Here is a 72,089-nt window from a genome sequence, read left to right as displayed (position 1 = left end):
GCTTATGACAGAAAGGCATATGTTGGCTTTCAGTACTATGTATTTTTAAAAAAAACATTTAAAAATCCACATTAAGTGGATTACATTTATTCATTCATCAGTTAAAGGACATTTGTGTTTGTTTCCACATATTGGTTATTCTAAGTAATCTTGCTAATAAATATTATGTGTAATGTTGTGAATGGATAGTTTTTCATTTCTTTTAGGTATATCAGGGCCTTAAACTGGTCCCCATGAGTTCAGTTATGGCTAAGGGAAGCAAGAGCAGTGTATGCATTGCCTAGAAACCAAATCTCTTGTACTTTGAATGTTGACTCCAGTGTAAAGGAGGTAGCAGTCTCTCGCTCAAAGATGGCAGCCAATTCTGAACCTTTAAATTATTTGAAACCCTGATATATATATATATATAGATATTGATATATATATCTATCGATATATATATATATATTTAGGAATGATAATACTTGTATGATCACTCTATCAATAGTCTTTGGAGAAATATCCTGTAGGAGTAATGAATAAAGTGGGACACATTTTTCAAGATACAGCTTATAAGACGTATTCACTGATGGATCAGGTGTGGAGAATGCAAAAAAATAAGAGAAATTAGAGTCTAAATTTTTCCTCTCAAGAAGAGGGGAAAGATGTAGATTACACAAGTAGCTGTTACCTGATGTCCAGTGAACTCCAACTTGTGGTGACTCCATGGGTGACCGCCTGAACTGTTAATCAGTTCTAAGCGTCTTCACAATCATGACATGCACTGGTATAATATGTATTTTGAGTTTCCTTCAATTTAGCAAACTCATCTTCCAGCATGATATTGGATGATATGTGCTTGTTATCCAGAGGGTTTTTATTAGATCATTACAAAATTTATTTAAAACAAGTTTTAACAGTTATATTGACAAATAATTAATATAGCATATAATTCAAAGGTTTAAACATTAAAAAGAGTTGTGAAATCATATCACATCAGTTTTAGAACATGTTCTCATTCTTATACTCACTGTTAGTAGCTTCCCATTTCCCCCCAAACTCCCTTGCCATAAGCCAAATACACTATCAACCCAGTCACTGTCTCTATAGATTTACTAATCTTTGATTTTATATAAAGTAAAAAAATATAGTACAAAACAAAACCCAATAAGAGTAACAAAGTAAAACACAGCAAAATCTCAATGGAAAAGAAAGCATACAATAATGAAAACTCAAATAAATAAAATGGGAGAAGAAATGATAAAGCATTACATTTCAACTTAACTACATTTGTGTTAACCCATTTTATTCACATCCCTTGTCAGTGATCAGAGAGGATTTATCAGAAACTTAATCTATGTGAGGACCTTGCAAATGAATTTTTCACTATCATTCATCGGCATCTGCTAATTGGGTGCTAAGAATTTGCACTATGATACATTTCCCTCCTCTAGCCTTTGATTTTATTATTTATAGTCCTTGGATCACACAGGCTGGTGTGCTTCTTCAGTGTGGACTTAGCTTACACCTCACTTAGATGGTTGCTTGTTTTAAGAGAAGCCTTAAGACCCCAGATGCTAGTCTTTCCGATAGGTAGGCACTGTCTGACTTCTTCACCACACTTTGCTGGGCCACCCATACATATCTTCAGTGATCTCTTCATGAGGCCAGGTAGATCTTAAGAACCAAGTAGTGCTAAAATTAAGTGAGGGCCAACAATCCATTCATATGATTCTGGTTTATATATGTCCCTGGTACACTTTAGATACATCTTTATAATTTTGGGAGGTAAATTTTAAATTGTCCATGGAGCATATGGTAATTGTATTGATAGTATCATTAATTTAGGCAATAGTATAGCAGTTGAATACTATGTAGAAAAGGGAGGTGTACATGTTTATAACAGCTTTTCAGACTAAAATGCATCTGTTGTTGACAAACAGATGAAAAAGTTAAGTGGCTGCACACTATTTATGAAATCAATGAGGGCTGGAGATAGGGCAACACTTTCAGTAGCACTCATTCACTGAGGCAGAATTATGCATGCTGGCCTAAGACATGCCATAAAAGGTAAAAGAGACTATGACAATAGCAAATGCATGGCAGTCTTACATTGCCATTTATAGGACATCCTCCAAACAAGAGATTTGAACCAGAGCTCAGTGATTTCCAAATCCACATCCTTGTGATAACAGTTACCTACTTCTTCTTACACTAAGATGTTTCGACCTAAAGGCCAAGAGAGTAGTTTCGTTCTTTCAATCTGCTCCAGGTGTCCAGTTCACTGGGGTCTCCGCATTGGATAATCTCTGGAGGGTTCTGTGCCCTTCTGGAGGGCAGAGTCTACAGTTCTGGCTGTCTATAGAAATCAGTCTGGATCACCAAGGTTTCACAAGGAACTCAGTAAAAAGTGACCAATTAGGAACACAATATTGGGAATATTCTCCCATCAGGGGTGTGTGTCTATAGAGGAATGTTAAATGTTTTTCTCAATAACAGGTTACATTACCTGGTTTTCCCTCCCCCTTAGCTAGTTTTGAGAAGTAGATTGCAGATTCCTATTTCTAGTTTGTCTTCTCATGAGTTTTCGAAATATTGGGAGCCTGCCTTCTAGCATACAACAAACTGATAGAAGCATGGTGAGGAATGGGGGAAGAGGGCAGTTTAAGTAAATATTTTGTTTACTCAGTTATTATTAATAAAATAATGAGTTTTTCTGGAATTTTTATTTCATCAACTAGATTTAGCACAAGTAATCTACTGAATGTAATACCATTTTATGTGTTTCTTAAGACCTTCAGATTTCTATAATTTTTAATGTTAATGTGGTATTGTTCAAATCAGATGGGAAGCCTTTAGGACTTTAATTTTAATAACAAATCCTTTACATTAGCCAGTAAATGTTTTCCATTAAAGAAATTATAGAAAATGTTGCTTTTATGTCTCTTCAGAGATTTTCAATTTGGATTGTGAATAAACAAACATCTACTGTGCGTTTTCATCACTGGTCTGTAGGTTTGCCATCCTGTGGTGGCTGTGTGATCAGATGCTCAAAGCTACGCCACGACCATATCAATTTTCAGCAGGCTTATCTTGCTTTGCTGAGCAGGTTTGTGGGACTTTCCAGACTCGGAGAGAGAAGAATGAAAGGCCAGGCAAAATCTTTCACATTTTGAAAATTTGTCAGTGAAAACTTATGGAACACAGCAAAAATGTTGTCTGGTCCATTTGCATTCATTATATCCTGGTGCGGAATCCGTTGCTGGGGGAAGAAATCATAGGTGGTGAAGTAAAGGGCCAGTGAGGCTGAGAGAAAGCTGCCTAGCGATGGACGGACACAATACTCTGATGATGACCTTGTGAAGATGACACAGGAACACAGAGGGTTTTATTCACTTGTACATAAGGTTTCCATGACTCGGAGCGCACTTGACAACACTTCTCTGTCTCTGTCTCTCTCATGTATTTAATAACTCCTGTGAAGGATCAATACTCTTAAGAGGAAAATAGCTTTGCTTCGGAAAAGCAAAGGAATTTAAAACTATTTAGGCTCTGTTATTTTTACTTAGCAAAAAAATTCAGATAACAGAAATAACTATCTTGTCCGGAACATTTTTAGCCTTTGACTTATAAGTCTGTGTGCTATACATTGATCCAATGATCCATAAATTTACTGGACTAAAAATGAATTTTAATGTCTTTATTTTGAAATTTCCCATCAGCGTTTATTTCATTTATTTATTTATTACTAATAAATTTATAGGGAGCTCCTCCAGCTGGCACAATATCCCATAATATCCCATAGTCCAAACACAGCAATCCACATTGTACAATTGCTACCAAAATCCGTCTCAAAACATTTCCTTTTTTCTTGAGCGCCTAGATATCAGCTCCCCTTTATTCACTTCCTCACTGTGAACCATTATAGATATGCTGTATAATACACAATCCACTATATCCATTTGCATACAATTTTGTTGTTCACTCCCCTCAAGTGGGATTGTGCAGTCATCAATGCTGTCAGCTCCCCGTTCTCTCAGGGAATCATGATTCTGTGAATGTGAAACACCTTTGACCTGTAGTTCAGATGTCACGCTCTACTGAACCATGACTTGTTACTCCAGTAAGTTGGTTGCCCATTGGGATGGCCTTCAAACTCTTGAAGGAGTCTGTTTAAGCAATAACAGACACTATCTAATTTTATTTCGGGTGAAGATATACATAAGCCCATTCCCATTTTACATTCATTAAATTCTTATTGTTGTATCCATACTCTTGTTATTTCTGTTCAAATTCTTTTACTCGGTTTACGTAATCATTTTGCCCACCAACCTTCTCATCTATGTTAAAAAATATATATGTTGGGGGGAAGAATGACTGAAAATGCTTTGGGGGATGCTAGCGGAGTGTGTCTCTGGTGTATGCATTGACCCAGACTTCTAAGCACATCCTAGAAACCCAGGTGGGGGTCATGGAACACCGGGGCATTGAGTACTGGATCTTTAAGATGCAAGGGATGCTCCAGTCCAGAGGCTACATCAGTGATATCTGATGCAAAAATGCACTGGGTGAACTGGACTCTAGCTGAGACAGAATTATAACGTGAGAATTTAAGACAGAAGATTCATGGTGTCTGTGGAAGCTGGTCAAACTGTTGGTAGGCAACCTTGGTCTTGCCACATCAGTGCCCTTTATGCTGCATTAAGATATATATTATTCCAGCAAACCTATGTGTGACATTCTCAATGAATATGATTATAAAATTTCCCTAACAATTAACCACCATTTTTTGCGTAAATAGCTTCCAGTCATGAATTTTGTATAAGTGGGTAATGCAGGTGACCTTCTTGAAGTTTGTTCTATGTTTCCAGTCTATAAAACCCAGGACTGATGAGCCTATAGGGACATGGAGTAGAATGAGGGCTTCTGGAGGGTGGGGTTGGTACCGATGTGGTAGGGTGGGGGTGGGGGTGGGTAAAAGGGAGCTGATGCCAAAGAGTTCAGGAAGGATAAGAATGTTTTGAAATTGATGATGGCAGTGATCGTACAATACTGCTTGATGCAAGTGAACTATGCACTGATATATCTGTATTGAATCCCAATAAAATGGCTTTGAAAAAAATCTGTTGACCACTTGGTGTTATATAAATATTTTCTCTAAATTATGGAATGCAATACTCCAGAGTCACAATCTTTACTCCTTGTTGAAGTGTTACTTTATAAAAGTAAGGGCAATGGATAATTTCAGATTCCTCAAGCCACAATAGTATCATTAAGTCTGGATTCCTCAAGAATTTGGAAGTTCTTTTCTGTGTTTCTCGATTTTCATGAAGATTTCTCTAGTATATTCCTGATCAGAATGGTCAGTGGTGGCAGTCAGGCACCATCTAGTTCTAGTTTCAAGGTGGAGGAAGCAGGGCTTTATGTAAAGAATTTGTACTGTCTAATTTCTTCCCTGATTCTTGTGGCTAATTCTTTCTCTTGAGTTCAATACGAATAAAGACCAATAGTTGTATCTTAGATTGCTACTTAAAATCACTAAAGAACCCAGAATCCTACCTGTCGACTTCTAAATAAATGATAATCTCTAAGACTGATACAAGGGAAGATGGCACACTTCCTAGCACCTCTATGAGACCCGAGAATCCAAATGCGGGAAAGAGAAGAGGGTTAAATACTGAAGAGGAGAAAAGGCTAAACAGAAGCAGCGAGAAGAGACCAATGTGTTAACTGGCCTGAGAGCGTGCAGACATGTTTCCTAAATAGTATCCCCTCCAGGCAGGGGTTTGACACACCAGTGACTAGTGACAAGAAAGGTGATAGTCACCCTTGCCCCTCACACCCTCCTGGGAGCCAGAAGCATGCCCAGCCATCACCCTCATCTACATATTCAGTGTTTTTTGTATCCACATGCCCAAATCCCATGCACTGGCCCTTCTCTGCCTAAGGTTCTAGCTATGTTTTGGGTATCAGGTACCAGGAGAAGGGAATTGAACGTGTGTAAACTCAACCTTATCAGATACGAAGAACATGCCATACCAAACACCAGCCACCTTTGGAGAGTTAAGAGCCTTTTCCATAATCAACTGTCCTATTCCCAGCTGTCCTCTCCACCTGAAAGAATTCCTTCTGCGAGCAAGCACTCTCACCTGAGTCATCCTCTGAGTGAGCATGAAATACGTTCTTTTCAGGGGCCCTGACCCTAGACAACATCTGGGTCTCCATCCTTTACCCATCTGTGTTAGGCTGGGTTTATTAGAGACACAAATCCAACGACATTCATATATGGGTAAGAAAGTTTTGTATCAAGCAATTAATCCCAGTCCAGATCAAGTCCACAAGTCCCTCTCTAGATTCTTGCAGCCTCATGCAATGATGCAAAGTCCAGGGAGATCACAGGCGGGTGGGTTCAGAGTCTTGTGGATCCAATGGCGGTGGAAGCATCACAAGGCTCTGGCAGGTCTCAGCTGTGTGGCACACCAACAGGAAGGTTGCAGCAGAGAAGGGGAGTGGTCCACCTCCAGTGAGACATTTAATCTTGGTGTCACTTCCCAATGAGGTCATCAAGCAGCGACTTGATTGGCAGGCTAAACTCCACCCCCTTCACTTCTCTATCTTCAAGACACAAAATTATGTAACTACCATACCGGCCCACCCCCTGCTCCATCAGTGATCTTTTGGTAAATGACAATGAAACCCGAAGAGTCCAAAAGTGAGGTACCGTGTACAAGACTCTTCTCTTGCTTGTTAAGAGATTAAATATTGAAGACAGACGACAGAGCAGAATCACCTGAACCCAGGTGCAAAGAAACTTTTCTGAATCATTCTTTTGTATTTATGGAAGCTTAGTTCTGAGTTCAGCTCCAGTTAAAAATTTTTCAGCATCAGGATAACGTGCACATGTCCACTGACAAAGAGGTAGTGGTTGCACATAAGCTGTATTGGCTGGGATGTGAACGTAGGTCTCCTTCATGGAAGACAGAATCTTATTGCTGAAATACTCCTGATGTGTAAAACTAAGAAAGACTAGGAAAACTAGGTGATCTACTTCCAAATATCGATCAGTGAGAATCTGAGAATCCTAAACACCACAATGGTTCAATCAGCAACCAAACTATGGGGACAACCTAGCCCCGAATAACATTTTATTAGACTGTGCCTGGGGCTGCCCTATGAATCAGGAGCTGACTTGATGACAGTTAACAATTATGGCAACACGTGAGGAAAGTTTACTTGCTAAGCTTCAACTTGTCAGTGACAATTCTGTAAAATGATATGTTAAAATTTTCCGGTAATATGTTCAAACCACACAGATAATTAGGCTGTGCTTCTTTCTGACTAAAGTAGAAAATTCTTCAAAGCATTTTGAATGATGGACTAGGACCATAAAACTGCATCTCCCGGGAACTACAAAGGGCAGCCTCGATCAGGACATGTGCAGCTTTATGGGCAGCACCTTGTCTTTATCTCTGTGCCTCCTCCTTTGATGTCACTCGCATCAGCCACATTTTTGAAGAGTGTCTTTAGAAGGCATGCGAAAATGTGGTTCTCTGAGCATTTTCATATAAACTCCCTATGGTTCCGAATTGACTTGAGTCATGGAAGTGGCTTTGGGTTTGGGATTTGGGGGAGCTATTTTCATGGTAGCACAAGATTGGTAAACTACACACAAGAGAGAGAGAAAGAGAGAGAGAGAGAGAGAGAGAGAGAGAGAGAGAGAGAGAGAGAGAGAGAGAGAGAGAACAAAGAACAAACCTACTGTTCTAGGATGTCTCCATTCCTTTGTGGGAACCAGGGAATTCTCTAGCAGCTATAGCTAAGGGTCACTTTAGCAATTGGAAACAATGATCAAGCAGCAAATTGTTGGCAGGGGAAATCCATACAGAAGGTAACTTAAATTGATGGCTTCTGTGGAGGCCAAGGGAATTTGAAACAGCATTTGCCAGGATTTTGCTTGGCCAAATCACCTTTATCAAACAATGTGATTCCCAAGCACTGTTCATGCATCAGGTAAGATACAGAAAAGTGGAATTAGGAGTTTCTAAATAAAAAGAAATTACCTTATATTGATGAGATGACCAACTTCAAAAGAAAAAAAAATCTCTACTGTATTGCCTCAATTTGCTCTAAAATTATCAGTATTATCTCTCAACTATCCAATATAGCAAGTTGCTAATAAACTTCCCAGCATCTTAACTATAATTACATGAAATAAAAGTTCACTTTTGAAATTTTGAAGTGAATTTAATTGAAATCATTTATGATACTTTTTTTGGCATACCTCCTCTGACATAGAGAGCAAGTGATTGACTGCAGGCAGGCCAGTCTCTCTTACCATCATGGAGTTGATGCCAACTCTTAGTGCTCTCATTGGACAAGTACACTGGCTTCACAGGGTTGCAATCCCCGCCCCGCCCCCTCCGCCCTAGCCCAAGGCTGTAAATATTTACAGAATGAGCATGCCTTATCTGTCACCTGAGGAGGGAGTGATGGATTTGAAACCACTGATTTTTCAGTGGGCAACTCAACTTTTCACCCAGTGGGCCACTGACCTCCTTCCTCCAGGCTGCAGTTGGCAGTCAGGACAATTGCCACAATCACCTTTCATGCCTATCTTTGTGGACAGCTCCGGCTTGGTCTTCTCCTTCAGCTTTCAGGTCACAGTCATTTCAGCCTGCTCGGGACTGACCACACACCAATTTCCCGATCCCTGGCAGGCTGAAACTCAACATCCTTGGCAGGTTATCAGTAAATATCCTGGCAGGCTGAAATTCAACATCCTTGGCAGGTTATACACGCAGTTTCAGACACTCACTCAACTAAGCTGCCTTAGGTCTCAATGTGGCCATAGTCTTGTTCTCTGGTACTAGCTCTACTGAGCTACTTTCAATTCCCTGCTTCTAGACTGGGCTCTTTTGACCCCTGCTATACACTGTTCTCTCTGCTCTTGAATCCTCTATGTCCATGCTTTCCTACCAGACTTGCTTCTGCCTGATCGCTGCTCATTCCTTACCTTGATGAGGATGACGTCTCAGAACACCAGTGGAATTCTTGGAACACCATTGGCCTTCCTCAATGCCCACACCTCTCTCTGTAGACTTTCCCGAGACATGTTAACCATATCTCAGAACTTACTGCACTCTAATGTCTTGTAGGGAATTTGCAGTATTCTATTCCCAGTGTTGAGTTTACCTGCACCATTTAAAAACAGTTGCTATTGAGCCAGCTCTGACTTTTCAGTGTACATCAACAAGCCGTTTTAACAAGTTGCCTCTTTGTGAATTCCAACCTATCACTATTTGTGCTACCTAGTGACTATATTGTAGGCAGCATGCATATCTCTATTATAAACATATTACATGTATATATATATATATTTATCACACAATGATTATTTAATGAATAAATGTTACTCCATTCCCCACCTCCCACACTATGTCTCAGTATTTCTGTCTTAAAAAAGTAGATATCAGTTTTGGTGAAAAAGGCAAAACAAATCCTAATGTTTTATTCCAACACATAAGTTTGAATCTTGCTAGTCTTATACTTTTAGGACATGACTTTCATGTTAGAAGACTTGGTTTACTTATCTGTAAAATACAGTAACGATTCGTCTCTTATATGGTATCTGTAGTGTTTACAGGAGTCCCCGGGGGATGCAAATAATCAATGCCTTTGACTGAGAACAAGTGGAGGTTGTAGTCCACCCAGCGGAGGAAGAAAGACTTGGAAAATAGGCCTGATTATCTACGTCTGAAAAATCGGCCATTGAATATCCGATGGAGTACAATCCTGCTCTCACCCACGTGAACTCACCGTGAGTCAAAAGCAAATCAACAGCCTTTTGGGGTTGGGGGTGGGGGGATCTAAATGTTGGATATTCTGTACAATCGTCATTGCAGTATTTGCAATCTGCCGGTGCCTAGTAAAACGATTCACCGGTTCCCAGATGTTCCGGACGCATATTCATCTTAAATGTAGCTGAGGAAATACCATCCCTTCCTCTCCACCAGCCGTATCCTGCCTTTATTCAGTTGCCAATTGGACACCTCTTACCCCAACCCTTCCAATTGGGCTTTGAGTATCATTGTCCAGAACAAGGGGTCCTTGTGGTTTGTCTATACATTATTAAATACTGTGAAAATGTTTTATTTTCACATATATTTTTATTTTGTGTGTGAGTGACTCACAATAGTAGTGCTAAAAAGGAGTGAAGGATGAGGGCAAAAACCAGGAATGTTTTCAAAGCAGAGGGACCCAGCCTCCTGGCCTCTGCCACCTTTTATTCCATAGCCAGTGTAAAGCGAAAGGAAGCCCCTTCTCAAATACTCAGCCCCAGTCTCCATGTACCCAGTGGATCACTGTATTTTGTTTAGAAAAGATCACTTTGTCTTTGGACTATGAGGACATGTCCCTCAAAAAAACCCACTGTATAAAACAGTCATTATCGCAACCATAGCGAGAAGATTGGGAGCGTATTGTGTGGCTGGCACTGTGTTAAGCACTTCATATGTGCCATCTAATTTAGATTTTATTCCCCAGTTGATGTTCAAGAAGGTTTCCGATGTTAAGAGTGAACTAATCCCCCAATTCTAATGTTTCCACAGAGAGAAGGAAAATTTCATTGCACTTTCCAGGAGGGAAATATATAGGAAAAAATGTTCCCAGCCTCTCTCTGCACCCTCCCTCCCTCCCTTCCGAGTTAGGTAGAGGTGGTGAAGGAGCACAGCACACTGGGACCAGAGGGGGAGCAGAGAGGATTCTGCATGAATGCTCCCCTTTGGATCCATCTGTACAGCAAGCAAGTGCACATTGGCTTTTGGTAAATTTACAGGGCGAAAACTTTCCTCTTGACTCTTCCAACAAGGACATTGATGGGATGGTAAAAAGGCCTTATCAGGTGGAGAAAGATCACATCTCTTAGCAACATTTCTAAATCAAACTAACGTATAAAGTTACCAACACTCTAATGTCTATTTCAGTCTCCTGTAGCTTCCTTCTTAATTGATTTCAAACTAGGGTAAGATATTTCAAAAGAGGGTGAGATAGAGACATTTTCTGCAACCCCGACCAAACCCTCAATAATCAAAGTTGTTTTAGTAACACATTTACTGAGTCTCTGAGGTGGGCACCTGGCATTGCCCCAGAATAAAATGACAAAACTTGAAGCAAGCAAATAGTGTTATGATGATTTGGTCCTGAGGTTATCCTTCTTTGGGGGAGAGAAGGCAAGATTGATTTTAAGACTATGGGCATGGTCAAAGTTCATGAGTTTAAATAAGCTTTAAACACACACACACACACACACACACACACACACACACACACACACCTGTCTTTACTTCTAAACCCTAACCTCTCTATTTTTCCTCCTGGAGAGAAAAAACATGGCTCTTGTTTCCCTCCTCCTACCATCTAGCCCCTTCTTTGAATTATTTCCTCAAGGAGCAGTAGACAAAAAGGCGAGTAATTATTGGCTTATTTGTTTGTACCAGTATAACGATTCCTAATGGCAGCTAGGTAGTGATTCTGTTTAGAGACTCCTGTTTCCAAAATCCAGGAACCTACAAGTATAGAGGAATATCTTCAGTCAGTTGGATTGACACAGTGGCTGCAATAATGGGGTCAAACAGATGCACAATAGAATGAAATACACACATTAATACACAATTAAATGATGCATTTCATTCTATTGTGCATACGGTTGGTGTGAGCTGGAACGGATCCCATGACCTTTAACAACAACAACAGCAAACACCTAAGGGGCATGGGAAGAAGTGGGTGTGCGGGAAAGGATGGGTGACATTAGCACAAGAGAAGAACCGCCAAGTGTGTAGAACAGGCACGCGGCCTTTAGTTCGCTCACGGATGAGGGCCAGCCTGGCTATCAACGGAAGTAATTGGGCTTTGGGTGCAACGGGCAGAGGAAAGTTCGAATTATTTTCATGGAGGTGAAAAATACTTTTAGGGCAGTGCTGGTCTATGAGTAGACGAACAGTATATGTTCCTTCACAAGAATGGTACTAGAAAGAAGACAGGGGGAACCTGCTCAAGAATGGGGTGAGGAGGAAGCTTGCATCTCCTAGGAAGAAGGCAAAGTGCATCCAAGAGCAGATCTTTTACATCATTTACATTTCTCATTTAACACCATCTCCTTCTGAATAATAATTAATAATAATAAAAGTTGTATTACCATTTCTAATTTTTTTGGTTTCTTTGTTTGTTAGGTACCTTCAAATCAGTTATGTTCCACCTCAGGGTAGCCCCATGCGAAACAGAGCAAAACACTGGCTGGTTCTGCACCATCCTCACAGGTGTTGCCATATTTGAGCCCATTGCTGCATCCATTGTGTCAACTCAGCTCCTGAAGGGTCTTCTTTTACACTGCCCCTCCACTGTGCCAAGCACGATGTCCTTGTCCAAGGATTGGTCTCTCCTGATAAGATTCCCAATGTATTTGATATGAAGTCTTGCTATCTTTCCTACCCAGAAGAATTCTAGTTGTATTTCTAAGACAGTGGTTTTCAACCTGTGTGTCGCAATCCCTTTGGGGGTTGAACAACCCTTTCACAGGGGTCCCCCCGATTCATAACAGCAGCAAAATTACAGTTATGAAGTAGCAACAAAAGTAATTTTATGATGGGGGTCACCACAGCATGAGGAACTGTATTAAAGGGTCGCAGCATTAGGAGGAAGGTTGAGAACCATAATTCTAAGTTATTAATGTGTTCTCTAGCAGTCCATATTACTTTTAATATTCTTCACCAGCACCATAATTCAAATCTATCAATTCTTCTGTGGTCTTCCTTATTTAATGCCCAACTTTCCTATGGATACAAGGTGATTGGAAATACTACAATGTTGGTGAGGTGTACCTTATTCCTCAAAGGGTTGTCTTTGACCTTCAGCAGTTCAGAGAAGTATTGCAAAGCAGATTCACCCAATTCAATATGCTGTTTTCACCATTTGTCTGTCAGCTGGTCAGAGTGTGGTGGCTTGCATGTTCTGTGGTTGCTGGAAGCTATGTCACTGGTATTTCAAATGCCAGCAGGGTCACCCATAGTGGATCAGTTTCAGCAGAGTTTCCAGACTATGAACAATAAAGAGGACTTGGCTCCCCAGTTCAGAGGAAGGAGTCTCTGGAAACCTTATGCAAAGCTTTGAAACAGTGAGAGATACTGCCACCTAATGAATGGAAGCAGCACGCTGTCAGAGACCGTTTCAGAGGATGGACCCTGTTGGTTTTGAATATGCTTGAAATGTGACTGAAGAGGAATGTTTCTAGGAGGGGAGTCTACCATGGTAACATGAATGGAGTAAAGCCCAAGGAAGTGGAGCCTTCAGGATCCTCAGTTCCTGATGGGGCACAAGTCAAAATAGGAGGAAAAACTGCACACACGCACACATACATACACTAATCTCCTAATCATCGGAACTTGGAATATGTGAAGTATGAATCTAGGAAAATTGAAAGTCATCCAAAATAAAATACAACTTATTAACATCAATATCTTAGGCATTAGGTAGCTGAATTAGACTGATATTGACTATTTTGTTTCTGAAAATCATAGAATTTATTATGCCAGGAATGAAACAATCAAGATCAATGATGTGGCATTCATTGTCAAAGATGACATTGGAAAATCAATCATGAAATGTTATGCAGTCTGTGATAGTACTATATTTGTCCGCCTTCAAGGAAATCAAACAAACATAACTATTATTCACATTTATGCATGACCCACAAAAGCTACTGTTAAAGAAAATGAAGAATTCTACGGATGACTTCTTTCACAAATTTATCAAACAGGAAATAAAGATGCATTCATCATTATTGGCAATTGGAGTGCAAAAGTTGGAAACAAAGAGAAGGGACAGTAGTTGGAAAATAGGCCCTTGGTGATAGAAATGAATGTGGAGATTGAATGATAGCATTTTTCAATGCCAATGGCCTAATTGCAAATAGCTTTTCTTCTTTTTTTTTTTTTTAAACAATGCAAACGGTGACTATACACATAGACTTCTCTAGACTGGAAGACACAGAAATCAAATCAACTGCTTCTGTGAGAAGAGATGTTGGAGAAGCACAATCAGCAGCTAAATTTACACCAGGGGCTGACTGTGGAACAGGCCATCAATTGCTCATCAATTGGAAGTTCAGGATAAAGCTGAAGAAACTTCAAACATTGAATTCAGCCTTGAATCTATCACACCTAAATTTCCAGAATATCTCAAGCAAAGATCTGATACATTGAACACCAATGACAGAAGACCTGATGAGTTACAGCATCTAGAACATCAATCATGAAGACAGCAAAAAGTGGTTCATAAGACAGGAAAGAAAGAAAATATCAGAGTAGGTGTCAGACGAGACTCTGAAACTGGCTCTTATTCATAGAGCAACTAAAGCAAATGGAAGAAATGATGAACTCAAGGAGCTGAATAGAACATTTCAAAGGGCAGCTCAAGAAGACAAAGACTAATATAACGAAAAGAGTAAATACCTAGAATTAGAAAATCAAAAGGGCAGAACACACTCATCATATAACTTACATTGAAAGAACTCAAGAAAAAATGCAAGCTTTGAGCTGAAATCTTGAAAGATACTATGGGCAAAATAGTGAATACTGCAGGAAGCATCAGATGAAGACAGAAAGAATACACCAAGTCACTGGACAAAAAGGAACTAATTGACATTCCATCATTTCAAGAGGTAGCATATGAGCAAGAACCAATGGTGCTAAGAAAGAAGGTCAAGCTGCACTGAAAGCAATAGCCCAAAACAAGGCTCCAGGAGATGATGAGATACAAACTGAACTGTTTCAACAAGGTGGAAGCACTCACTCCTCTCTGCCAGGGAATTCAGAAGACATGTACTTGTCTAACTGACTGGAAGAGATCCATATTTGTACCCTTTTCAATGAAAGACGATCCAACAGAATGTTCAAAATAAAGGACAATATCATTGATATCATATGCAAGTAAAATTTTTCTGAAGATGATCCAACAATGGTTGCAGTAGCCTATTGACAGGGAGCTGCCAGAAGTTCAAGTTGGATTCAGAAAAGAATATGAAACCAGAAATGGCATCACTGATGTCAGATGGGTGTTGGCTCAAAACCGAGAATACCAGAAATATGTTTTTTTGTGCTTCATTGAGTATGCCCAGGCATTTGACTATGTGGATCATGACAAACTCTGGATAACCTGAAAAGAATGCAATCCCAAAGCGACTCATTGTGCTTCTGCAGAACTAACACGTGGATCAAGAGGCACCTATGGAAATAGAACAAGAGAATAATGCATGGCTGAAAATCAGGCAAGACGTACATTAAGCTTGTATAATCTGTATCTCTCACCACACTTGTGCAATCTGTATTCTGGGAAAATCATCAGAGAAGCTGGCTTACATGAAAATAATGTGACTTGAGGATTGGATGAAGACTTACTAGTAACCTGAAACATGCAGATGACACAACCTTGCATGCTGAAAATCAGGTGGAATGGAAGCATTTGCTGATGAAGATCAAGAATTGCAACCTTCAATATGCTTCCTTGAGCATACAAGCAACCAAGATGAAATCTTTGAACATTGTCTACATACAAACTGTCAGATCTTTGTAAAGTAAGAATATCTCAGTCATTTGCATGTTCTATTGAATTGAAGAAATGCAAACATTGAAATAACTTTTAAAAATTCATATACCTTGTATTCATCTCTCCTAGGCCCTTCAGATACAAATGTTTGAGTTACACCTAGAAAAAAATTCACTTTTATATTTGGGTTGGTGGAGTTGAATTAAAATTCAACCCTACCTTAAGCTTTTTCTCAAAACACCTTTTCTCAAAATTTCAAAGTAATAAGCAATAATTAAGATACTGGTTCATTTGTACCAACATAGTGGTTTTTATAAAAGAGAATCCATCATGTAAAACTATTTATTTTTATACAATTCTTGGGAGGTAACCATGCAGTGTCTAGGCATTGCTGCATCTAGGTGGCTGTGGTCACTGTCATCTCCATGAGAATGATAATCGAGCTCCTCTAGAGTCGGATCCTATAGAAAGAACCCAAGATAGACCCGAACTTCCTACGTATAGAACGAAGATTGTACAGAATTGTCCTCCTTTTTAAAAAACTGTAAAAGGTAGGTCATATTAGAGCTGAGCTTACAAGGAGAATTCCTGGGGAAGTGAACTTTTCTGACCACAGCCACAGGTACGACCCCGAGGAGTCAATGAGATAGCCCTCTCACCCCAGAGTCAAGAAGAAATTCAAGTCCATTGCCATTGCCACTGGCAGAAGGAGTTCCCTGGGTGATTGGCACAAATTGATATCTTGGAAGAACTGTAAAGAAATGCCATTTCCAAAATTAAATAGCCTGAGTCTCTGTGGTCAGGAGAGGGGTGGCAGGTGGAAAGCCCTATCGCAGCAGGGAACTAGTTTGGCATTTAGCTCAGTCACACTGAAGCCCCGCGCATAGTTGGTTATAAAAAAGAAAAGGCAGACAGAAAAATGTATTCCATCACATAGAAAATAAAACCTACACTGCGTACCAATCAGACAAAAAGGAACAAGCACTCTTTATGCACCTTTTTTTTTTGCTTGTGTCATATTTCCATCTTTTAAAGAAGAGATTTTTTGTTTGTTTGGAGGAATCATCTGGTGTGATGAGAATGTGAAATGGGTCTGTCTGTCTGTCCTGGAATCTGGGTTGAAGAGCAGCTCACTGTGTCTGCAGCCTTCTCTGGGAAAGGAAGGGAAGGGAGCAGGAATGCCGAAAGTTCGCTCTCTAATGAATAACATCTTGGCATAAAAGTTGCCAGCTTTTCATGCTGCCTTACAAGGTATTAGGGAGACACAATACACAGGCAGCTTTCAGAGACCGAATTTGGCAGCTGCAGAGTCAGTGTTCTCTGTACTTAGATGTGAACTTTGTTCTTTGTTTGCACGCTAATTGCATTGTGTCAACAGAAGCAATTTCTGTTAGGAAGAAATATAATGGTGATTTATCAATGATGGTCTGAATCTATGTGTCTTTGAAACGTGAGAAATGCTGCAATAAATTGCTGATGTTTAAAAACATTGAAGAAAGCTTTTTGAAAATGAGATGTGTATTTAAATTATCATGAAGTAAGTGGTGATAGTTGAAAGAAGTAAAGATTTTCACTGAAATTATATTTGGGGGTGGGGGTGGCTTGCCGTTTTGCAGGGGTTTTGTTTCACTGTAGACATCTGGTGGCGTCCAATAGCCGTGTTTACTTATCAGGCATAGCTTTGCCTTCCTAGTTAGCACCATCTATTGCTAAAGAAGGTTCTAGCCGTCAACCAGAAGTTACAACGCTCTAATTTCAACATCTCTTCACTTTGCCTTGACTGACACTGCTCAAAACTTTCTGGTTTATCTATGGCTATGTAATAACAACACTTAGTAATTTAAAATAACCCCTTTTCATAGGTTCCCTGACTTGTGGGTCAGGAATTTGGAAACGTGAGTGTCAGGATATAGGGGCTGTTTTTTCTTAAGTCGGGACTTCATACACAAGTACATACAAGCTGTTCTTGCTGTCGTTAGTTGCTTTCCAATTGACATTCCTTGTATTTAAAAATAGTAATTCACATTTTATTTCTAAAAGGAGGGCACCATATACTCTGGTAAATTTGTATTAAATTTAACTTGACAAATGGAAGCTATGAAATAAAAAGCCACAGAATGGTCAGTCGTAAGGTCTGGGAAGGACACCTAACATTTTCTGTATTGGAACCCAGTCCACACACATATCCTTGCACTACAGCTACTGAGGAGTCCCTTGATGGTATGAACAATTAGCATACTTGGCTGCGATTGGACAACAAAGGTTTGTATCCATGCAGACAGGTCATGGAGTAAATAGGGACTTCCAAAATCAGTTATTAGGAATCCTAGAGAGCAGAATTTGACTGTACACCCAATGGGGCTGCCTTAAACCAGAGTCAACTCAGTGCTACTCTGTTTTTTCCCCTTTTTTAGCTATGAAGAACACTATTACTTTTTTAAGAATTAAGAAGCATGTAAAATAAATATTCTTTAATATATAATTAGCCAAAAAGAAGAAAGGTTCAGTACTCAATCCAAGAGACTAAGTTTATGGACTGTATTATTAAAGCAAAGATCTAGTTATACTAAAGACTCCCAAATCTATCTTTACATATATTTCTGTTTGGAAGAGTCTGAGACTCGCCATCGAAGAAAAGTAGAGAATTTTCCTCCACAAGCGGACAGTTAGATTGGAAAACATAATGAAGTGCCGACAAATAGGCCTGGTTGCCAAGCGGAGCCCAATGATGGCAGTTTATGTTAAGAGGTTCTCACGTTAAACTAAGCGTTGCAATTATTCAGTTTGACTTGGGCTGGACGGGCTCCAATTGGAACCTGGGGTTGGGCATCCCGCCTTTCCCAGACAGACAGCACGAATTGGCAGGAGTTCTGAAGGGAGCATCCGAAATGATAAAAGTTTTAGAGAATGTGACCCACGAGGAAAGGTGAAGAGAACTGGACGCATTCAATCTACAGAAAAGAAGACCAGAGGGACATAATAACTATTTTACTCCTACAGAAAGGGATGTTATGAAGAGGATGGGGACCAATTATTCTCATTAGTCGGCGGGGACAAAACAAGGAGTAATAGGCTTACACGGCAGTAGGGCAGATTTGGGTTAAATATCAAAATGGGTTTTAACACTATCAGAAGTTAGGGAACATACAGGAGGGTTTGGGTTAAATCATTTTTCCTAGAGACGACTGAGTTGGATTTAATGTGTTAGTAATTGAGATGGGTTTTAAATGATTAGCTCAAGTCCTCTGATATACGATAGCTTTGGTGTGTCATCGAATCCTTTCACATCACTTCATACTTGATTTTGGAGTTTATGTGAATGGGATAGATATGAATGTCTAGGGGGTTCCCATTGTACATCTTTACATTAAAGTGTCATGTGAAGAAACACTGCTCTTAACTGATCGTCAAAATACGTTTATTACAACTGCTATTAGAGAGTGCACAGTGTACTATTTCATAATTCATGAAATGTACAACTTCCATCACCCTTTGAAATGTTTTACAGAAACATAACACTCAATAATGTCTAAACAAGTGTGTGACAAGAACATTGAAACATGCTTCCTATAAGGAATAAAATCATATTAACTTGGGATGGATTTTTCTTTCTGTATTTCTCTCTCTCATTTACTGATTTCACTCAGGCTTTAGAAAACCCTTGGCACCTGGAACCAAGGAACATACAACCCCTCACCCCCTACTGAGGCTTATTGGAATTTTATCTGCCTAAAGATTGGGCAAGTTTACCTCATTATTTCTCCACTCTCTCATTGGTCACAAAGTTTGTAGCCCGTGATACATCTTTTCATGGAGCCACTGAGTGAAACAGCCAGTAATGAGCGTCTTCACAGCGACTCATTTAGTTCCTTTCACTGGAAGCGATGCATATTGCTTCTGCAGCACTTCACCTACTCCATTCAAGAAACCAGCAGACCTGGGAAGTTGCCATCACAAACTTTATTTGTTCCTGAAATCTCTTGTGTTATAAAATTATGTTTTGCTTCTAAACTTTGCACAATCTTGACTTTTAAAATAGGCTATGTATGTTTATAGGGGTGAGAGTGAAAGAATTGTAGGGATTCCTTTGGCTTACTTATATTTAAATTTTTCCTCCAACACCTTTGGCTGCCAATTATTCATTGAAATAAAACATAGTGGAGTAATTTTTATACATAAAAGTACTTAAATGCCATACTACGTTGATATGACCAGGATACTTAGAGAAAAATAGCATAACTAAAAATAAATTTGAACTTATAAATAGATTGCTTAAAGATAAGCTTTCACGTCTGACTGTCGATACTTTCAGGTGCCAGACTTGTATTTATTGGTAAACAGAGCCTAAGTTACCACCCAGACACTGTCGATGGGTAGGCACACCTACTCCCCCCATTGGTAGTTTATCATTTAATTTCTGTGAATTATGCTCATAAGAACATTAGCAGGATGTTTACATCAACATGCCTGGCCTACTGGATGACTTTGGGTACTTACGTAAAATATAATAATGAGTGATGGATTTTATATCCTTAAAGGAAAGAAGTGCTTACGAATAAATTGGTTCAAACTTCACTTGTTAGCTTGCTCATATGAGTCCATAATAACTATTAAATATTTAACATGATAACTATACTTAACTAGAATTTCTATGTGATCAATATCAATAGAAGTGTGGATTGGGGAGGTGGGTAATTAAGTAGTGATTTAAAATTAGCTTTGGCATTAAAAATTAAAATGAAGTTTTTCTAAATTTCCTATTCATAACTGAGCCAATTCCAAATTACTTTTACTTCCTAGCAATTATTAACCTGTTGCCATCCTCTGACTCATAGCACGCTCGTGTGTGTCAGAGTAGAACTCCGCTCATAGGATTTGACAATGAACTATGCTCATTTTGGCTGATTACAAGGCTGTTTCTCATACACACCTCTGTGTGGCCCTGAACCTCGAAACTTTCAGTTCACAGGCAAGTAGCTTAACTGCTTGTACCACCCTGGAATTTCTAATGGATTATTACTGTTGCTTAACTGTTACGACCATATATGTATCTTCTAAATTCCAAATCTTGTATTAAAAACCTTCATTGATCCACATTGACTACAGAACCTGCTCAAACTCCTATGTACTCTTATGTATTATCCCTTGATTTTTTGTGTATTATTATTATTTTTTAAATTATAAAGTGATGAAAATGTATTGCCTTCTATCTGGAAGAAATAAAATGTATAAACATCTAAAGTGAAAACTGTCCATAATTTCCACATTTAAGTCGTGTTAAATTCAACAAATATAGGTATCTAGATTTGGGTGTGTCTCCAAGTGTTACTTGAAACGGTTTCTGCCTGAAATGGTTTTTCCCCACTCAGCCACCTTAGGATAGATTTTTAGAACTTTAAGGTTTTAGTCACATCTTTTCCCTTTATACCATTTTTTGTGTTTTGGTTTGGGTGGAACTTTACACAATAAATTAATTTTCCAGTCAATGTACATGCATTTTGTTTCATGACAATCGTTGCAATTCTCTCAATTTACAGCCTCTTCTGTCCTCTTCCATGAGATCCCTACTTCCTGTTGTGCTCCTGTCTACCACTTTTGCCGTGTGGACTTAAGTGTTGCTTTTTGGTGTGTGTGTGTGTGTGATTACTGTCTTTCAAAAATCTCATATGTCAGATTATTTTGAAGAATACGTTCTCTAAATGCCTGTTTATTATTTGACTAAGGAGAAGGCTCATTTGCTCGCTTGGACTGCAGGCTGTCTAAGGGCCATAGTCCTGAGGGTTCCAGCCATCTTTACCAAACCAGTAAATCTGGTCTTTATTGTGACTTTACTGTGTTCTTTGTTCTTGTCCAACTCTGCCAAGAACCTTCTATTGTAATCTTGTTGACACAGGTTGGTAGGTGCAGTCAGGCACCATTCCGGTTCTCCTGATCAGTGAGTTGCCCCTCCATTTGTTCTTTGGACTAATTGTTTCCTGGATTTTCTTCACTCTTCTTCGCTCTGTATAGGAATAGACCAATAGTTGAATCCTATACAGCCACTCACAAATATATATGTGTGCGTGGCAGACAATGTTTCTACATAGATATCTGGATGTGCTGAAAATACATCCATGTATGGAGTAGAGGGTACAATGGGAAAGGTTATACAAAGGTTAGCTATCATGAAACATCTTGAGGGACTGACCACTTAATGACCATAATAGCAGAGGATATCTGAGTTAATTTGCTATAGGATTATCCATAAAAACAATGTTCCACATTCTACTTTATCAGTGGTGATTAGGATCTTAAAGGTTTGTGTTGGGCTACTGACCACAAGGTTAGCAGTTCAAGACTACCAGCTGCTCTGAGGGAGAAAGATGAAGCTTTCTACTCCCATGGGACAGTTACAGTCTCAGGAAGCCACAGGGGCAGGCCTAGCCTTTCCTAGGGGTCCCTGTGAGTAGGAATGGACTCACTGACAGTGACTTCGGTTTTGGTTTCATGTGCAACAGAAGGAAACACTGTTTGGTCCTGGATAGCCTCACGATTGTTGTTTTGCTTGAATCTATTGTTGAAGTCACTGTGACAACCGTTTCCTTGAAAGTCTTCCTCATTCCCCTGATCCTCCACCAAGCATGCTATTCTTCTCCAGTTCTGGTCTCGCCTGAAAACACGTCCGAAGTGAGACAAAGTTTCATCATCTTCTCTTCCAAGGAGCATTCTGGCTGTACTTCCCCCAACACAGGTTTTGTACTTGCAGAGTCCATGGGAAGCTCAGTATTCTTCCCAATGCCGTAATTCCAAGGAGCTGATTGTGCAGCCTCCCACTTTCATTGTCCAGCTCTCGCATGCACCTGAGGCGACTGAGAACATCGTGGCCCAGGTCAGACCCAGCCTCGTACTCAAAGTGACATCTTGTCTCTCTGAAACTTCAAAGGTCTCAACGCAGCAGATTTCCTCAGTACAATAGGTTTTTGGATGTCCTAACCAATCATTAGCTTTGTCCAATGCAATACATGGATCCCGGACACCTAATGAGTTACGTATTCGGCTGCAAACCACAAGGTCAGCAGATTGAAACCACCAGCTGGCCCGTGGGAGAAAGATGGGGCATTCTATTCCCATAAAGAGCTATAATCTTGGAGACCCACCAGCCAGTTTTAGTTTTCCTATAGGTAACTCTGGGTTAGAATTAACTTACTGGTGGTTAGTTTTTATAACGCAGTACATCTGTAGGTTTCATTTTTCTGTGCTCTTTTGGATAAGTTTTTGATGTGCATAGTAACTAAGTTTTAGATAGTTCCAATCATCTAGTTTATTTATTATTTTTACTGCTTGTCCACTTTGAGTTATAATTTATGCCTTTCATTAGAGCCCCCGAAGTTTGCCCTTATGCTTTTTCTCATGATTTTTATACTGTTAGGTTTTACACATAGGTTTTTGATCTATCTTGAGTTAGTTTTTGAGTATAGTGTAAAATATGGATCTTGTCTTGTTTTTCTACAAACAGAAATTCAGTTTTGTCAGCACTGATTGTTAAGGAGAGTAATGCTTTCCCATTTAATGGACTTTGGTCCCTTATCAACAATGAATTATTCATAGTTGGATGGATTTATTTCTGGGTTCTCAATTCTGTTACATTGTTCTATGTATCTGTGGTATGGATGCCATGCTGTTTTGACTATTGTGGCTATAGAATAAGTTCTAAGGTTTTGAAAAACGAGGTCTCCTGTGGGGGGGCTTCAAAATGTTTGTGAAAAAATGTAATTAAAACAGAATGGAGTTTTCTCACAAGCTTTTTGAATATCCTTGTATTTTGTTCTTTTTCTTCAACAGTGCTTTGTTAAATTTTCCATGTAAAGTTGATGATTCATTTTTGTATAAGTCTTATTCATGACTAGTTAGGTTTATTCTTAAATAGTTCATCTTTTTTAGGGTTACTGTAAATGGAATAGTTTTCCTTTTCAGAGTTCTTGTTAGGGCAGAGGAACTTGACTATTTTTGTATGTTCATTTATTACCTGCCACACTCCTGAATCTTATTATTAGTCCCAGTAACTTTCTTGTACCATTTTTGAATTCTGTATGTATAGGATATAACAATGCAAAAGGGATAGTTTTACTATTTTTTGACAAATTTCTATACCTTTTCTTTTCTTTTTCTTGTCTTATTGCTGTGGTCCGGACTTCTAGTACAATATGGACAGGGGTTGTAATAAAAGCATCCTGTCTTTTTCCCATTTGCTAGTGGTTTTAGCCTTTTTTTATTGAGAATGAGACTGAGTGATAGTTTTATGTATATTCCCTCAGTTACGTAAAGGCATTTCCCTTCTATTCCTATTTTGCTCAGGATTTTTATCTGGAATGAGTGTTGGCTTCTATCAGATGTCTTTCTATTTGAATTTCTATGATTATGTGGTGTAGTGCATTGATTTTTTGAAATGTTAATTTATTCTTAAATACCTGGTATGAATTCACTTGGTTATGATGTATTATATTTTAAATATGTTACTGGATTCTCTTGGCTGCAATTATCTCAAGAGTTTTTGTGCCTACGTTCATGAGGGATATTGCTCTGTCATTTTCTTTTTTATTGAAGACTCTGCCTAGCTTTGGTATCAGGGTGAGTATCAGCTTCCATCTATCCTCCAAGAATGAGTAGTGCCACTTCCAAATTGGATGAGATCGCAAGTGTGGTGGCTGTGGCTGGTAGTGGGAGCGTGGTCATTGTCGTCCTCTGGTTTGGGTGGGTAAGTGATGGGTTGGCACATGCAGAGTCATCCTGATGCTGTCTGTTGCATGGTGGTGGCTACGGAGGGCAGGTTGGCATCTATCGGGTACATACTGACTTCCTATTGCTCAGTAGGGGCAAGAAAAGAGGTGGGGCATGGGGGTAGCAGATGGGTGCACATTAGGTGTGCTGTTGTCCGCTCTCACTGGATGGAGCATGAACTGAGGGTATGCTTATGTGCACACATGCCATTTCAGGTGCCATCTTAGTAGTGCTTTCTCTAGGGTCTCTAACTCCTAGACATAAAATTTCTCCATATTGTCATTACATCCTTTAAATGCTGTCTACGCCTCTATCTATATAGGTGGTGTGAACCCTCTAGGCAAAGGTGTTGATATCATACCCTTGGTAGCTCACACAGTGACTGCATTAAGTAGGTTTGATAAATTTGGGTGGATGAATAATTAATGATTTCCTCCTTTGCAGAGATCTGTCAACTCACAACCATCATTGTCGGACATACCACTCTGCTAAGAAGAGGAAACGACCCTCAGCCACTAACTCAATCATGCTGCTTGGGACCTCGAGTGACGCCGTGTCAGGAAGGGTGGTGGGCTACAGGATTTCCGTGGGATGGTTGTTTGGAGGTAGATCATCAGGCCATTTTCGAGGGTCCTCTCCAAGAACTCAAACCTGTAACCTTTAGTTATTAGCCACGTGTGCACACCATTTGCACCACCCAGAGACTCTCTTCCATCACCTAAGTCTTGGAACAAAGGAAAGGCATCTTGGAATTGAGTTCCTTCTGACTAGCTGGCTTAATTGCTTGCCCTTGCAATTTAAGTCAGGTTTTTCTTACATAGAGATGGAGTTTATGAAGCTCATTGAATTATTGGATCATTCACTTAAAAGTTAGTTTGTTAAAAAATCTGTTTGCCACTGATATAGATTCAAAATAGTTGATAGTCAGTGAAGCTATTAACATGCTTTAATTTTTACAAACCACCGGCTCTATGATTTTGAGGTTTATGAACATCAGAATAGAGGTTATTGTATGCAGTCTCGATCTAGTCAGGCATACCTGGACCCATTTCTGTGGCAATAAATTCCTACAGCCACATGTTCGAGGTTGGTATACCTCTGGATGGTGCCACGTTTGTTCTCCATTCACCCAAGGGGCTCCCTGAGGTCCAAAGAGCTTTAGATACCTGCTACTTTAAGGACTGACCACTCCTTCCAATGGGTGGTGAGCTTTCAAGGCATGAAAAAAACATTCTGCTCAGAATCAGGAGACGTGGGCCCTTGCATTCATTGTGTTGGGCCACAAACTTCACAGTTTTCCTGTAAATGACACAGGTTTCTATAGAGGACAACATGACTCTGTTCTTCCACTTCCCCATTTGCACCACATATCCGCAGTTGTCTCTTGCATCTTGACCATTGACGATTCTGTTTTCCATCGAATGTTGACCTCTTCTCCTGCCTATGATTCTTTGGCTTAAGAGAAGTACATCCTTCTGTAGACATTGTTCATATCCTGAGTGCTTCCAAGACAGCCATCCTTATGAGAGCTACAAAATGGGATATCAACAGAAATGCCCAAGAGGAGTGTTTAAAGCACATACTTTTGAAAGTAACATTCTAGACCCCCTGGAGGCTGAGCCCTCACCATCTTTGCATCCTCTTTGGACCCTCTTTGGAACCCTGTGCTTTTTAGAGCTGGGGAGGGCAGGGTTTTTTGTGGTGCCTACGAGTTCATGGTGTGTAAACCCAGAATAGCAGAGGCTAGCCACACAGAGCATGCCTTAGAGCTTACGCGAGGAACTGCATGTACCTTGCACTACAGATGTGCAGAGCCCTTGCACTAGACAGCTTTTGAATGAGACAAAGACTATTGTGTACTTATGGATTATTTTCCTCTACGGGAAAAATACCCTAGTAAGCATTTTTGACACATGGACTAAGTACGTCTGTGTAGCAGCTGGAATGACACAATGCACCCTAATAGCTTTTTTTCAGGTTTTTTTTCATACTATCCACACACTGCAATGCCCCCCCATGCCTGCCCCTCCCCTGCCCGTGCTCCCCCCACCACACGCACCCCACCAACCCCAGGAGGACTTGCTAACACACCGCGACCCTGGGGATGCTTAGATTTGGATATTAGGAAGTGGAATAGAGGATGCCCTTGAATTCCATGAATGTTATTCCAAAGAATCCCTCGTCAGATGTGTTCCTTAGCACCGTTCGTTCCTTGAAAAGTCAGAGTGCGGCAGGCATGAGGGGGCTTCAGAAAGGTCATGGGCAAAAGGAATGCAAAGACAATGGGATTTGCTCATGAACTTCTTGAAACCCCCGAGTATGCGACCTGACTTTCCAATCTGAACAACAGAATGATTTCCGGTGCTAAGGTATCATTTCTCTATAGCCCGTTTCTGTGCCCTCCCAGGGGTACAATCCACCGAGAGCCACAAAGGTAGTGCTGTGTCACAAGAAAGGCCACATGGCTGCAATTATGTTGGAATTAACACATCAGCATTATGAAGCTCTGAGGAAAACACATTTCCCAGATGCGTTTTTGTGGCTTGTAAATTTGTAAATGGAGTAGATGAAACAATGACACACTCTCCCCCACATTTCTCCTTGAATATTTGTGGGTTTGTTTGCCATGTTTGGACACAGGGATATGAAAGAGAGGTAGGGATGTGTGTGTAGATGCGTATCATTTGTGAATAAAGTGTAAATTGAACATGCCATTGCTCCAACAGCCGTGATATAAATGCTTGATGTTAAAATGCAATTCTCTGCAAGTGACTGTCTTTGTGGCTTTGTTTATGCCATCTTTGTGCGTTTCAGTGCTGCTGAGGGGTGTGTGTGGGGGGGGGCAGCAAGAGGAGAAATGCCTAGTGTGAAATTGGAGAACTGAAGAGTTTTCATGGCAACGTTCTTCTCCAGCGGATTCTTGAAACAAGCCACAGGAACATCACTTTCCATCGACCCAGAACAAAGAGTTAAAACAGGTCCTGTTTTCCTTTGTTCTTCTATGGCAAACTAACCACTTCAGCTTGGATTTCAAGATGCATATTTGCTCTCTTGGTCTTGTAGACTTGAAAGTGAAGTTGAAATCAATCTCAGATGGATTATCTGTGTGATATAAACATGTGGGCATGAAATGTATGGAGCGTACATATGGCAGGCCCATCTGATATAAACAAGTGGGGCTGAGAAATATACATGCATGCCGTGATTGATTTGTGAACTGGGTATGTAAATGGAGCTGAAAGCCCTTTTTCAAGCATGACCTGCCATAGGCAAACAAATATAAATACACAATAATCCGAGATAACACAAGAATAACATCAATTAAAACAATTATGACAACTTGTAGTCATCATGAGGTATTGTTTCAGTTCTATCTTAAAACAGGAAGAGCTTCCAATTGTTCTTAAATCGACTGGTAACTGATTCCACATTTGCGCAGCCTTGACACAAGGGGGTTTTGTCCCTGACTTGTATTCACTTGAGGACATGTGGGGCTCCAAAGCCTCAGCAGGGAAGTTACGTTGAGCCCTCTGTTCGGCTGTAACAGGCTCAAGTGGGATTCACTAACAATAAGATACTCTCTTTATTTGTATACTCTATTATTGGTCTATTGTATATATTTGTATATTTTTACAGTATATCATCATGTACTGATTATATATCTATATAGATATATAATTTCCTTATGAAGTTCAAGGATAATATTCTAACTGTTAGCAATTTAGTGATAGTTTTCATGTTCACAAACCCTGGGATGTAAAACTGGCAAATCTTTGTTAAACAACTTCACATTATTTGGTGACATCATTGCGTTCAATGGAATGTACAGTAACTTCTCTATATTAAGAAAGGCAAAGTATTTCTACAAATGCATACCGTCAGAACAACAAATTATTTGGTGCCCGTGCCTGGGTGCTAAATAAGCAAGTGGATTGCCATATGCCCAGGGCAGCAACAACACCCAATTTTGAGCCCTCAGCTGCCCTTCAGTCGCTGCCATCAACTGGTCACGACTCTGGGTGGGGTTGTCAGGACTGCCAGCATTTCTGGGAGCAGACAGCCTCATCTTTCTGCTAGGGAGCAGCTGGTGGGCTGGAAGGGCCTACCTGTGGTTAGCGGCAGTCGAATGCCTACCTGCAGGGCCGCCAAGGTCACTTTACTCATCCACACGAGCATTTCATGCATGTGAAGCCGGGTCTCTGCCCGCACTTTCATTATTGCCATAGCTGTTTCTCGGTTACTTAAGAGATGGTTGAAACCCCTACTCTGGGACACAGCCACGGAGTTCTCCAGCGACCTCTGCCGTGGCGTTTCTCCTTTAGGCCGGTTTGTCACAGGTTACATGTTGTTGCTGTTGTTAGGTGCCTTCCCATCAATTATGACACGCAGTTATCCGATGTATAACACAGGAAAAGCCGGCTTTGGTCTGCACTCGCCTCACGATTGTTTTCCTTGAGCACCGTATGGTAGGCACCATGTCAATTCATACTGTAGAGGGTCTTCCTCATTGTCAATGGCCGTCTACTTTACCAAGCACAATATTCTTTTCTGGAAAAGGGCAAGTTTCACCGGAGTTTGTGTATAGATCTCCTCCTCTCCATTTCCCCCGCTCTGAGCAATGCAAACAAGTAATCAGCTCACTTGCTAAACCCAGTGTTGGAGGTTAATCTACCCAGAGGCACCTTAAAAGCAAGAGCTGGAAATCTCTTTCTGAAAAACATCCACCACGCAGAACCCTGTGGGTACATTTTGTTCTCTCTCTCTCTCTCTCTCTCTCTCTCTCTCTCTCTCTCTCTCTCTCTCTCTCACACACACACACACACACATACACGGGTCTTTCCAAGTTGGAGCATACTCCATGCTCATCTCTCTCCCCCAGGAAGCTGCAGGCTGGTGGAGCAAGAAGCATAAAGATGGCATTCATATCGAGTTCTCACCAAGTTCAAGTTGAAAACCGACTTGAACCATTTTAGAATTGACAGCTATGTGTTTAGCCTTAGAATTGCAGACAGTTTCTTCATATCGACATATTTTTTTCAGAGCAAGATAAAAAGCAATCACTGCTGTGCAGTTACAGCTCTTTAAAGCGAAAGATCGGAACCGAATTATCCTGACTTCGAATCTACATTGCATTTCTGGCTTGGCGCAGCAAAGTTTACCTCCTCTTGGCATCTGTCTACCTGCACTGACCCAGGGATGTGCTCTCTCCTCTGAGCTATTCTGCCCATGTGACTTCCTGAGCCAAGTCCGAGTCGACCATTGCATGCTGAGATCACTGAGCACATGCGCTTGTCTTTCTGCTCGTTTTGACTTTAAATGCTTCCCAAGAAGACGAAGTCTAATTATGGAGTTGACTAAAATTACCTATTTCCTTGGAATTCTCCATTGATTTTACTTGTGAAGATAGGATTTAATATCAATGGCAATGTATCTTTGTGTGTGTGTGTCTGAAATCCTCCTATGTACAGTGCTATTCAATTTTGGAAATAAAAGAAAATGTATATTAAGTTGAACTTCTGTAGGAGACCAGATGAAACAATGTCTTTTGAAAGCTGCGGTGAGCCCACCAGCATCCAGCACAGGCAGGCAGGCTGGTAGTCTAATGGCTGGTGAGCACGGAAGCAGGTTGACCAGCAGTTGACTTAGCTTCGGTGGCCCCTGGTGCAGGTCAACGGCCACTGTGAGTGGGAAGAAAAGCTGTGCTAGCATCGTCTCCACAACCTGCCTACATTTCTTTTCTTTTTAGACCTTCAATTCAATACATATATATGGGTGTGGGTATGTGTATATGTCTATGTGTGTTTATATACATACATAGACATACACACATATGTATGGGTCCTCTTCACTTCTTTGAGTCTACATTTCTTCATATTCAAAACAATATACAGGACCAGTTGATGTCTGTCTACGGGCTCCTCTGAAGCCAATAGTCCATCTGTGTGTACTTATCTGGGGCTTCCAAATACCGATAGATCGTAACTCCCAACACTCACTGCCAGTGAGTCAATTCTGACTCATAGTGAACCTACAGGACAGAGTAGAACTGCTCTTATGGGTTTCTGAGACTGTGAGTCTTAGAGGAGTAGAAAGTCTCTTTCTCCTGAGGACTGGTTGGTGGGTTCAAACTGCTGACCTTGTGGTTAGCAGTCCAACATGTAACTATAACATCACCAGGAATCCTATATTATTTCTAATGGGGTGAATATAATCTATTGGGATGACTTACCTTTTTCCTTGGGACAAAAAGTAGGGGAGTATAGTCTTGAAGTCTCTGACCAAAGATCTTTGTTTTAAAAGGCAGCACGCACCACACATCAACCAATCGTCACCCAACCCAACACAGCAGCTCATTTTAAACGATACCAAGCCAATTAGCTGAAGCAAAGATGGGACTGTTGCTCTCGACTCAATTCTAAGCAGGAGAAATGCATTTTCCGTAAAATTCCAAAAAACACACAAAAAACTTAAATAGTCTTGCTGGGCTATGAACAAGGCAAGTAGAGCTGAAATAGGGCAATCCAGGTAATTTCACAGAAAGTAAGATTACTACACTGCAGGAAGCTGGTGGGCAGAAGGAAAGCTGTAAGATGCCACTGAGTCAACTCTCAACTTGAGTAACCTAATGTGACAGAGAAGAACTGTGCACATAGGGCTTCCCTGGCTGAACTCTTTCTGGGAGGGGATCACCACTTCTTTGTCCAGTGGAGCTACTGAGTACATTCCAACTACTAACCTTTCAGTTAGCAGTCGACGGACACTGCATCGTTGCATCATTGGGCAGGGAGGGGATGGGTGGCGGATAAGCTGGCTATAAACCTGGGAGGATGTTCTCAGATGAACTCAGGCTTGGGCGAGACTATCAAACTCCAAAGCCAAACCCCATGGCAAGGAGTCAAGTCTGACCCAATAGGACAAAGTAGAACTGCTTTTGTGAGTTTCTGAGACTGCAAATCTTTCAGAGTGTTAGAAAGCCTCATATATTCCCCATGGAGCAATTGAAGGTTTTGAAGAGCCAAGCTTTTGGTTCTCAGCCCAACCTATAGCCAACTATACAATCAGTCTGATAGATGAACAGATATAAACATGCTGTCTATCTAGTAAACACATTGCACATCTGAACATTGGATGAGAACATCTGCCATCTGAACAGCATCAACTTGGGTAAAACTTAAATGATAAAGTGAAACCAATGTTACAGATTTCCAGTGAAGCTGGGCATACTTTTATTTGATGGAAAGCCAAAGGAGTAAACACCTATTATCATGTCATAGTATAAAGTGAAAATGTGAAATCAGCCCTCTGAAAGCTTCCACCTGATCAAACCTCTTGATTTGTGGGCTCTCCCCCGCCCACCCCTCTCTCCCTGACCCCGCCCAAAGTGCAAGTTCCTCCCAAAATATTCCTCTCAAATACCAAACAGCTTCTCGATATGCAACAGACAAATGGGTTGCAAATCTTAGGGCAAGAAATGTGGCTGTCATACTTTCCATTGGCAATTACATCTTCAGGTCACCCGAGACAGAGCTAGGAGGATCTTTGGTCCAGGTCTCCAGAAGCAGCCGTGCCACGAGGATTCATGTGTGAGTGATCAATGAAGTAAGGCTTCCAGGAGAAACAGGTGAGGGAACCAGGGAACAGAGAGGTGAAGAGGAGGAGGCCAAGCATGAGAGTGATTTTAGGCATAGTTTCAGCCTCAGTTGATGTAGGACATGAACTAAGTCAGAGAGCATTCCCTGAAGTACGGGAGGTGGCTGTGCATGCGCCCACGGGCCAGGCCATGGTTAGGGAAACCAGGAGCCAAAGGAGAGCTCTGAAGTTTATGAGGAGTTATGGACATAGAGGAATCTGTGAGAATAGACTGGAGAATTGTGTCCTAGGAAATGACCCCAATCAGTGACTATCACCTACAAACCTATCACAAAACCAGGATTGGAGACAATTTGCAAACACCAAAACCAAACTCACTGCATGAGTCAATCAGGATTCAACACAACCATCTCCAGCAGGGTAGAACTGTTGCTGTGGGCTTCTGAGGCTGTAAAGAGTTATAGTCTCATCATTCTGCAGTGGAGTGGCTGGTGGTTTTGAACTGCCGACCTTGGGGTAGGTAGACTAATGCATAGCATTTATGTCACCAGGCTCCGTTTGGAGGTAGCTTGGGTTTTGTTTTGCTAGGTTAGGTTTTGGAGCCAGACATTTGAGGTATTTCCTCTGAGCCTTTGACTTCCTTACCAGATGTATATAAACTTGAGCATGTTACTTAAGTCTCAATTTCTCATATATAATGGCTCTGTATTCACCTTTGAAAAATATAAATAACAACATTGCCTCCCTCATGGAATTGTTTTGAAGTTTACATGACAGACAGTGTCGGTGTCAGTTCAGTGCCCACATATAATAGTTAATAGATATTGGCTAAAATGAGTATTGAATTTCATTATGCTTATTGAGTTATCATTGTGTAGAATGTATCAGAATGCATGCAACTTGTGTGGATAAGTTGTGCTGGAACTTGAGAGTAAGCATACGCATTCCTTCTTAAATTCTGATCCCTTAGTATTTTAAACATTGTTTGTGAATTATTCAAGGAACCAATTCAACTGTCTGCCTCAGTCCCGTTATGCTTGGGGAACACAAAGGCCATTGAAGCTTCAGTCTTCCGTTGCACAAATCACAGAACTGTTTCAGACCAAAGTTTCTCATCGAGTTGCCGAGACAGCTAACAAGATAGACTCTCCTTCCAAAGTCTGTTTTGATGCTATTATTTTGTGCAAGTTATTCGAAAGCGAATCAATCAGATAAAAATAAACTTTGAATTATACTGACGTTTGTTTCTTTCTAGCCTAAAACTATTCCTTGGACTTCAATTAGAGGTACAAAAATAGGAACACAAACTATTTTGTTGAGGCGTTGCTCTGATGTCTGTGGTTTGGGGTTTGAAAGCCGGCCGGGTAGGCGTGAAAGGTGAGTGTTAACTGAAAAAGAACTCCAACGTTTTATCATTTCAAAGGCATGTTTGCAGCCTGGAGGGAAAGTTGAATGGCTCGTTTTGACCCACATGAAAAAAGTGTTGAACATGAGAAAGCTCTCTATAACAGGAGTTGTAATAAGTGTGTTGACAGACACCTAACTTCCTTAAGATACAGTCTTTGTAAAATACACTGATTCCATGTTAGGGGAGTTCTCAGGCTCTTAAAATATGCTTATCCCTTTAAAATAGATATAAAAGTAAACAAAAAACAGGATAATACAATTAGATTATTTAAATTGCTTGTAGGTAATTATATAAATGAAATAATATTTATTACCTGATAACTATGGTCATATTAAAATTATTAACCCAGCTATAAAATTTACTTATCTCATGGTAGTTCATTTTATAGTCAAGAAGAATCTTATAGGGTTCTGAAATAATACTAACTTCTGCATGTATATATTAAGTTTGACAGTGATCAGATTAGCAAGTCATATCTAGACTAAAAATATTTGCCATATTCTCAGCTTGCTCTTCTACACATATATATATGCACTTATGTTTAAATGTTTAGAATATGAGAAATTAAACATACGGTATGTATTTTTTCTTTTTTTTAAATCATTTTATTGGGGGCTTGTACAACTCTTATAACAATCCATCCATCCATCCGTTGTGTCAAGCACATTTGTACATTTGTTGCCATCATCGTTCTCAAAACTTTTGCTTTCTACTTGAGCCCTTTGCATCAACCCCTCATTTTTTCTTCCCTCCTGCCAAAATATATATTTTTAAGGCTCAAAATGCAAGTAGTCCGAGTCAAGCCCTGCAGTGGGAGTAGCACGGGGCTGCCAACCGCAAGGTCAGCAGCTGGAAACCCCCAGACGCTCCCCTGGCAGAGGGCGCAGCTTCCTGCCGCGGCACAGTGCGCAGGCTCAGGAATTCTGCCATGCGCACAGGTCACGGAGAGTCAGAATGGACACAACGGCATGACAAGTGAGATGAGTTTTCCTTCCTTCGCAAGATAGTCCGCACACAGCAGACACACATGAACACCTCCTTCCCGGATTGTCACTAGCACCAGAGAGCACTATAGCATTTGAAAACTGGGATGGCCTTGCAGGGGGCCGGGGGGGGGGTCAGATTTCAAATTAAGATTCTAGTCTAGGAACGGTGGGAAATTCAGGTTAGATATTGGGAAACAGTGCTACACTCAAAGAAGACACGGGGAGAGAACACCAGTGACAGGAGTGTTTATGCAATCGGGCGTATGTATGGATTGTGATAAGAGTTGTCCGAGCCTCCATTAAAATGATAAAAAAACAAAGAAGTGTTTATGAAGTATAAGTATCGATGTGGAAGAAATCTCATCGTTGCCAAGGTTTCCATGGAGCAGATCAAAACCGAGATGAGGACTACACTGATGCACTCAGAGCCACCCTCCCTGCCCCCCATGCTTAAATGAGTGTTGCTTTAAGTGGCTGCACTGGGAGATCAGGCCTGGGGAGATCGAGCAGCAGAGAAGCAGGGTGGATAAGCGTTTCTTGGCAGAGCCATTAGCAGGACCAAATGGCAGAAGTGGATGAAATGAGTGTCTTAAAGGTATTTCTGAGTACAATTATAACAGGACTTTTAATGTCAAAATTCCAAGGAAATCAATCAACTATAATTGTCAAAAAAAGGGAAAAACAGTATCAAATAATAAAGAAAAGTAAATACAAAGAAAGCATCATAACTAGGTCACCAAATACACCATCTATCATAGTAGATTATAAACAAGTGAAATTTCCCTACTAACATCAGGCAAATCAGGGAGCAAATAAGCAAATAAATAAACAAACAAATAAAGGATATGATAACACATAGAGTGAATTCTTAAATTTTAAGACTATAATCACTAAGGAGATAACACACACACAAGTTAATGTGCAGAGCTAGAGAGCACTGACGTAGATAAGTAAGTGCTGTTGGAAACACAAGAGAAGACTGCAAATCAACAGAACGAGAGAGTTTGACATACTTTTGAGAGTTAACAAATCACGGGCAAAGAAATGAATGGATATGTAATATATAAAACGTTGCTTTCCAAAATGGGACAATGATAACATTCTCTGGGGGATACCGAATTGAGGGGGGGGGGCTGTAAAAATAAATACCTACACTATCCTAGATCAGGGGTCTGCAAACTTTTCAGATGGAAGAGACAATTCTGTCCCTTACAGCACTTTAAAAATTATTCTAGAACCATAAATATAATTTTCAAAATAAGTGTAATTGCCATTATCTGAATAACATCCTTTACAATTTTTCAGTTTTACGTCAGAGTCACATGTACATACTGAAAGAGCTGTATATGGCCCTTGATACCCATTTTAATACCCTGCACTAGATTGCAGTGGCTGTTGGGTGATGCTTCATTGGTGACAATCCACAGTGACACCATGTGCAAGATGTTCTATGTGGACTATCTAGTACGGTGGGGGTGGGGTGGGGTTAATTGTTATTGAAATACTGACCTTTTTTTCCAGAAAAGAGGGAGGTAGGTCAGATAACTTTGTGAATCAATGATTTAAATTAGGAAACTATTTGAATAGACAAATAATACTACTACTACTTTTTTCTGGAGGTGTTGTTGGGTCAGCATTGGATAGTTAACCACAAGATTAGAGCTCCATAAATCATAGCATTGTGAACGAGGGGGAGTGCAGAGTGGGGACCCAGGGCCCATCTGGGGGAAATAGACATCCCTTGCAGAAGGGCTGTGGGAGGTGATGAACCAGTCAGAGCGTAGTGTAGCAACGATGAAGCATACAATTTTCCACTGGTTTTTTAATGCTTCCTCCCCCTATTATCATAATCCCAATTCTACCTTACATAACCGGCTGGACCGGGAGGTATACACTGGCATATACAGGAACTGGAAATATGGGGAATCCAGGACACATGAGCCCTTCGGGAACAGTGGTGGGAGTGGCGATATCAGGAACCTCCTCCCTGGAGGACGGACAGCGGAGAACTGGATGAGGAAGGCGTCGCATGGTGTAAGATATGATAAAATAATAATTACTTATCAATTACCGAGGGTTTCGGGGGAGGGGGGAGCGGGGAGGGAGGAGAAAATGAGGAGCTGATGATGCCAGGGGCTTAGGTGGAGAGTGGGTGTTTTGAGAATGATGATGGCAGCATATGTACAAATGTGCTCGACACAAATGATGTATGCACGGATTGTAAAAAGAGTTGTATGAGCCCCTAATAAAATGATTAAATAAAAAAGATGAGAGTTCCACTCACTAGCCACTGCAGCAAAAGCTGAAGGTGTCTGCTTCAGGAAAGAGACACAGCCTCAGAATTCCTCAGAAACGCAAACCTAGCCTGAATTGACTGGGTAGCAGTTGGTATGTGTTAGGTTTCATGATGAACAATTTAAATATGAACATATTATTGATTATATTAGTAAATATAATAAAACTTCAACATTATAGCTCATAAACAGTAATATTCTGACACATTACCTGAAAACACTGTCATAAACTTAGAGTTAACAAAAATATAAGCAGGTATATAGGTTTTATTTTCTTTATTCTTAATACTAATAAAAATAGTAATTATTGCTTTCAAATATGAAGGAGAAATGATGATTATAGGAGATCCAGTAAATAATTATAGTAAACATTGTTATGTATCAAAATATGTGGGAAGTTCTCAAAGTTCTAATTAGTTATCCATTTGTAGTACAAAGGGGTTTTGGTGTTAAACAAGAAGAAGTGGATTAACACAAGCTAACATTCATCTTAAGGTTCAAGAAATAAAGATAAAACAATAGTAAAAGAGAAAGGCATTGCTATGATGATTACAATGACAAGTAAATCTGAATTGTTTTCTTAAATATTGACGATTTTTAACTAGCTTCTTTTAGCAAATAAAGACAAAAGACATATATTTCCAGATTTAAAGGAAATTAAATTTATGTACAGAAATATGCACCATGTCATACCAATTGTTTTGAAAATGTGATTAAATGGTTAATACTTCCAAATTTCTAAAACACAAATTTTCCATTTAGTAAATATTTATATTTTTGTTTTATTTCTGTTTTTATTACCCCATAACTTTCATTTCTATGGTTACTATAGGGTTAATATCAACTACTTTGATCCACGACAATTATAATCTCTGTCTTTTTACCCTGGTGCTGTTTATTGGTGCAAGATTTAAGTTTTCTTTACACTGAGGTATGATCCATACTGAAGGCGGAAGTGTTTGATCTTCATTGATAAATACTTCATGTCTTCCTGACTTTCAGCAAGCAAGGTCAAGGTCGTGCCATCTGCATATCACGGGTTGGTAATTCTTCTTCTTCTAATCCTGATACTATATTAGTGTTCATGTGGTCTGCTTTCAGGGATTATTTGCTCGGCATACAGGCTGTATGTTGAAAGGATGCATCTTTGATGCGCACTCCCCCACCCCCACTGATTTTCAATGAAAAATGACCTAGCAATCACGATCAAGTGAGAGTTCTTCTAGTAATGCAAGACTGATTGATCTTTTATATATCAACAATGCAATGCACTATGCCAGCCAGCTAAAAATAAAATCCAGTAGTTTTATCAATTGATAAAACAATAATTTAACACATCCCTATACTTACTCATGCCCAAACTCAGAGAATCAGTATTATAAGGGAACATCAACCTGATGAAGAGGAACTACAACCAATCTAAAGCTAATAGCAATGCAAAGTCTCAGTGCTTTGTCCTTCAGATCAGGAATGAGGCAAAATGTTTGCTTTCACCACTCTTGTTGAGCACACTGCTGGAAGTTCAACTAGCAATTATGAAAAGAGAAAGAAGAAAAGACATGGATAGTGAACTAAAAGAGGGAAAATTGTTCTTATTTGCAGTTGATATTATTGTCTATGCAGAAAATTCCAAGGGAATATATACGTAAAATTCCTAAATTATAAGTGAGTTTAACAAGGCTTTGGGATATCAGATGAACACTGAAAAATAACCTTTCTATAAAGTATTAATAGCTGTAGAAATATATACTTAAATCACAATTATATGTGTGTGTATTTATTAGTTTCAAATAAAATTAAATATTTGGTTATAAATCTAACAAAACAATATAGGCTGTCTATGCTTAGAATCCTAAACTGCTTATGAAAGAAGTGAAAAAAAACAACAACAACAACAAAAAAAACAAGCAAAAAAAATCCCAAAATAAACACACCCTTACAGATTGGAATACTCAAAAGTGTCAAGGGTAAAAGTTTTTTGTAGAAATAGACCAGCTGATACTAAAATTTAGAGGTCTTGGTTGTGCAATGATTAAGTGTTCATCTGCTAACCAAAAGGCAGAGGTTTGAATCCACTAGTCACTATGTGGGAGAAAAAAAACCTGACCATCTAATCCTGTAAAGATTACACAAAATTGTATACCATGCCACCTAAGAAAATAATGAATATTCAAAACACTTCTTGAATACATATCACATAAAGGACATATGAAGGGGTACCCAAAAATAACCAGCCAAAAGCTCCGCTGGGCAGGGCTTTCATAGTAAGCATTTTCCCCGGAGGTGAGCATCAAGCAACTCAATTCGAGTTAGTGCACCCATGTTTTTACCTGGGAAGGTTCTCTTCGGTCACAGTGAAATTTTTCATAAAAGTAATTTCGCTTGAATCTCATTTTGTGATGGCTGATTAAAGAGAACAGTGTGTGGCTGTGAAATTTTATTTTCCTCCTTGGGACAAATGGATGTGAAACACAGCTTACAAGGATGGCGCTACGGGACAAACTCCCTAATGGACGAAAATGTTGACAAAATCCGTGCACTTGTGCTCGAAGACAGACGACGGAGCACGGAAGAGATGGGGAAGCCATCCGACTAGCTTGGAGCGCGGTTCAGCGAGCTTTGAGGGAAGGTATCAGAATGAGAAGAGTTGCTGTAACATTTCTGCCTCGCGTTCTGACGACCAACAAAAAGAACGTCAAGTGGAAACGTGACGTGCTTTGCAAGAACAGCGCCTGTGCGACACAGACTTTTATTTCCAAAGTCATCACTGGTGACGAGACATGGGGCTTTTCTTATGGCTTTGAAAGTGAACATCAGTCAAGCCAGCAGAAAACACCATTGTCCTCTTGCCCAAAAGAAGGTCATGAAGTGAAATCAAAGATCAAGAGGGTGCTCGTTTTTTTATTGATGTGAGGGAGATAGGGAATTTTGGAGTTCATTCTACCAGGTCAGATTGTCAATCTACCTTTCTATTTAGAGGTTCTGAAAAGATTGTGTAACCATGTGCAACAAGAACTGCCTGCTCTGTGGCAGACAGGGCACTGGTTTTGCCACCACCTCAATATACCTGCTTGCGTAGCCATCCTAGTTTGCCAGTTTTTGGCAAAACACCAACATGCTTCTTTTGTCCCACCTTACTCACCTTACCTCACTGCGTGCAGCTTCTTTTGGTTTCTGCAAACGCAGAGGGACAGCAATTTGGTGACGTAGAAAAGATGAAAAACAAAAAACAAAACAACAACCAAAAACCGAGGAGGTACTGTCAGCCATCCAACAGATGAGTTTGAAACCTGGTTCCAACAATGGAATCACAGATTTGACAAAGGTATTAAGTGTAATGGAGAGTTCTTTGAAGGTGATAAGGTTGTTTTGTAAAAAAAATTAAATACATAGCTTTGTTTTTTGTATCTGACCCTCTTATAGCTGACCCCTTTTGGTTGCAAAAGGGAGGAGAATCCCACTCCTCACCAGCACGAGGCCTACTGCCATAAGATAGCGGTCACATAGTTCTCCATCCTCCATCATTCTCTACCCTAGTGAGGCGTCAGCAGTTCCCCTCAAAACACGACTTTTTCTGCTAGGTTTGCTCATTGGTTACAGTGATCACCCAGAACTCCCAGACAATTATAGGGCATATTAGGGAAGTTACAGGATGAGAAATCATTAAGATTTTTGTCCCCAGAAATGCCTTTCCTTGGCTAACAGCCAAATCTCTCTCTCTGGTTCTCAGCCTTTAGCCATGAGGTACATTGACCTTGGGCTCTATGGGCCAGAAAGCCAGTCCGTAGCTCTGCCTCCTGGGCGCATAGTCTAACCATTGCTCCTCTGCTCTGTCTTCTAAGTCTCCTTGCCTGGGCATGGCACAGCCTCCGCTGCCCCCACCACTCGAGGCAGGAATGTCCCACGGGAAGCCCTTCTTTCATGATTTTTTTTAAAGCTTCTCACTGCCATGCACTTGAGTCTGACATAGCGACCCTATGGGGCAGAGCGGCTGTGCCTCTGTGAGATTCTGTTTCTCCGGAGCAGGCTGGTAGTTTCATACAGCAGTCCATTCCACCCCCAGGGGCCCTCTCTGCCTCGATGGTGCTGCGGATTCTGTTTCTCGGCTCCCGAGATGGCTGTTTTTATACACAGATGAAAAGCTTTGGTGGTGGTATGGCTTTTGCCTTTCAGGAGACTATATCTCCAAGAAAATCAAGGATGGTGACTTGGGTCACAAAGGTCGTAGAGAGGCCTAGTGGCTAAACATTCAGGTATGAGCTGAAAGGTCTGCGGCTGGAACCCACTAGCTGCTCCGCATGAAAAAGATGGGGCTTTCTGCTTCTATAAACAGGTTCAGTCCTCAAAACTCACAGCGGCAGTTCTTTCCTATAGGGTGGCCAGGAGTCAGCATCTACTCAAGGTTTGTGGGGTATGTTTGCTTTTTGTTTTTCTTGAGTAAGGTGGCCGATTATATATCGGGTTGCTAACTGCAAGGTCAGCAGTTCTAAACCACTAGCCACTCGGCAGGATAAGGATGAGGCTTTCTACTCCCATAAAGATTTATAATCTCAGGAACCCACAGGGCAGGTCTATTCTGTCCCATAGGGTTGTGCTGAATTAGAATTAACTTAATGGCAGTAAATTTGCTTTTTGTGAAGTGGAGACTCTGCATTTCAACCATAATTCTATCTATAGCACAACAGGGAATTCCCTCCAACATGTGATTATAACCACAGGCATGGAAGCTAGAATTTACCATAAATTACAAAGGGGATTGTGGCTAGAAGGATCATATTAAGCAATTGACTAGCTCTCAATCGTTTACAATGGATGAGCCTGGAGAATATCATGCTGAATTAAATTAGTCAATCACTGAAGGGCAGATATTGGAGGAGACCACTATTGACAAATAATCAAGGACAAGTCTTCACCAACAAAAATGTTTTTAAAAAAAGGTTTTATTTACGACTACTAGAGGTGGGACAGGGAGGAAGGGAAGTCCCTGACTAAAGCAGAAACATGCTATCTTGGGTGAAGAGGAAGACAATCGACAATAAGAAGGTGGCCGGCAAAAAAATGTTTAGGCCAGGAAAGACACTGGGCGAGAATAAAACTTAATGGCCACAGAGGTAATGATTGTTACATATACAACCCTACAAGAATGGTGACCTACCATTTGTTCAAGGAACACTGATGGTGCAATCCACGTGTCTGGCATTTTGAAACCATCGGCAGCTCTTGGGGAGAAAGACTGGGCTTGCTGCTCCCGCAAATAGACACAGTCTCAGAAACCCACGGGGGATTGCTCAGAGTCACTATTGACTCAATGGCAGTGAATTCTTAGTTAGCACTTGTCCACAGTGTGCTGCTATGATTCTGGAAGACGGGCAGGGTCCCACATGGCGAATAGGCTCTCACAGGGTGTCCAAGCTCAGAGCAGACTAGGGGGAGGCCTAGGCTCCCCACTTATGAGGCATTAGCCACCAAAATCTTTAAGAATAGGAATGGAACATTGTAAGTGATAGTGCTGGAGGGTGAGGCCTTCGGGTTGGAAGGCATTCAAAACATTCCTGGGAAAGAGCTTCCACCTCAAAGTAGAATTATCCTTAATGATGTGGATGCAGTAAAGCTTTAGGAACCTTCATCTACTGAAGAAGAACGACTCACAAAGAGAAGAAACAGCTGTAAACATCCAGTAATAATTAGATCCCGGATGTACAAAGTTTCAATCTAAGAAATTGAAATGAAACAGGATGCCAAAAGGAAGTGATGCTCAGCATTGGTGAGTGGAATGTGACTGCTGTTGACCAGTGTAAGTCAGATGATCATATAGTTGACTGCCAGGAATGGCAACGGCCACCAGAATAGATTCGCTTTCATTGTCAAGATCTATCTTGAAGTACAATGCATTCTGGATGACAGGATAATAGCTTCATGTTCACACACCAACCACTAACACTAATGATGCAGGAATTAAAAAATTCTATCAGCTTCTTCACTATGAAATTGATCAAACATGTAATCAAGATGCATCAACACCACTGGGCATTGGGAATATAGAAATATCAGAAATTCAGAAGCAAAATGGAAGAAACTGTAAAGTGAAAACATGGCCTTGGTGATGTAAAACACGCCGGCGATCTCGTGATTGAATTTTGCAACCATTGTGTTTTATCTATTGGGGAAAGGCATTTAATGGTGTGGATCAAGAAACTACGGATAGCATTTCCAAGAATAGGATTTACAGAGCAAGGAACGTGCTCATGTTGGAGCTATACAGGACAAAGAGGCAGTGTGTGCCGGAGTGACATCCTTTCATCATACTTATTCAATCTGTCTGCTGAGAAAAGAATCTGAGAAGCCGGGCTGTATGAAAAAGGATGTGGCATCAAGATTGGAGGAAGGCTTGCTAACAATTCCCAATATGAAGATGACACAACTTTGTTTGCTGAAAATCAGACATACTTGAAACACTTGCTGATGAAGAGAGAAGACTCCAGCCTTCGGTATGGATTGCATCAAATGCAAAGAAAATCCAAATCCTCACATCTGGACCAATTAGCAAAATCACAATAAAGAGAGAACAGATGGACGTTGTCAAAGATTCCATTTTACTTGGATCCACAACCAACACACATGGGAGCGACAGTTACAGAATGAAATCATGTATTGCACTGAGCACATCTGCTGAGCAAACCCTCTCTACAGTGTTGAAGAGCAAAGGTATCATTCTGAGAATCAAGGCATCTGACCATAGCATGGACAATCACCTCACATGCATGTGGAAGTTGCACAGTGAACAGCGACGTTTGCAAATGAACTGCTGCGTTAGACGAGTGGTGTTGGCAATGAAGGTTGTAAATGCTGTGGACTTCCAGAGGAACACATATTTGTCATTGAGGACATGCGTACACCGAAGATTCTTGAGAAACACGGAAAGTGAAACTACTTTTCACTTTGGACATGCCTTCAGGAAAGATCAGCCCCTCAAGAAGGACATTATGCTTAGTCAAGTAGAAGGTCAGCAAAAACAAAAAGAGAAAGAGCTTCAATGAATGGATGGACGAAGTGGTTACCACACTGGGCCCACGCACAGTAGCTGGAAGCTCGGGCACACCAGGCAAGGTGCTGTAGAGTGCTGCCATTCGTCAGAAGCGACACGGAGGCACCCAACAACAAGGAGACACATAGGCTGAACAGGTAGGAGAGGGAGAGTGGGAAGAGGTCTACCTGTGTATATGTAAGCATGACACAGGATATTTGTACATGGCTCTTTACCTTTACTCTAAGATAGTCATGAATGTGGTGGAGCACACAGAGGGCAAAATTATGAAAACTTCTTAGACAAACTAAACTCTTTTAAAGACAAACTAAACTCTTTGGAGGAATGACTTGATAGGACTGGGGGCACAGGATCATACCTCCAGGTCCTTAAGGTTAATTTGCATAACTTATAAAGACCATGTTCTCCACCTTACTTTGGTGAGGAGTAACTTAAAGGTTGATGAGCTGCCATTCAAGGTACAACTATTGGTCTCTTCTGTAGGAAAGAGGAGCGACGGAAGTCAAGGACACATGGAGGGAATTAGTTTAGTGGACTGATGGAGCTCATGAACCATCTCTAGAACCTTGATACCAGAAGAATGAGATGATGCTGGCTACAGCTAACTGTTCTGAAAGAGATCACATTTGAAGGTCCTGGGAACATTTGGGGGAGAAAAACCTCTTACTGGTCAAAAAGGGACTGGAAGAGCACTGGAGACTATGGTCCTTAGTCATTCTTCAGATCTGAAAATGAACTTACCTCTTTGGTTCAATTTTCAAAAAGATTATAGTTAAAGAAACATACCTGAACATACATGTTCTGCTACACCTAAGGTCACCCTGAGTCAGAATTGATTCTCATGCAACGAAAGGGCGTAGATTATTGACACAACAACCAGGATAGGACTATGCGGATTATGTCGATTGAGAAAAAAAGGCAATTTCAAGAAGAGGTAACATATCACATGATGCCATTTTATAATACTCTAAAAATGGGAGCATCATGGAAACAGCTAACAGATGACTGGTTTCAGGGAATAGGGAGAGGGAAAGACTGTGAGCTGACATGGGATATAATGGTAACACAAAGATGTTCACATTGGACTTCTGCAGTTTGACTACGGTGCTGCGAACCCACAAATCTGTATTTTGGATAAAATACACACAAATGAGTGTACACAACCAACAGTTGTGCAATCTGAATAAGACTGATGGATTATAACAATATCAGTTTTCTAGTTGTGGTGATATTATTTTGCAGTGAAGAAAGCTGGGTAAACAGGCAAGAATGCTATGGTATTTCTGGTATGATTCCTTGTATATTATTTTTACCAAGGAATGTATGCAATAAATCTCACTATAGAAAGGTTTAAAAATCAATCTTTATGCATCTTTTATGGTAATCATAAGGTCTTTTCCATTTATGAAACATTAATATATTTCCAAAAGTGAACCACCCTTGGCATTCTAGAATAAAGCTTAAATAAGCATAGCATATTAATTTTCTCTATACTACCAAAATTGATAGACTTGGTCTGTTACTATTGTTCATAATTTTTACAACAATTTTTATAATTGAGTTTAACCTGCAGTTCCATTTTGAAGCCCTGAAGTAGCTTTGCAAAAAATAACTCAGAAACTTTCCAGTTTTCTCTTTCTAAGTTCTGGTTCAGTTTACAAGACATGGAAGGTCTTTGAGGGTGTTTTTTAAGAAGAATTTATCATTACATTATCTGGATCCACAGTATTTTATGGAAGCAATTCTTTGGAAACCATTCCATTTTCCCCTTGTTTGATATTAGATTCAGTCTCTCAAGCTCTTTTTTTTTCAATTTTATCATTTTCTATTTTCCTAGAGTCTACAAAGAATTACCATCAGAAATATATCTCTAATTCTATAAGATATTCTGATCCAATGGTACGTGGAAATTATTGAACAATTTTCCTAATATCACATGCAAATAAAATCATGCTGAAGATAACTCAAAGATGGTTGCAATGATACATGAACAGGGAGCTATCAAAAATTCAAGGCAAATTCAGAAGAGAGATGGATCTTGACAGAAAGCCAAGAATACCAAAAAGATGTTTACCTGTGTCATATTGACTGCAAAGGTTATTTAACTATAAATCATAACAAATTACGGATAGCATTATAAAGAATGAGAATTCCAAACAGTTAGCTGTGTTCATGTGGAATGTTCATAGGCTGCTTGGTCATTGCTCAAACAGAAAGAGAAATCTACATGGTTTAAAATCAGGGGAAATGTGCATCAGCATTAGCATATATCCTTTCACCATACTGATTTGATCTGTATACTGTATCCAAGAAGTTGAATTGAAGAAAATGTGGGATGAGGATTGGAAAAAGACTCACTCACATTTCCATATACAGAGGACACAACTTTGCTGCAGGTGACGAGGACTTGGAGCACTTATTGATGAAGTTCAAAGACTACAAACCGCTGTGAATTGTACTGCAACATAAGGACAATGAAAATCCTCACAACTGGACCTACAAGCAGCATCATGATAAACAAAGAAAACATTGAAGTTTACAATGATCTCATTTTACTGGGGTTCACAATCAATCCCCATGGAAGAAGCAATCATGAAATATAATGACTTATTTTACTGGACAAATCTTCTGGAAAATATCTCTTTGACGTGTTAAAAAGTGAAGAATTCACCTTGAGCACTAAGGTGAGACTGAACCAAACCATAGATTTTTAAATAGTCTTCCATACATGTAAAAACTGGCCCAAGAAGAATGGACATGTATGAATTACGGTGTTTGAAAGTGATATTGAATGGACTGCCAAGAGAATGAAAAATGCGTTTAGGAAGAAAGGCAGCCAGAATGCTCCTCAGAAGTAAAGATGGTAAGACTTAGTGTCAAGTATTTGAACATATTATCAGGAGAGTCCATCCCCTGGAAAAGAACATCATGCTTGGCAAAAGAGAGGGTCAACAACCAAAGAGGAAGACGTTCAACAAAGGGGATTGACACAGTTGCTGCAATAATGGGCTCACCCATAGCAAAGGTCCTGAGGATGGCACAGGACGATGCAATATCTTGTTCTGTGATACATAGGGTCACTGTGTCTTATAACAGAATGGTTGGCCTCTAACTGTAATAGTTATGCTCTGAAATATTTTTTTACATTTTACTATTTGCATGGGAACAGTTCATTTCTCGATTCCATTCTACTCTACCGAAAATATATGTGTTCTTCTAGTTCTTTGGTTTTCCATGACCTCTTAAGCCAATGTGGATCGTTTTGAGACAATAACTTGTAGGAAACCTTTTATTTATTTATAGTGGAAAGATAGACAACTACAGTGACTCAAGAACATTCAGTATTTTTTATGTGTCAGTTTCTGTTCTGAATAAAAAGCATGATTTGATTGCTGAGAAATTAATGCTCTCCATGGCTGAATGACAAGGAAAACATCAATGATTGCAAAGAATGCCTTAGTAGTCAAGGGGTATCAGAAGGGAGGTCCTTGGCCCTGTATTCTACTTTTTAGTCTTTGAATTCTATAAAAATGCATGAATGACATTAATCAAATATACAACAATAATTTCATTAGTGGAATATAATGCCCATAGAAGTAAACCATAGTTCTAAGTATACTGTTGGACATAGACATGTGATTTTAAAATAGGATGAAGTCTACCACAGTCTTTGGATACAACAACCATAATTTTAAAGATTCATATTGCTTGTCTCTTAGATGCATCAAGGAAGAAGACAATTGAATTCCAAATAAATAAGAGCCACGCTAAAGAGAACAGAAGAATATATAGGCAAAATAATGAATTCAAAAATAAGAATGGGACAAGGAAAATAGATATCAAGTTTCAATGTAAATGTATAGTGATTAAATCATTGTGCTACTCATCCAGGGCTAAACAAATCACTGGACCAGTTAAAGTACTCAGAAGCACACATACGTATACAGAGGAGTTCAGGATAGCTTCTTATATCTGAGTTAGGGTAACAGCTAATGAAAGAAATGACAGTAAAGGGTGCCAGAACACCTGCAGGGCAGGGGTGGTAAAAGATGAAAAAGATAAAATTAGATCACTACTTCACACTATTTTCAAAACTCTATTACAAATAGGGAAATGTTTTAAATACTAAAAACAAAATTGTTAAAATCTTAGACAATAAGAATATATTTTGATATAGAGTTTAAGAACCTTTTCAACAACAATAAAAGAACACACTTAAAAGAAGAAATTAATTTGTCTCCACAAACAAATAAACAAAAAGAGCTTCTATACTCGCCCTCAGGAAGGGAACCCAGAAGACCATGGGTGCTATGGTGAAGTGTGGTAAAGAAATTAGATGGTTCCTGGCTATCAGATACGCTAACATCTGGGGTCTTACAGGCTTGTTTCCAAACAAGCAGCCATCTAAGAGAGATGTCCACTAAGTCCGCATGGAGGAAGCACACCAGCATCAGATATTGAAAAAGTGTCAATCGTACAATCTGAAGCCGAAGGAGGGGATAGTAAATTGTGGATTCTGGTTTACAGATGGCTATGGAGGACGGTGAAGGCACAAGATACATTTGTGAGAGCTACACAGGAAATAAGCCTCTGATGGTTCCCCTCTAACCATAATAGACGAATGGGAAGAAACCGGTTAAAAAACAGTGCGTTGGAGTGATGACGATAGGAGATCAAAATGACAATCCTGACTTGAAGGGTTAAAACCTTGTCAGTTGATCACCACTCTGATGCACGCTGGGCCTGATCTGATTTTCAACATATTCTGTGTTCTTCTTCTTCTTCTCCCACCCGCCCCCCCCCTTTTGGGGTTATTATCAATGTATTTTGTAATTGGGAGTAACTCTCTTGAATTTTTGTTCAATGATTTTCTGTTTTTCAGTATACGAAACCCAGTATTGGTGAACCCCTAGAGATAGCAAGTAGAATCCGGGTTCTTAAGGGGTACAGGTGGGGAGTGGGGTAAAGGGAACTGATATCAATGAGTCCAAGAAGGAAGAGAATGTTTTGAAACTGATTGCTGTAGCAACTCTACAGTACAGCTAATCTGATTGAGCCATGGAATGATGTAACATCTGCATTAGCTCCCAATGAAATGGTTTCAGAAGAAACACCCAAAGTCAAACAAACAAACAAAAATACCCTTTATAAAATAACAAATGAAAAACAAATTTAAACAAGAATCCAAATCCCTTTCCACCGCTTGTTGTTGTCCTTGCTCGGTGCTGTGCGCTGCTTCAGACCCACGGTGAGTGACTCCAGGCCCACGAGGAAGAAGCAGTGCTCTGCCTTGTTCCGTCCTCAAGATCCTTGCCATGTTCCCACCCATTCTGGCCGCCTCTGTGCCTGCGTAGCTCACTGAGGGTCTTATTGTTTTCACTGCCCTCTGCTTCACCACCATCCTCAGGGCTGGTAGGGGCCACCCAGTCAGTTACAACTCAGAGTGCCTCTGTGCACAGCAGAAGGAAACTCTGCCCTGTCCTGTCTTGCTTCATGCGTACACTTGTTCTTCTTCTTTTTTGAACATTACAGAAAAATGATCATTACTTGAGATTTACTACGTATCTCATTCTATAGTACAATTGCTACCACAATCAGTTCCGTACATTCGTTTTCTATGTCCACTCCTGGACATCATTGTTGGAGCCACTGTGTCAATCTATCTTGTTGAGGGCCTTTTTTTTTTTAATTGCCCTTCTGCTTTACAAAGTATGATGTCCTTCTCCAGGGACTGGCCTCTCCTGACAACATCTCCACAGTGTGTTAGTCCGGGTAGACTAGAGAAACAAATCCATGGACACTCATATGTGTACAAAAGATTTTATATATACGGTAATTGTTCATTAAGAAAGCATTCCAACCCAGTCCAGTCCAAACCAATAACTCTGACATTAGCCCATATGTCCTATACCGATTTATAAAGTCCTCTCCAGACTCACGAAACACATGCAATGACGTGGAATGCACGATGATCATAGGCCAGTGGGTAGAAAGTCTTTGGAGCCAGTGGCATTGTAAGCATCCAAGCGTGGGCAGGAGTCTCCATGTAGCTTCTCCAGTCCAGGCTTCTCTACATCAGGGTTGGTCCATACGACTTCTCCTCAGGGATGTCTAGCAGGGAGTCTGCCTTGTTGGTAGAGAGTCTGCAAGGAAGTGAAGTAGTGAATCCGAGGCTCTCTGACCTCCAAGCAGGAAATGCCAGTGTTTCCCCAGAATCCTCAGGGGAAGGCCAGGCCCACAGAAGCCTCATTGGTTATTTCTTAATTAACAGGCCAGGTCCACCCCTCATTCCTAAGCCTCTCAAATTGACACCAGATTATGTAACTACCACACAAAAAATTCAAGATGAAGTCCCGCCACCCTTGCTTCTAAGGAACACTCTGGCCTTACTTCTTCCAAGATAGATTTGTTTGTTCTTTAAGCATTCTCTGGTACTTTCGATATTCATCTCCAGTGTCATAATTGAAATGCATGGATTCTTCTTTGGTCTTCCTTAGACAATGTTTACCATCCACATGTATAAAAGGCAACTGAAAATATCATGGCTTGGGTCAGGTACATCTTAGTCCTCAAAGTAACTGCCTTGCTTTTCAACATTTTAAAGAGGTCTGTGCAGGAGATTTGTCCATTTCAAAGTGTTGCATCTCTTGACTGCTGCTTCCATGAGTATTGATTGTGGAAAAATCCTTGAGAACCTACCTCTTTTTCTCCATTAATCATCAAGATGTTACCTTTTGGTCCAGTAGTGAAAAGTTTGATTTTCTTTACATTGAGTGAAGGCTGAACACCTTGATCTTCATGCTTCAGGTCCTCCTCACTTTTGACAGGCAAGGTTGCATAATCTGCATATCAGTTTGTTAATGTCTCTCTCCAATGCGATGCCTCATTCTTCCTTTTATAATCAATCCAGTTTCCCTAATGATTTGCTCAGCATGCAAACTGAATGAGTGTGTTGTGAGGAAACACCCTGATACACTCATTTCCGAATGCCAAGTCATGCAATATCCCCTTGTTATGTTTGCGCAACTGATTCTGGATCCATGCACAATTCCATGTGAGATTCTGGAATTCCCATTCTTCTGAAGGCTAGCTGTAGTTTGATATGCGCCACACAGTTGACTGCTTCTGTATGAGGGGGTACCCTAAAAACTAGATATTTATAGAAAGCTAGGTATTTAATTTTTTTTTTTTTTACAAAAGAACCTTATCACCTTCAAAGTACTCTCCATTGAATTTCATGCATTTGCTAAATCTGCGATTCCATTCTTGGGAACATTTTTCAAACTCATCCGTTTGGATGGCTGACAGCACCTCTCTCATTTTTACCTTCACCTCTTTTATGTCGTCAAATCGCTGTTCCTTCATGTCCCTCTTCCATTTTCCTTAGCTACTCTATGATTAAGAATGAGTTTCAGAGACTCTTCTGATACCTGCTTTGATCTTGTCTTTCTTTCCTGTCTCTCTAATGACCTTCGGCATTCTTCATTCATGATGTTCATAGAGATATCTGCAGCTCATCAAGGCTTTTGTCATTAGGGTTCCAGATGTACTAATGATGCAGTTGGGATATACTCCAAGTCATACGTTGACTTTTGTGGACTTGTTTGTATTTTCTTCAACTTCAACCTAACTGTACATATGAACAAGTGATTGTCAGTTCCACAGTTTGCCCCTGCCTGGTTTTAGCTGCTGATATTGAACTTTTGCATGGCATTTTTCTACAGATGTGTATTCAATTTGGTTTCTGTGTATCCAATCAGGAGAAGTCCATGTGTCCCATCACCTGTTGTGTTACTGGTTTTGGAAAATCCCATCATTTGCTCTCCAGGATCATTTCCATCACCAAAAACATTTTCCAACTACTGCTCCTTCCTCTTTGTCTCTAAATTTTGCCTTCCCATCACTAATAATTATCAATGCATCCTGATGGCATGTTTGATCAATTTCAGACTGAAGGCATTGGTAGAATTCTCCAATTTCTTCAACTCTAGTTTTAGTGGTTGGTACATTCATTTTAATCATAGTTGTGTTGATTGGATTTCCTTGAAAGTGGATAAATGTGATCTGATCACAGATGAGATTGTATTTCAAGATAGAGCCTGAAATGGTCTTTTGGATGATTCATGCAATTCCATTATTTTTGAATCTGTCATTCCTGGCATCGTAAACCATATGATTTTTTGATTCAACAATGGCCAATGCCTGTCTATTTTAGCTCTGAAATGCCTCAAGGATAGATCTTTATTGGTTGCATTTCACTTTTGACAACTTATAATGATCCTGGACAGACTTTGCATATTCCAATTTCCAAGGATCGATTGATGTTTATAGCTATTTCTTCTCATTTTGAGGAAGTTCTGCCTCAATCATATTTTGAGTACTTTCCAATCTGATAAGCTCATCTCTAACAGTGTTCTGCTTCTACCCATCAGGGTTTCCATATCTGACTCTGTTTTGATGGAGTTTCAGTGGCTAATTCCTCAGAAGAGGGCAGTTTATTCCTTTTTTGTTGTCTGTTCTTAGTGTGGAAGCTCGGTTGGAACCTGTTCGTGTTTTTGAATGACCCCACTGGCATTTGGAATGCCAGTGACATAGCTTCCAGCATCACAGCAGTACACAAGCCATCACAGTATGACAGACAGACAGACAGACAAGTCGTGGAAGCATGATTAGCAAGCATAATATATGAATACACCCCTTCAATTGAAAGAATAAGACCTCAACAATAATAGAAGGTTCCCAGCCCAAGGACTCGGAATCAGAGGGAGGCACACTGCTCCCTGCTTTTCTTTTTTGGTGGTAGTAGTTTCTCTGATCTCTGCTCGTGTGTCTAATGGTTTTGATATCTCTAAAGAGATTTGATTAAAATATAACCGAATCCTGTAAATTGTATCGTGTCTCAATACATGGAGGTAAATGCAATGATAAGCCTGTGACTGAGAGGCAGTTATATTGAGGTATATACTTAATTATTGCCTGAAACCAAGACACACGGAGATCTCCAACAAAAGCTAGGCCCACCATATACTAAAAGAAGTCTGTGAGCTAGCACCCTGAATCCTGACTTCTAGTCTCCCAAACCCTGAGAAACTACATTTATTGGCCACAAAAATAAAGTGCTTTGGGGATGAATAGATGGAGATTTAAATGTCCTAATTAACTGTGCCATTAGGCTGAAATAGAATAGTTCATAGTGTCTCTATGTCTGGCTATCTTCATCTGTAAACAAAGGGGAATGTACTAGATGATTGACGACAGAGTTACCATCACGGTTATTTTAGTTTAGTCAGCAGATACATGTTTTGCTGTAAAGGAGATATCCAACCAGGCGCTGTCGAAGGGACTCTGGTACATGGCAATCCCCTATAAGTCAGAGCAGACCTGTGCTGCACAGGATTTGGAACAGCTGTTTTATCCCAAGTGGATTGTTGGACCTTTCTTCTGAGACAGTTCTGGAGTAGCTCCCACTTTCATCCTTTCAATTAGCAGTGGGTTGCTTTAATATTTGCTCTCCCCAGGAACAAGAACGGGCACTATGATTTTCCTGTTTTAAAGAGGAAGAAGCTAAGTTACAGGAGAAGCCAAGAGACTTGCCCTAGGTCGCACAATTAGTAAGTGGCAGAGCTGGGATTTCAGCTCAGATTATTCACTTGGACTTCAGAGTCTGCCACTAACATCATTGAACTCCCTGACATCAAATGGATGATAACTCACCATGATCAAATTGCACAGAGTGGAACTGCCCCTGTGAATTTCTGAGGCTGTAAATCTTTACAGGAGCGGAAAGCCTTGTTGTTCTACTGAGGAGAGACTGGTGGTCTTGAACTAGAGAGCTGAACCAATAACCGACAGTGTTTCCAAGGCTCCTTTTGCTCCAATCCTACTCTCACTCAGTAGAAATGCACCAGCTCATGTGCATATATCTAAGTATACAAGATGTATGCAGATTCATACAGTAATTGAGATTCTTTTCTAATGAAAAGATTTGGAAATTTGACATTTTAAAGAGCTCTGTACTTTGATTCTGTACATGGCTCTTTTGTCACAGCATTATTGAGCTTTACTCCAGCAATCATAAATAGTCCTCTCAAGAAGTATATGGAGATTTGCCTCAAGAATATTGTTACTGACTAGGACTCAAGGGGCCTGGTTTCCAAGAGGACTTTTCTTTCCCTCTTTGAAATAAGGAAGTTGACAATTTACCTCAAAAACTAAATTGGATTAAAAGTCTCTTTTTTTTGAGTAACAAGCAGGCCCTATACTGTTGACGGTTTTCATTTAGAGTCTGTGAGTGCGTTAGCAGACACAAAAATGTTTGTGCTAACCCTGAATTACATATGAACCCAACTGGCTACAGAGCGAGGTGATTATGCAACTGCTCCTCTACCCCTCATGTGTCCCCCCCGCCCAGTTTTCCCCACCCCACCCTAATGTATGGCCATCTCTTCACCCTACCTGGGAGGCAACAGATATCTTAGTGGTACTTCAAGTCTTCTCCCTCCCCACCTTCTCCAAACAGGGAATCATTTGAGAGTCTTCTTTTGACATTGCATACATAAATTATCTAAGTAACTTTCCATTTAAGATCTTTCCGTTTTTATCTTTCAGTCTGATTAGTAGAATTAATGCCTTTTCTTTGCCAAGTCAAAGAAATTGAAGCACTTTTGAGCTGATCAAGCCTCCAAGTCGGAGTTTCCCTTACACTTTGCACACTACTGAAACACAGTGTGTTTAGGACGTGCATGTGTGTCGGGAGGTGGAAGGATGCCTTTCAGAAATAGAGGCCACGTCTGGCTCAGCCTCATACCCTTGCAATAAACATAACCTCTATTTTATGTATCCCCCAAATTCCTAGATCCCAGGGTTTGGTGTCCCTGTCTAGTGTCTCCTGCATTTCCCCCTCTGCTTAATTTCAGGATTTGTCTCAGGTTCCTGGGCCAGAGATCCTGGACTCGGGGCCCTGGCAGCTAAGGAAATGCGCAGTGGCAAGCTAAGACTATGTCCATTCACGTATGCAAGGCCCCTTCTCTGGTACTAAAATGGGAGGAGCTAACACCACCATGGAAGATGTCAGGGATGGAAGATGTTGCTGATGGAAGATGTCAGGGAGCTTTCTAGTCAGAAGACAAAACAAATCTCAGACTACTGATAGCTCTTTCTGTGAATAGCTTTCATTGTTCTTAAATATCTTGCAGCGTCATAGGGACTCGGCCATCCAATGGGCCAGGTTAACAGTTTGGACCACTCTATTTGTCTCAGCAGCAAGCCATGCCTGGGTGATCACTGCGTGCAGTTTCCCACCCTCCTCTCGTCCATTTGTGAGCAAGTGGCGGTCAGCCCTGGGAAACAGGGCCCTTGTGAAGAACATGTGTCAGAGACGTTGGTCTGTGGTCCATTCCATCTGTGATTGTGTGAGGCAGGAAGCGTTCTTTAGAACAGGCCTTCGTTTTCCTATCTGTGATACGAGGATAACAGTAAGTAACTCAAAGCGTTGTTCAGAGAATTACTTGAGCACAGTATGTGTTAAGTGCCTGGCACATAGTCAGTACACAACAATCATAGATGCTATTAGGAGTATACTTATGGGAAGTCCCTTCCCGTGATGAGAAAGCATTCGTGCAGAAACCGCCCTACGAGTTTTAATGATTTATTGTAACATCAGAAAATAGAATGCTATTCAACTTAAATGCACTTGAAGTGCCATGTGATTAAAAAAATATAGGTTGGGTGCTATTAAGGACCAACACCGGTGACTATGCTTAAAGCTTACAATTTGATTTTGTGAAAGTGACTTAGCAATGTAGCTAGCAATAGAAGATACCAGTTAGATGCATTCTTAATCTGTATCATCAAAATCTATAAAAATTCATGTTTTCAGAAAATGATTATGTCCTGTACTTTCTTCTCTCTCTCCCCCCACCCCACCTCACCCCCAGCTCATAAAGGGCGAGCTTTGGAAATGAAGTGTTCATTGAGAAAAGGGAAGAACCAGAGAAGACCAGGGGAGCCAAGGTAATCATCAATTGAATAAATCATTTACAAAATTGACAGATTCAATGTCCCATGCTTTGAGATAATTCACTATTCCTGGGTTATTTATTGAAAAAGATTTTGGCAATGTCATTTCCCCTTATGAGTCCCCCTGCTGAACTGTTGTGTCATATTTCCTTCCTAAAAGTCACTTTTCCAAAGGAAGGTATGGAAGGGCCAGGTAAAGGGGAAGTCGAATGTTCCGCTAACATTTTTGGTTGAAGAATAAAAAGAGTAGAGATGTCTGTAGCGTGTTTGAAAAGCAGAAGTTTCAGCTCTCTGCCAAGCACCACAGCTGAAACTGACAAGGCCTGCCATCTCCCCCTGTTTCCCCTGCTCCCGATTTCTGTGAAAATACTGTAGACACTGGATCAGGAAAGACAGTGGAGTCTTAAAATAATCACTCTTTCAATTTGCCCCGTGTTAGTTTCCACAGGAAACAAAAGTGGGAACTGTAGCCGGCAGCAAGCAACTGTCTCCTTAGACCCTCCCTTGTCGATTCAGCTGGGGCTGTCGGCTGGAATCTGAGAGTGGCATTTTTCAAAAGGCCCTTTGGCTTCTGTGTCTATGGAGTTTTCACTTTGGAAAGCAATAAAAACGAATGGAAAAAAAAGTGAACATTACTTCCAACACCAAGTTTTCATATACCTTGGGATTCAATTTCTCATGCAAGAACTTTTCATTTCTCTACCTAGGAGTTTATGTATGAGAACTGAAACCCATTTCATAAAAGCAAAAAGATACATAAAAAATGAAACTATGCCTTTTTGGAAGGCTAAACTGTGGATTTGGGAAGTTAGCTACCTTAACTGTAAACCTTATCACGTGAAATTGCTTACATCAACATTCGATTTAGGGAAGGTAGCTCAGTCTTCATCGAAACACCATCCTGGGTCTCTTCATATTTGACAAATACATTCCAAGTTTCAAAGTGCTAGAAAGGTAGAGAAGATTTCCAGAAAATTCAGCAAAGTATAGAATTTAAATCAAACAAAAATTTGCTCTAAAATAAAACTTGTTGAAAATATACTGCTATAAGTTTATATATTACATGTAAATATATATATACAAATATTCAAACATTTAAAATTCATCAGGGCTCTAGGTACTACTTCTTAACAACAATTTAAAATAAATAAAAACAAAGAAACAGTTCTCTTTTGGAGTGATTCATTTGGGGGGAGATAATATTTTATAAATATTCATAGCTATGAATTATAGTACAGAATAGTAATTCCATCTTGCATAAAATATTATCCAAGTTTGGTGAGCATCCACAAATACCACAAAAGCAATATTAAATGGTCTATTGTAACTGCCATTTGAATACATTGTCATCAAACTCACAATGTTCTCTTTTAAGAGAGAAAAAAAAAGCAAAACAAAAACCAGTCTCTATTGTGAGAAGAAGAAGAGCAGAAAAAAATATACAGGCAGGAAAAGATGTACTGCCCATATTTACACCAATAAGTGGAGAGGAATGCAGCAGACACACCCTTAAATCAATTTCGAGTAATCCCTCAAATATACGTAAAGGACGTTATCTAATACATCTGTAAAATCGAGCACACTTCCACTTTCTTTTTGATTTTTACCTGCAACATGAACAAGAGCCCTAGCAGAAAGATGTGGCTTTTTTTTTAACTTTGACTTGAAAGTGCATCATAATTTTAACATTTAACTGTTCTTTAATACTTTTAACTATTAATACCTCCCAAGTAATGCTCTTTAATTTATTTCCTATTCTCATCACCTGGGGGCATTAGTGTTCACATATCCTGTTTATTTAAAAAAATCAAAGAAGAAGCCATCTTTTTACAGACATCTCCCTCTCTATTTTTTTAATGTCCGATTTAAATTTTCAGGGAAATTTAAAAAAGGAAGAAAGAAAGAAATCCCAGGTTTGATGTTGAAGCAAAACTAAATATTGGGATTGGCCTGTGAGAAAGATCCTACAAATTCAAAGTTACAGATTAAAACAGAACAGACAATTCTGAAGGAAAATTACTCTGCTTAAATACGTCCGGAGTCTGGTGTTTCTTTCAAGTGGTTGCTAAACAATTTGTATGTAAGCAAGATTGTAATAATGGAACACTGTTCAGCTTTCATACTCCTCCTTCATAACTCGTTAATGCTTTTGCCATGGGTTCTTTATGGGGCATCCATTAGGAGTGTGCACTAATAATAGCTTAATCCCACTACACCCAATTATATATCCCCGAATCAGAGTCTGCCTCTCTTTCTCCCTCTGAATTATGTCTAATAAAATAGAGTATGCTAACAGAGAGGATTTAAAAGACAACAAACCTCTCCCATCTCAACATTAAAAATTACAAATAGTAACCGTAATGCAACAAAAATGGCCGGTGAGTGGGCAGAAGTGGATAATGATGTGCATCACCCCACCTCTTATCATTAATAACACCATACCTGACAAAAGAGGAGCTCCTCCCTGCAACAACAAAACTACATAAACACCCGATATTTTATTAAACAACCTGTTTTAGAACTTAAATCATTAGACTGCCTCTCCATGGGCTCTCTCAGAAGGACTGTCTGAGAAAAATAATGGATTGTCTGCAAACTTTTATCTTAGCCATTGCCTCTAGAGTTGTGCTATTTAATTATTAAAATATAGTATTAATGAAACATGCAATCCTAGAAAGGAAGCTACTTTTATCATTGCATATGAGAGGCAGAAATTTAATATAGTGAATATACCGTATACACATTACAAATGTATTTGCATCCACCTTCCAAACAGCAAGCACCCCCACCCCAGCTTCCCCTCCTCTCCTTTACAGCTGCTCAATCTGCAAGAATGTGCAGAAGTAATTTATCTGAAATGGCCACTATTGTTCTTGATTCTGATTTGATTCCAAAAAAGCCAAATAATAGAAACCATTTTGAACATCTATTTTGTGCACCTGTTGTGCTGCATTATGGTACTCTGCGATTTCCATTTACGTCACCACATCTCTTGACATGCCTTTGATTCACCATGTTGCTTTGCTCAACAAAAATCCAGGATGCTAGAAACCAATGCTGTTCTTATTTTATTAACAGCATGGCAATGAAAAATGCGATTGAATGGTAACTCTGGAGCACAATAACCCAGCACTAGCCAGAGTGCATTTAACAATGGTTAAGCTTTGATGGCATAGTGGACAACGGATTAGGCTGTGAATCACAAGATCAAGGGTTCAAGCCACCAGTCTCTGCAGGAGAAAGATGAGGCTGTTTGCTCCCATAAAGACTTAGTCTTGGAAACTCAAGAGGGGAGGGAAATTCCATTCTGGTCTTCAGGGTTGTTATGAGTCAGAATTGACTTGGTGGAAGTGAGTTGGTTTTTGTTTTGTTTGTTTGTTTTTCAGTATATTTAAAATTAGCTAAAGAGCCCGGAGGGACTCCAAGGATATAAAAGCACAACATTAATGATTCCATTACTTGGGCAAAACTGTAAGAATGTGCTAATTTCTCCTCCCCCCCACCCCCCTCTGGATACTTTAGTGTTTAATCCAACTTCAGTTTCCAAATGACTATAGGTGACATCTGGGTTCATTGTTCACCAATCCAAGAAACCATGCCACGCAACCTTCCCAGCTCTCGAGCATCATCTCAATTTGCATCTCAAATACTGCGACTCTCATACTTTCAAACTTCCTTAGAATGGATGACCAAGCACACTCACTGCCATGGACTTGTACTGCCCCATAGCATCACAAAGGTTGTGAATGTTTTTTAATCAGACTACTACATCTTTCTCCCATGGAATGGCTGGTGGGTTCAAACCAGTTTTTGATGAGTAGCTAAGCCTTTACACTCTGTGCCACGAGGGCTCTAGGAGACACTCCGGAGAGACCCAAAATGATTATGGTGATGCTTTTTCTGGAAGGGGACCATCAGCTTTGCATATCACAAAAGGTCACCCAGATTTTGATGGCAGCAAACATCCAAAGTACTTTGAGAGTCTTTCAAGGTAATTAAGGAGCATCATCTTATCTTTGCTGAGTGTAGTCATGTAATGGCTCTAATACCCCGCTGCATAGGACCACACTATAGTGAGTGATGGTAATGATTTGGGGGCAACTAAAATTTTAGTTTTCTCTTTAAAGTAAAAGCTAACAAATCAGATGTCCTTCCCAGGTGGTATAAAGGAATCACACAAAGTGGTTCCTTTCAAAAATGTGAAGAGGATGAAAATTATCTGACTCACAGAGTCCTAGCACGTGAGTGGGGTCCTGAGGTCACACTTGACTCTCTCCTAATACAGAGATCAATCCCTCCTTCAACATCCTTGACAGATGGTCTTCCAAATTCTGTGTGAACCTTCTACTAAAGGGCAAACTCCTGCTTAACAAAGCATTCTGCTCTATTTGTAAACAGCCCTAATTATTAGGTGGTTTTCCTACACTTGATCTTAGCCAAAAGGCCGAGAAGCGATCGGGTGGTTTTCCTTTACATTGGGCTGAAATATGATGCCTTTGGAGCAGAAGCTCTAGCACCAACCGAGGATGGCTTCGCCGGCCTGCAGTGTGTGCAGTTGCCCATAGCCCCATGCTTGGACTAATCTTCTGCTGTTTCCACCTTGAAATTCCTAGTGATTTTTTATTTCACACTGCACCCTGCAAAATGCAAAATTCACAGCCTGCCCTTGTGCTGTGGCTTAAGATGGAGAATCCATAAGAAATCTTATACATATTGCATTGTGGCGGCTTCTGGTTCCTGCACTGTATTCATGGCTTGTCAGAAGAACTCCATAATGGTTTTTTTTGGACTTATTTGCAAAACAATTTTTACTCAGTGAATTTTATACACTTCCAAGTGTTTTCTTCCTCAATCCCCACCCCCTTCCACTTCACTAAATTGGGTGGCAGGATGGGGTATAAATACAAAACTCCACTAAGGTTTAGTCTTTGACCTTTAGAGTTATTCACACTTCTCTCTCCTTTGCTTTTGAAACATTACCTCAAATCTTTCTTAGAAGGGCATTATTTTAGCCAAGTCAAGCAGGAGCAAGGCCATTAGATCGTATAGAATCAGAGCATTGTGTTGGATGCAAATGCATGCTTCTTGCTGGCTCTGTGACTTTGGAGAGGTCCTTTCATGTGAATGTCTCCTTTCTGCATCTGTAAAATGGGAATAACAACATCTGGCCTGCTTACCTCACATGACCTTGGCAGTGCTGGAGGGAGAGCTCTGGAATGTGGAGAATCTGGGCTTTGTTGAACTTAGACACAGGGCTTCTCAGAAGCCAGCCTAGAGCTCTGTCTCTGGCTACACTCTGATTCCAAGACCACAAAGAGACATCAGGGAACCCTCTCAGATAGAGCTGGTCCCAGTGAGTGCAGGCCTTCTATTTCTTCTTTCTTTGCTTTGCTCCTTCTCCTCAGGTACATATTTTTATCACAGTTACACAGAAGAAATCCTGCTCCAATTTAAGGAAAAGTAATGCTACCGGAACCACTGTAGATCTTAAGACCTAAGCCTGGATTTATGAGTGAGGCAGGTAAAGGTAACGTGGGAAGAGGGCCCAAATAGAGATAAAGCACAAACCCATCAGACAGATTGTCAGACAGGATTATCCATTTGGTGTAAAAGTGGGGATCGCACACAAGTGAATTGGAGGAATCAGAATTCCAAGAGATAGGCTGGGATATAAATGATCTCTTGGAAACCAACTTCTGAAAATTCTCCCAATCAGGACAACAAACAGAATTGGCATATCTCATCTCTATCAAGAATGGCATCTTAATTTTTATGGTATTTAAACATCTACTCTTATTTGAAAGCCTACTTTAGCAAACATGATTAAAATACATTAAGTCTCATGAGTTTTTAAATCTATCATTATGGTCAAGTTTATTATTTAATGTGAACTTCACATACAGCCTCTACTTTTTCTTCTAGCAGTTGTTTAAAACTAAGCTGTGATGAAATTATACTTTGAGGGTAATAAAAGTTAAGTGCTTCTTAAAAAGTAAAATGAAATAAAGTACCTGAAAATGTTTTGTACAATACATACACAGGCAAAGTATTATTATATTAAAACTAAATTGTGCATCAGATGAATGAAGGGTCACACGACCGATCAGTTTTCCATTCAACAATCCATACACATTTTGTTTCATATTAGTGATTGCAAGCCCCGCAATGAAACAGAATTTATCACAGTTCTCCTTGTGCTGTCGTTTCCATTTCTCCTTCTTCCTGACCCTTCTGAACTCTGACCTTGAGTAAATGCTGCCCCGTTGCTCTCCATTCACTGATTATTCTTAGAGAAGTATCTCTCCCTAGTTAGTGTTTCCTTTATAGACCTACCTATTGTCTGGATGAAAACTGAACCATGAGGATGAATTTATTTCCAGGCCTGAAGGATAACTAAGGGCCGTATTCTTGAGAGCTCCGTCTCTCTCTACCTGATCAGCGAGGCGAGTCTTTTTTTTATGACATTGGATTTGAAATAATGATCATAACTGAACTTGACACTAATGATTTTTTTAAAGTTGTATACACCTGGTTTGGAAAGGAAATCGGTTGCACAAGATCTCTTTAGAGTATTGAAAAGCAAGGATGTTACTGTGAGACTAAGGTGCTCCTGACCCAAACCGTGGAATTTTCAATTACCTCATAGCATGTGAATGTTAAACATTGAGTAATGAAGATCAAAACAGAATCGATTCATTTGAATTGTGGTCCTGGCAAAGAATATTGGAAATACCATGGGCTGCTAAACGGACAAGCGAATCGGTCTTGGAAGAATTGTGACCAGCGTGCTCCTTAGAGGTAAGGATAGAAAGATTGCATCTCACATCCTTTGGACACGTTGTCAGGAGAGACCAGTCCCTGGAGAAGAACAGAATGTCAGATAGGTAGAGGGGCAGAGGAAGAGAGGAAAGTCTTCAACCAGATGCATTGACCCAGTGGCTACAACAATGGGTTCAAGTGCAGGAAGACTTATGAGTCCAGAGCAGGAGCAGGCGGTGTCTCATTCTAGGTCAGAATGGACTCAATGGTACTAAACAGCATCAACACTTGGAAAGTACATTTGAGTGACTCTGAAATGCTTTGAGAAATGCCCTTAATCCTGTGGAACTTTCAGGTTTTATTTAAGATGAATACAATTTCTCAGATACTATCATGTGATGTTAAGGAATGCTAACTGGCGATCCTGGGGTGTCTCCAAACACAGCACAGACCCATTCCTTTGGAGGTTAGAGTCGTGAGCAAAAGCAACGTTTCAGAAAAGCAAATCACACGCTTCCTTGTTTAGAAAATGGAGTTTGCCATCAAGCAACTCTCTTATCAGCCTGCCCACCAAAGATGGAGAAAAGGGATTAAACAAAGTGATGATTTTGTGTTTACTCTGTGGCCTGTCATTTTTCGTTGCTTTATGATAGAGACCCTGTGCCGCAGGCATTCAAACTCCTAGGTGTTGATGACCATCCACAGCATTGCTGAGTGACAGCCACCAAGGAGCTGGCAGGACCAAACCCAAACTGCTTCAAACCTGCCTCCATGGAGTCAATTCTCCAACTCAAAGAGGCCCTATAGGACAGAGTAGAACCGTCCCTTTGAAGGTTCCCAAACTTTACATCTTTATGGGAGAAGACGGTCTCTCGTCTTTCTCCGGAGGAAGAACTAATCGCTAGGCTCCAACTGCTAATCTTGCAGCAACCCACAGTGTCGCCAGGTTCTTTCAGTAGTTAAGACACATTTGCCAACTTCTAAGAACCTTAAACTCATCCCAGCTAATCTTCAAACATCATTCCCACTACAGCAGTATCACACAGGTCTCGTTTTCAATAGGAAGTGAAAGCAATAGATTGCATGCCAATATTTAAGCCTCGGAACATAGAATTCCTTGTGCCCAATCCCCAAGTTTCTGAAGAAAAATACGTTTTCCATAATGGAAAGAAAAACTATCATGTTCCTCCCTGGAAAATATTCATTTCATGTGTGAGACCAGTTGGTAGAAGTGAGATATTTTTATTGACTGATTTAGGCTTCCGGGATTTTGCAATCAAGGAAAGCATTAGACTCACAAAAAAGAAAGACCATGCCTCGAGGAAAGAATAGGAAACTAGAACAGCATGAATCACATGTGAAACAGAGTCTTAACCTTGTCCCTTAACCTTGTCCCTTAACCTTGTCCCTTCGCTCAGGAACGCTGATCAGCCCAGGAGGACCCCGGTGCTATGCATATCTGTTGGACCTCCAAATTGCCTTTGCTCTAGTCAAGAGTTATTTTGATGACTATCGGCTACTAGAAAGAGAAAAAGTAAAGCTGGAGGAAGAGCGGTTAGTGCCAGTTGATGCTCTGTTGGGTTGAGGAAACTGGCTTTACCTAATATGGAACTTCCAGGCACAACTTCGCCTTGTTCGTACCTGTCCCTGACATTCAGTCTCTGTTGTTCCACCTTTAAAAATGAGAAAAATTTGGAAATTTTTCACCATTCATCTCTCTGACGCACACTGTCTACTCACATCAGTACATTATAATATCTCTCTCTGCCGTGCAGTCGATGCCGTCTAGCAAACCTGTAGGATAGGGTAGAACTGCCCTTTGAGTTTCTGAAACTGTAAGCATTGAAAGTAGTAAGCCCTGTCTTTATTCCGGAGAGTGGCTGATGGTTTCGAACTGCTGACTTTTCAGTTCGCAGCCCAATGCGTCCTAACTCTATGCCACCAGGAAGCCTAATTTATAATAAACCAAAAATCGAGCTCCGGGTTTGGATCAATGCTGGCTCACAGTGAGCCCCTGTGGGTTTCTGAGACTAAAGGTTTTCTTTCTCCAAGGAGGGGCTGGTGGTTTCAAACCGACAACCAGTCCTGCAGACCGAAGGCAATAGGCATGCAAATGTCTTTCCTCAGGCTTTTGAAGGCGTGGGTATGGTTACAGAAGCCAAGTGGCTTGGAGACATTCTCAGGAGAGACTAATCTAATCACGTGCGGATCTGATATTTTTAGTTTATTAAGATTGAGGGTGCTCCTGGCAAAGAGCACAAGTAGCATTTCATGGAAATTACGCGTGATGACTGCATCGAACCTAAGACCTCCTTTTCCAGACATGTTCCCATGAAGTAAAGACCCTTTGCGAAGCTGACTACTAGACTTGGACTTTCCGTGGGGGGGGGGGGGGTGCGGGGGGACCACAGAACACTACAGTTTCAGGATCTTGGTGGGATGCTGCTTATCAAGTGCTCATCATATCGGTGCTCCGGCTCTAGCTCTTTTCTCATCCCCTATCATTTGCAGGCTCCCTTTTTAAAGCAGGCGGGGATCACGATTCAAGAACAGAACCATCCACAAATGTCACGATAGCCATTTTCAATGGTCATTTTCTGGTTGCTCTAATACTCTGTTGCACATGTGCTACCTGAAGCTGTAAGTCTCAGAGAGATAAGAGCTACCTAGATGGAAACTATTTCTATCTTGGGGGAATGTTTGCTACAACAGAATTGACCGCCAGTACCTCAGAAGAAAGGCCTGGCGGTCTACTTCTGGAAAAACAACCATTGAAAATCCTTGGAACATAGGTCTGCTTAGATACACACGGAGTGTCCAGGAGTTAGAGTTGACTTGACAACAACTATTTTTGTTTGTTGTTATTTTATCAGGAACATTAATGAATTCAGTTCCACATAAGACGCAGATGAAAGGCTATCCAGTTATCCCTCCAATCATTTTTACAAGGACTGCTCTTTGTGGGGTGGATTGAGACGGCTTCCCCTCCCCCCCCTCACCACCCCCGTCGTCTCCCCAGGTCACACAGAAGCTGCAGAGGTAAAAGCCAACCAAGGTGAACTTGCTCATTCCACACACCAGGGTGGCTTGTTCACCACGGGGTGTTTTGGAGAGTGCTCTGTCCACTCTAATTTTAAACATCTAGCAATGGGTGTCCCACTGCTTTTCTTGGAAGATTACCCTACAGTCTAATAGACCTCAACATTAAGAAGATTTTCAATTGGTAATTGGTAATCAACCTAAATTTCCCTTTTCTTAATTTCAACCCATTACTCCACACCCTATCCCCTGTTCCACCTAGTTCTTCACCCTCATTAGAGTTTACACTCTCCAAATACTAATAGATAGTTAAAAAAAAAAAAACAACCCAACAACCCTCAATCATCATTTAGGGAGAGCACAGGTAATTCAATCTTTTGTGTGTGTGAAAAACATGTCAGTTCACACATATGTTACTTAAAATACAAAACATCCTTAATATTGAAAGATCCAACTATTTTTAATAAGTAGGGGGAAAAGCCTATAAGCGAAAAGCACAGCAGCTTGTAATGGACTTGAGGGGAATAAATACCGCCTTAATGTGGGCGGGTGATAATGGTACATCCAACTTCACCTTCCTGTGCCCTTATCCAGATGCACACGAACCACTGAAACCACGGGATGAGACCTCTCCCCAAATATCCATCGTACATGTGATGAACCAAAAGCTTTTTTAGCATGGTTTATTGAAAACATTCACTGAGATTATCCATCAATAATCACTTATTTAATAAAACCACCCATGTCAGCAAGGATAATTTTGTTTTACTCTACAGTCACACAAAATATTACAAAGTAGTCATTAAGCAGATGAAGAATAAGCCTTACTTCAAAATACTAACTGCTCTTTCTTATAGTTCACTGATTTTATTTCATGGGAAAGTCAAAATACTCTGTGTTTGTAGCAAATCTCCAACATATTTGGGTATTCAACAAATCCCCAAAATAGAATATCTGTTCATGTTCCAAAACTTTTTCTTTCGCACTTTGTTTAGAATATGAGCAGATTCGGATTCAAACTGGATCCCTAGAGCAGTGGTGTGGTTCTGCCTTCACCCTTGAAGGTTGTGATCATCTTTATAATTTCGATCCTTATCTTGAATTCAAAGCTAGTTTTTTTGTTTTATTCAATTCAATATGTGTTTTACATGAATAAATAAACCAATGGAATAGAATAAAAGTTGAGTCACTTTTAGAATACTTAATTTTTAGAGATGGCCTTCTTACGGCTTATACTCTTGGCATTTCTGAAGTCAATCATATGCCTTCTAGAAAAATTCTGGATGAAATCTTGAAAACTCACAATTATTGCCAACACAACATGCTTCATTCAGTTCGATGTGCATCTTCATGCATGATTGAATGAGTTTTGACCATCTCTCTTCCATTTATTTTTGTAGCTACTTCACGGACTGTTTAGAACACTGCCTTGATTTATAACAATCCCTTGTTTATCTGTTTAATGTCAATATATATGATTCTTATAATTTGAGAAGAAAAAACTCGCAAATTTCAGCAAAGGGACAAGAGATTAAGATGATACTGTAGCATTCGAGAACGTAATATGTCACACCAGTTCACAAGCTATGCGTCACGACCCCCTTGGGGGTCGAATGGCCCTTGCACAGGGATCGCCCGATTCATAACAGTAGCAAAATGACAGTTATGAAGTAGCAACAAAAATAATTTTATGGTTGGAAGGTCACCACAACATGAGGAACTGTATTAAAGGGTCGAGGAATTAGAAAGGTTGAGAACCACTGGTATATGAGGAACCACTGTTATATAAGCAGGTTTTGGGGAAGGAAGACAGGTGACCAGTTACCAGGTCTTAAAGAAGACCTCAAATCCATTTGTTTTCTGTCATGTTGATGTTACTGTGCCTCAGTTCCAATAACTCTGGGTAAATGAATTTCTCTGTTGAAATTTCAAATTATTGGTAGAAAGAATATGAATTTATCTTATCCCTGCAGAGCTAGTCCAGGAATGAGCCTAGGAGCTGAGACTGGATATATTTGTACTGTGGCTGGAGGTCCGCCCTTGTGCAGTAAGGATCTTTTCCAGAGATAAAAAAAGTTGTTGTGAGAAATCTGTACACAGCTGAGGAACAAAGTTAAAGTTGTATCACATGGCAGTTAGTGAAGATCGATTTTTGCATACCAAAATAATCTTGCTAATTGTGTTCAATGTTTGTTTTCCCTTTCTGACATTAGCATATTAAAGGTATTTGCATGCCTTTGGTTCATTGATGGCAGATATTTATGTAACAATCTAGAGAGTCTTTTGAGTGGAGCTGGGTTGTAAAAATTCAGTCACAATACGTCTTGCAAAAAACAATGAAAATACCATTTATTTTTCCTTTCCTGTAGTGGCAGCTCAGTGTCTTCCCCAGCCCCTTGATCAGTGGTCACTGGGACTGGGGATAGAAATTAACGAAATGCCCAGTTAAGTTTGAAACTGCCGTGTCTAATCCGTGAAGCCGTCTTTCTCAGTTGGTGTTCATTCTTCCATTTGGATAAAAGACCCAATATCTTATTCCATCTCCCTTCTTCTTCTAAGGCGGCGTCCTGGTGTGGGCAGAACGTGGATGCGGCTGAGGGGTTCCCCTGGCCTTGGAAAGCGGCGCTGTTCGTGCAGTGGTTAAGCAGTCCGCTGTGAACGGCAAGATCAGTGCTTTGAATGTACCAGCTGTTCTTCCGGAGCAAGATGTGGCAGCCTGCTTCCATAAAGATCATAGCCTTGGACACCCTGCGCGGCAGTCGTCGTCGTCAGTTCCATGGGATTGCTAGGAGTTGGAATTGACTCAATGACCATGGACATTGGCTTTGTCGCTGAGGCACGTCCAAGGCCATTTTAAAAGTCTGCGAGCCATCTGGAATTTGAACTTGTGGTCCTTTTATTTTGGCATGCAAAATGATAGGGGGAACGTGTCCAACCCCTCTTGTCGACAGAGCCTCACTCCGTTTCCTCCGTTTGTAGAATCCAAAGTCAAGTCCTTGCCATGTGCTCCGTCTAGTTCACTGGCCAACTGGCCATTCCATGTCCCCATTATCAGCTTGCCTTGCTCTGTAACAGGAGCCCAAAGTGTGTTTCAGACCTCAGCTCAGCATCCACCCCTTAGCTAACAAACAACAGTTAAAGAAGTTCAACCAGAGGGTCTGGGTGCCTCATCACACATCAAGAGTAATGGTTTCTTTAATGTGGACATTGTAAGAGTGGTCACATGTAGTCTTGCTTTTTTCTAGGACAAGCATTACCTGCAGAATAGCTGTACTCTATGCCTTTAACATGTAAGCTCCTTTTATAAAAAAATCTGTAGATACTTTTATGAGACCTTACACTTATGATTATTTCCAGGTATATGAATGCCATACTTTAGAATTATATTTGAATAGCATGAGAACTCACCTATCCAGGTCTCTACTCTAACCTGCTAAGTGTAAGAGCCCCCAGTAAAAGTATAGTTTTTAAAAAAGAAAATTGAAAACTGCATTGGTAAGACAAAGGCCAGTAACCTTGTGCCAATAATTTTTATTTTTTACAATCACAACAATGTACCTAATTATTCCTTGAGACTATCAATACCTGTCCTAGGAGGATTTTTGAGGGGAAAACTTAAATAATCCACTTATAGCCCTGATTTTGTCCCTTGAGACTTCTCTTTGTTCCCCAAAACCTAAAGAACATTTAGAAAGACCACAATTTCAGATTCAAATTTAAAACAAAGCTACCATTTTCCTTGGTATCAATGAAGAGTTCAGGAATCTTTGAGGAAGGATTAGCGAAAAGGAAAACCATCCAGTGTGTAAAAATGTTAGAAATTTCTGCTGAGAAAGTTTCTAACATTTTATAGTACTATTTGTTGACTGTATATAACTTCCTGGTGATAATAAAGGAGATTCTAATTCCTGAAACTGCACCACAAACTGTGGACACTGACTTTCTCTCTCGATGCAAGCTTCTTGAAAACCATTTACATAGTGGCTGCGTCAGTGGGCGCACTCATAGGGACACTTGTGCGGCTGGGTAGTGTTTCGTTTTGTTTTATGTATGGTCACTATGAGTCGGAAGCAACTCGATGACACCTGACCATAGCCAGAAGAACAACAAATCTGTTTTGGAAGAAAGACTGCCAGAATGCTCCTTGGAAACAAAGATGGCAAAACTTCATCTCAGATACTTTATACATGTTATCAGGAGAGAGCAATTCTTGGAGAAAAGCATCATGCTTGGTGAAGTAGAGGGTCAGCAAAAAAAGACAAATATCCTCAATGCGATGGATGGGTGCAGTGGCTGCAAGAGTGGGTGCAGGGAAAGGGAGGAGTAGCAGGATGGTGAAATAAAGGGTAGTGTTTCACCCTGTGACACGCAGGGTCACCGTGAAGTGGCACTGTCTTCATGATACCCACCATGATACCCACTGTCTTCATGAGGTCTGGCTGGGCATGGCAGAAAGATGGTTTCCTTGGGGGTAAATGCATATACATTTCCCACGGGCTCGCAGTTACACGCAGACTTCAGGACACCCAGATGAACACTCTACTTTTATACATTCCTCCCTCTCTTCCCACTGTCTTTCCTTCCTTTCTTCATCAAGAGTGACCTCCAGCCCCTGTGCTGTCAGGTTCCGCTAATGGGGGTGGTTCCTATGGTTCTCCTCCATTGCGTCACACCCGAGTCATTCTTTTTTTTTAATGCTCATTTATTTTATTATGTATTTGTTTGTTTTTTTAAGAATTATTTCTTGAGCATTCTCTTTCTCAAGAGTTGGAAGAGGGTCACCAGTAAACACAATCTCTTAGTCCATCATACGCATTTAATTCGAATCCATGTCTTAATTAATTTTTTTTTGCAGAAGGATCAAAATAATCGAAAAGAAAACGCTGGCTGTAGTCCTCACAAGCATTAGTAATCTAAATGTCTATAAACTAAACTCATAGTGAAAGCTAGACCCATCATTACAGTCACAGTCTCCAATGATTCTATCAACTTATACTATCAAGCGCTTATTAATATATTGCATTTTCAGGTTTAGGGAACACAAGGAGCAACACATTATCAGATAATGTAAGCACCATAGGAGACAGAGATCCATAGAGCTGTGTTAAAACAAATATCTGTTCTTCTTTAAGGCCCATCTAAAAATAAAGGATAGATAAAATCATAATAATTGGCCTTCATATTTTCAGAAGTGAAACTCCAAGACAGGAATCCAAAGAGAACCCATGAATTCATAAAAATATTATAGTGCTGTATGGTAATATTTGGTATGCATTACATACATGATAAATAAGACAAATGGTAGTTAAGAATTATCTCTGCTATATATATATATATATATATATATATATATATATATATATATATATATATATATATATATATATATATATATATAGTTGTTGTTTTGCTTTTTGTTTTTATCCTCAAGAGAAGTTTTGTGACTATTTCATGGCAGTCTGATCTCTCTGTTTATGAATAGTTATATGTACAGAAACTCACATCACTTGCCATCAAGACAACTCCAACTCACAGTGTCCCATGTGGATCAGACTAGAACTGTGCCCCAAGGGGCTTTGATGGCTGCTTTTTCAGAATTGCATCACCAAGTCTTTCTTCTGAGGTGCCTGTGGGTAGACTGGAACCTCAGATCCTGTGGTTAGCCACTGAATGTGTTCACTGATGGAATCGCACAAAGACCCCATATAGACATGTATAATATAAAATATAAACAGAGACAAAACATACGATATATTCTGTTTAATTTTTATGAGCAAACAATTTGTTCTTAGTACCTTAGGTTACAATGCCTTGTATGGATTTTATTTTTTAAGCAACATGTCATTCCTGTTAAATAAATTGTATTAGGAAAAGAAGACCATGTGACACCTTAGCAGATTTTACTGTTGTAAAATTAACTTTGTAAATTTTGTGAACATTCACGTAGCTGCTATTGAAAAAGTATAATTCCCATAATAGCCTGCACCAGCACAGGTTGGTACAAAGTGAACTAAAAAACTGCGTGCTCTTACTATATCAATGGCAAACCACCATGAAATAACAAAGTAGCTCCGATAGTGAGACTAGTGCAAAAAGACTTACTATTGGGTAAAAGTAGAAATTATGCATCTGTCGATTCCAACCCTGCCAGTCACGCCCCCACCACTGCCATTTCCCTCTCTTATGTAAGATTGCGGCATCTTTACCAAATGGCATTTTGTGCTGTTTTAATGCTACTGTTTCTTCCACATCTTTAACTAACTCTCACTTTGTTCCTCAATCTGTTGTAAGTGGCAAGTCGGCAGCCTGTCAATAAATTAGCAAAGCTTTCTGGAATGCCCTCTCTCCCAGGGCCCTTGGCTAACAGGTGATAATAACATGGTGCATCCACAGAGTTTTCGAGGTAAGAGGAAAATCCATCTGAATGGCAAAGACCCTCTTGGTGTAACTTTAGGAACTGTTCCAAAAGCTACCCCTGGAGGCCCACTCCCTCCTTGAAACACTGGGGCAGATGAAACCTTATAGGCTGAACCTCTACAAAGTGAGCTGACTGTTGTTTCTACTTCTGGTTGGGTGGGAACACAGGTAGCACATCCTTATTCCTCACCTCTTCATCA

Source organism: Tenrec ecaudatus, chromosome 11 (genome assembly GCF_050624435.1).
Source record: "Tenrec ecaudatus isolate mTenEca1 chromosome 11, mTenEca1.hap1, whole genome shotgun sequence".
NCBI lineage: Eukaryota > Metazoa > Chordata > Mammalia > Afrosoricida > Tenrecidae > Tenrec > Tenrec ecaudatus.
The sequence above is the reverse complement of the archived record's forward strand: the minus strand, read 5'-3'. Positions refer to the sequence as shown.